Source organism: Polyodon spathula, chromosome 16, assembly GCF_017654505.1.
Source record: "Polyodon spathula isolate WHYD16114869_AA chromosome 16, ASM1765450v1, whole genome shotgun sequence".
Lineage (NCBI taxonomy): Eukaryota > Metazoa > Chordata > Actinopteri > Acipenseriformes > Polyodontidae > Polyodon > Polyodon spathula.
Window position 1 is genome coordinate 18671263 of NC_054549.1, and position 72089 is coordinate 18743351.

Sequence of the window (72089 nt, forward strand, 5' to 3'; positions counted from 1 at the left end):
TGTGAAAGATATGCCTGATGGCACATGAGCAATTGGCAAACAGTTATGCTGGCATGAACATGATAACTAACAGATACATAATACATTCACATTACAATCTGGCCCATGGCCTTATCCATTGGAGCTCGATAGCCCCCCCTATGCTGGCCGAGCTGAGATGAATGCAATACAGTGATTAAGAATGGCTCGACCAGCGGGCAGGACAAGTGGCACTTGGGGCCACCTTCCCCCTAGACAAGGCATGCTGCAGGGTGGAGGCAGAGAGGAGGAGGTACAAACCAAGAAACGACAGGGGTTTGTGGGCAGAGAGACCTATTTAACTGGTCAAACTGGTAACATATGAGATTGAGGGGTGGAGTCTCCTTTCAAAATGACAAGAAGTTTCCAATTCAGTCGCAGGTCTTCTCAGTTCTAGTAAAACACTTGATAAGGAAAATGATAAACCTCCTGGATCACCTCAGCCAATCAGATTCCAGCTGAGCGCTCATAACCATACAGCCTGTAGAATCGGCAAACTCGCTTTAAACTGCAACCATAGCAACACAGGCCAACACATTTAAATAACTGTAGCTAACTACATAATTCCCCAAATCTTACCACTGTGCACTTCCATTAGGTCTCAAATGTGCAGTTTTGAAAGAAACACACTACATAGAAATCATTTGGTTTCTATTTAAAACAAACATCTGGTAGTACCTTTAGTTCTTGTTAGCTTGCCTTTACTTGCAGTGTCTTCTAGGTCATGTTTCTGGCTGAAAGCATGTCAGTCAATAGCAGCTGATTGGTTATTGACAGGAAAGAAGGGGTGGGGACAGTTTCACCCTCCAGGTGAAATGAACCTGGAAGTGCAAGACAGTCTAAAAGCATGGCTTGCAAACAAGATATATCTTTAACCCAGACATTTTACAATGAAACTATGTATTTGCTAAAACATATGTTTCTATCGAAACTGCACATTGAGACCTATATAATGAATGAGGATACAAATACTTAAAAAATATATCATACACAAAACATGTTGGGTTTATAATAGCACTGATGAGCTTTGCAGGGGTCATCATGACATGTGGAGTAGACTTCGACATGGGACACCAAACCATCACCGCTGTTAGATATCTAGTAATGCATAATTTATGAAGCGGGGAATACATTATTGGTTGTCATTGAAAGCAAAGTTTGCAACTAGTGGATGGATGAAGATGGGGGTGAGGTTTCAGGTCATGCATTCTCTAGGTGCCTGTTCCCAGTGTAACCTATTAGAATAATTGTGCTTTTTGTAAGTGAAATACACAGGATATGATTTAAAACCTGTGCTTATGATAGAGGTGTTCACCTTGTTTCACCACTAGAGGCCACTGTTTCATAACACAGGACTGGTGGCAGCACAGTTGGAATCAGTATCTTAATGCAGCTAATCTTACAGTAACTAATGTGATGTGTGTGTGTGTGCAACAGCTCGCTGTGGACTCGGGACCCTTCAGAGATGCTACTGCAAGATGCTAGGATGTTGAGATTGATTAGCAGGTCATCAGTACAATAGTACATACATGTGTGTATTCAGATATGCAACACACTAGAGTCAAATTACAATTCTAAGCAGGACAGAAAAATACTATAAAGAACAAATTGATTCACTTCCCTAAAATATCATATCAAAAGTAAATCAGATTTTATAACAGAAACCAGAAAAGGCAAAATCCCATATGGTAACCATATGGTAAAGAAATAAAGCAAATATATGCCTTATAAATGCTTACCACACTAATATTTCTGTTCCCATGCTTTCCCATGGTTATACTGAGTGTTTACCACAGTTAAGCATGCTTTGCCATGCTTTTTAATATGCTTTACCATACCGAACTGTTTACTTATGCTTTACCAGGCTTTCACTATGCTTTATTGTACGTTGCTATGCTTTTACTATGGGAAACTTTAGAAAGGGGTTGTGCTGACAGTAGACTCCACTGTCATAGATATAACATTGTGCATTCACTGCATTCACCATAAAATGTGAATATCAAATACATTTTTTACTCTGCTGTGACAAAACGTCCTTTTGGTGAAAAACAGAACACAAGAGAATGTATTTCAAGTCTTGCATTTGAATAAGTGATTAGGGTTAGGGATTAGGGTTGGATGTCCTCACCTGCCAGATTACTCCGATATGAGACCTCCCCTTTTCATAAAACCCATGGAAAATGTTTCAGGAACTGAGTATTTATTCAATGAGGTAAATGAGTGCTGGGAAGTGATTTGCCAATTTGCTGATGAGGAGAAAGATAGAAAAAAAATCAGGTGATAAAAACTACACAGAAACTCCCTGAGAACTCATTCTTGAAAAGAAAATTCAGAGCAGACAGACAGCCAGCTAGGAATGCACACTCTGTCTTCTGCTATTTACAAAACAAGGAGTGATTGCCAGTCCCATTCAAGTAGAGATTTAAAAGCAGCTCAGAGAAGTTTGTTAGCCCTTAATGGATTCAGTAGCCTCTTGATGTGTGTGTGAAACCTCCAAGGATTATTCTTCAAGGATCTGGCACTTTGTACTTATCGTGGGCTGATTTGGGTTTGTTTTCTCTCGTCCGGCTGAAAAAAAACAGGCCAAAGGCTACAAAAACTGTGCTGCTGCAGATGCTCTGGGCAATTCCTTCTCAGCCACGTGTGTGATTGACAGATAGGACTTTGAACAGCAAAGCCCCCGATGCAGTCATCTTTGGGAATGAGTGTTATGTATGTGACACATTGCGTCTGATCGCCAAACTAAAAGAGAGTATTTGGGGATTTTTACAAGTCGTTAATGAAAGAAGGTGAATGACCCCCACTGAGTCCAGAGCGTGAAAAATCTCACTAATGGGTTTATTTGCTGTCAGATCAGTGCAGATCAGTTGCTGCCTGGGGCCATTTCACTCGGTATATTTCATAGTCGAGTAGGTTTGCAGATCTTTGGCACTTTGCTGGAAACTATTGACCTTTTATTGAGAAGCCCTTCCAGCAGCAGCAGCAGCAGCGCTACATGGACTGAACATTTATACAAAGCAAAGGTGTTTGTTTACTTCTACATTGGTACTTTTCTGTGTGTTTGAAGTTGTGGCTATTTCAAGACTTGGAAAGATTTGTAAAGCTAGTTTGGAGCAGCTCTCTAAAGCATTTTGAAGTGGTGATTTGCAAAAGATTTCTACAGCATCACAGTTCAGGATGAGGTGCTGGGTGTTGGCTTTCCTGGCTACCACCCTATGGTTACAGCTTGCCCTATTTAGGAATGTGACTGCAAAGAAGGAAAGAAGAAGACAGAAAGAACCAAGCCAATATACTGAACCTTACAACACTACGCTTTCTAACAGCGAGGAGGTGAGTGCCAGTACCAAGGTATGTATAGGGCCATTTCTTGTGATTTCTTATGCATGTTGTATGAAGTAAGCTACCCCTTAATATCAGTCAAAATAAGCATTCACACACAGAATACAGGAAGTGTATTTACTGTGTCAAATATAATACTAGATATTGCATTGATTACAGTGTACATTCTACAACACTGTATAACATAATGTAAAAATCTGTAGACATACGCATTGTGGTGCTGATGAGCCAGCATAGTAATGCTGTACAGCAAGTCATTGTGCTTGATTTCCTAAGTGAAATGAGCAGGTTGGAAATCAGTTGTGTGACTGTTCAATGTGAATGTAATTAACCGGAGTGTGATAATAACAGGTGATATTATCAGGAGCTTGTCCCCACAGCATTTCAACGTGGTGATAATAAGCTGAGGGTGCATTAGCAGGTTTTACTGTACTTGTTTCTTTGCATTTTAGAAATGCAGATCAGTTGTAGGGCTAAACTGCTTGGCACCGAAAATATTGGAAAAGTAAGCAGGAGCCTGATGCTTTCAAAGTCAAGCCAGCACTGAAATATTGACAGAGCCAAGTACGACCAAAGAGGCTGTTTATTAAGTTTTAGTAGTTGGTGCCAAACTTATAACAAGGCTAAGTTACCGTGCCAGGCGATCATGTGACCTGTTATATTAAATTCAACTCTCAGATGCAGCTACAGTATAATTAAGAGACAGACTCCTTGTGCTGTTTCCCTCAATGTCAACTACTACTAGCAGAGTAAGCACCCCACCAGCATAGCCCTTATACTGTACTTTAGTAGCCTCAGTATTACTGTAATTGCAATGCCTTGACCCCTCATAGCTAAACAGGTTTAATATTTCATTTGAATGTGTAAGTAAAGACTACCAGAAAGTGTATAGAAGTGCTCAAGAGCCCCCAGCCATGTTTACAAGAAACACATTCATTCACCTTTGCTGTATCTCAGGTTATCCATATTGCAGCTTTTGTTTTACACATATTCTTGATAGTTTTGATAGTTTTTGTTCACACATAGATAAGTTAACTAGAGAATTGGTTGTTTTCAACTGACTTGCGCTTCCCCTTGCAACAATACTGGTGCTCAGATTGAAATGACTGATGCTGTTGAGAAATGTGTTGCCTAGTTGATTTAGGACCCATGATGTGTGATTAAAAATTGTAAAAGAGTCGGCAATATGTTTAAAAGTATGTCGCTGCGATACGCACAGCAGAGCACACAGCAAAGGCAACGTGATGCATTTCTTGAATACACTGCAGGGAGTTCTGTAACATGTTCAAACAGATTGGCAAACAATACATTTGAAGAAATTGAGTTCTTGTGCTACGGACCCCCTGAAATGTCATAGCCAAGTTATTTGTCACTGACTGCAATAGCTCACATGTTTACAATTATTCAGAGATGCATGTCCTGCTGCCTTAATAATTCTACTGGCACCACTGAAGACTACGCACTTAACATGGACATGCTTCCATAATCAGAAGTAGTTTCCAGTCATGGTTGATTTTACTTGGACTTCTTTCTTGAAATGAAGGCTTGGGGTTTTCTTTGGATCAGAAATCTGGTTTTCTGCTGCTGGTGCTATTAATGGAAGCAGTAAAATCTCTAACTCTCTTCACGTTTCAGTGGGGTTTTGTTTTGCAGTATGAATTCTGTAGATGGCAATGTCATGATGTCATGTAGTAAAAGTTTTTAAAGACCTGTGATTAGCAGCAGGTTCAGACTGTCACTCAGTAGTGGGAATAATGGATCAGTCTATCCCTCAGTCTGGACAATTCCATAACAATATACACTCAGGACTACTTGTAACCACAAATACAGGTCTTGTGCACGTTTGTCAGAGTATTAAAGCACATATCTGAAGTGAAAGAGGGCTCCCTGCAGTGTCTCCTTGCACTTTCCTAGCTTTGCCCTGGTTAGCTGGGAATCACATAAAGGTTTACTGCACCTGAAGGCTATTTGGGAAGCCTTTCAAATGCTAACATAGGCTTTCAAATACAATTTCTTACCCCTTGTCAGCATTGGCAGTATTATACCATTGAAATGGAGTGTGTTTAAAAAATGAAAAATGATGTTATTAATGTTTAGCAAGTAAAATCTGTTTTTAGGTAATCATCCTTTTTTTATTAGTTTAGAATTAGGTACTATATATTAACTAACTATTAAGACACAGTGAATAACACTGTGTAACAATTATTGTTTTTTTTTTGGTTCCTGGGTAGTAAGTGTTATTTCCTAATTGCTTATGCCTCAAAAGTACAGAAAATTTACAGTATAATCGTAAATCTCAAAAAACTACTCACTTCTAAATCTTTTGTAGTCATTTTTGTATTACTTTAGTATAAATACATGTTAATTTTGATTCATATGTTGTTTTTTTCTGACTTTATGTGAACGAAAAGACACAAATTCTGCCATTTTCTCATTGGAAATAGTGATATTTCGAAATTTACCTGTCCTGGTCACAAAAGCAAAGTTTGTGGGGAATAATAGCCATTTTCTATACTTTTGAGGCATAAGCAATTAGGAAATAACACTTACTACCCAGGAACAAAAACTGTGTTACATAGTGTAATCTTTGTTAATTTGTTACTAACTGTACTAAGAAGATGCTCCTACATTTTGTTCCGCTGTGCTTCTATTGCTTCCTTGTACCAAATCACTTCACACATTGTAGTTCAAACTTTTTTTAACCAATGGTTTGTTTTAATTTTAAAATTTGTGAAAGAATAAATCAGATTGTTGAACCCCTGCTCTCCAGGAAAACATATGAACATTCCTGAGCGAGAGGAGGCCGTTCAGCTCATCAGTGCTGGTCTGGAGAGTAGGCTGCTCAGCCCTTCAGTGCTGGTCTGGAGAGTAGGCTGCTCAGCCCTTCAGTGCTGGTCTGGAGAGTAGGCTGCTCAGCCCTTCAGTGCTGGTCTGGAGAGGAGGCCATTCAGCTCATCAGCGCTGGTCTGGAGAGGAGGCCATTCAGCTCATCAGCGCTGGTCTGGAAAGGCTGTTCGGCATGTCAGCTTTTTTGCAGCATGTCAAATTTTTGACTAGGTTTCAAATTTCATACAAAAAAAATCAGTAAAAAGCTAGCTATGAGAGATTTACGTGTCTTACAACACATTAGACCTTTAGTGCAGTATCAGAGTTTGTCAGCCAAGTGAACCACTTTACCCGATTTACCGTCATCTGCACACCGGCCCCTTTTTAAATCAACTGTAAGTAATGCATACCATTATGTGAAGAGCTGCTATTAAAAGTACGTGGTGCTAACAAGTAATTCTAGTCAATCTTACCTAATATACATTGTCTTCACTTCGTAGGTTTCATGTTTCCTATATAAAAACTGCACATTACAGTATGGTAAAGGTGAAATAGATGTTTGTTACAAATAAAGATTGTAATTTATTTGGATCTGTTGGAGAAGAATATATTGAACCCTCCTAGCAGATAGTTCAATGCAACACTTTCAGTCAACTTCGTAAGGTCACGAGAAGGAACTGTGTTGACATTGAAAACTCATAAGTCATAGGAAATGCACTGACTGGTATTCAAATGCGAGTCATTGCTTCTAGCTTTTGGGATTGAGTTATTTTAAAGAAAATAAATGACAAATTTAGAACAGTCCTGGAGGGCCATTCCACTCCAGGTTTAACAGGTAAAATGAGATCATGAACGACTTCAGGGTCTGGATGGAGGTTTACTTTTTACAATTAAACCAGTTAGACCAGGGTTGGAACAGAGACCAGGAGTGGATTTAGAATGTGTGGATGTGTTCTAAAGATCTACTAAAAATAAAATACACATTCCACATACATGTGCACAGTAATACATGCACATGGGCTAGATAAGCTTGACTGGAATTCTTAACTCTGGAATCTAAAGCATTTACTTGAAACAATGAAACTAATGGATTCCATTATGCCTCTGTGGCAGGCTGGCGAGTGAATAAAGGCCCAGAGACAGCCTGCAGTTCAAAAAAATACTAATTTTATTATAAATAAACCAAAATAAAGGTGCACAACGGCAAAATAACAGATACAAATAAAGCAAAAACAAAACTCACAAAAATAAAGGTTTCCAGGCTGGGCAAGGTCTTCACTGGTTTTAGTAAAATTCAAAAAATAACTCACTCACACTCACACTCACACTCACACTCACACTCACACTCACACTCACACTCACACACTCACACACACACACACACACACACACACACACACACACACACACACACACACACACACACACACACACACACACACACACAAACACCAACCTGCTTCCTCAGGCCTCCTTTTATGTCAGGTGGCTGGGCGCTGATTGATCGTTAATTAACCTAATCAACTAATCAACCCCAGCCACCTGAACATAATAAACCCAGGCAGGTAGGGGAAATTAACCCCATCCCTGCCAATTTAAAAAGGGCAGAGCTTTGCTCTGCCACAGCCTCCCATTATAAAAACGATCTCATTGTAATTTCCTTTTTTTACATTTCCTTACTATTTCCTGGTGGTTGCTGTCATTCTGATCAGTTCTGGGTTCTCCTGTATTGAGATATTATCAACGTTCTCTAAATCTACCCTTCCTGCCTTTGAGCTTGTCAGAGACTCCGAAGTGTGGGAACTGCACAGCCTTCCTCATTCTGCTCAAATCATGTGATCATGTAACCTTTCAATTCTGTGTGCTGGCAGAGTTGAAGGGTTCTCTAGACTTTGCTAGACAAGCTCAAAGCCAAGTACAGGCAGATTTAGAGGAAAAGGATAAATCAATATTGAAGCAAAAGAACCTAGATTCATTCAGAATGATTGCAGACGCCTAAAACCAAACTGCTTTATATGTCTGAACATAAATAAACAGGCTTTGTGTGTAGGGTAGTGCACCTGCCAGTCTTCTACTATTTACAAAAGCAAAGATAAATGATCATTTCAGCCATTAAACTTCATAGTTTATGGTTATAAAGTGTCAGCCACTATTGACCAGTGAAATATTTACAAGGTATTTTAAAGCAGTCTAGACTAATTTCACACCTAGCTCCACGCTTAATGGCAAATGGATAACCCATTGGGGTCTACAGTATTATCCTGTTCGGCTACAATGAAGCACCAGTGTCTTTATAGTCCTTTTACAGGCAAACTGGCATGCAATCTTCCAGGAAGTTACGATGTAGTGCAATAACACTGTGTTTATCTGTATAATACAGACACACTTTAAAGGAAGGTGGTTGCTCAGATACGTCAGGATTAATATTAATATCAAGGAGGCTGCGTGGTCTGGTGGTTAAAAAAAAGGGCTTGTAACCAGGCACTCCCTGGTTCAAATCCCAGCTCCCTCACTGTGTGATCTGGGACAGAGGGAAGGACCATCACCACCCCTTGTTTATTACATATCCTACTGATAAAAGTGCCAGTTGCTTATTCTATAATGTTGGCTAATGTTAAATAGACACATTTCCAATGTATTTCTGTTCGGATTGATATCCTAATGTTCAGAGCAGATTTCTGGTAAGCCTTTAAGCTAACCTGAGTCACATCATGTGCAAGTCATGCTATGATTTATTTGTCTCTTAGCCTGTTATGCAAAATAGCAGTGTCACCTGGGTCAAAGACTGGTACAGACTGAAAGCATGTCAGTCAATATTATAAGGGGTATAGAAAAACTATAGTGATTCTATCATAGCATCACACTTCATAGCGATTCTGAGGTACTGCCACAGCCGCAGTGTTGGAATACTATTGTGATTCCAAACAACTAAAGACACTTTTAATCTCGGTTTGAAAATACATGTTTGCCATAAGAGTGTATCCAGTTCATGCTCCCTCCTGCAGCAGTGCTGGTGCTCTGGTTGAAATGAGGGGTGTATCGTGGGGACAGAAAAGCAGCATTGCAGCATTGCGAACGCTCCAGAGTAAATGCTGGTCTCAACTTTACACTGAGATAATAATAATAATAATAATAATAATAATAATAATAATAATAATAATTTTTATTTTATATAGCATCTTTAAAAGCAACACCTCAAAGCACTTTACAAACAAACAAAACAGAAAATAAAAACAGTCATAAAAATGCCTTTCTATAAAAGTAGGTCTTTAAGCTAGATTTCAAAGCATTAAGAGTGGCAGAATCCCTGATCTCTTTAGGAATGGTGTTCCAAAGTTTTGGGGCCCATAGAACGTAGGTAAACAGAGGGAACACATAACAATCCAAGATCAGTTGAGCGAAGGTTGCGTAGAGGGGTGTAGACTGATAAGAGATCAGATAAATACTGTGGAGCCAAACCATGAAAAGCCTTAAAAGTAAGAAGTAAAATTTTAAAATCAACACAAAACTTGACAGGCAACCAGTTCAGGGACTCCAGAACAAGAGTGATATGATCCCTTGCATGTGAACTTGTAGGATACGAGCTGCTGAGTTCTGAACATGTTGTAATTTGGACAGTGTGCTTCTTGAGACGCCTGCAAGCAGAGGGTTACAATAATCAATCTTCGAAAACACAAATGCATAAACCAGCTTTTCAGCTACAGAAGCAGAATGCATCAGTTGTACCCTAGCAATGTTTCTAAGGCAGAAAAATGATGCCTTAACAGTATTCTGCACATGAGGTTCAAAAGTTAATCCAGGATCAAAAATCACTCCCAAATTTCTCATTTTGGATCTAAACTCAAGCACTGTCCCATCGACTGACAAGCTTACAGCATTGTTTTTACGTAACTGGTGGGCAGATACTGTTCTTTCCATGTTAACATGTACAAAAAACAAACGCAAAAACCTGGTAATACTACTGCAGGAAACTGATTCAAAATAAATTTCCCCTCGGCCATTTCAAAATGTATTAAAACTGTAACATTTTACTGGGAGTTTTCACAAAAATCGTTTACATCTTTGGAAAGAACCCCTGGCTAAATCTCTTCAGGGTTAAGATCGCGTGTCACGTGTCAACCAACCAATCACGATTGTCCTTTAAGGCGGGACTGCTTTGCTGCAGAAGAAAGCTTCATGAAAAATGTGCCTAGGAGGTGGGAATGTCGCAGCGTGTGCTTGCAACACAGATTAATCTGTTCTGTAATGTAATACCTGCGGTAGGTAAAAATGAACTATACATGCTTCACATTTTTGTGTCTCTGGTAAATCCTTTAAGAAAAGACAACTGTTGATGCTGTTATTAAGCAACAATGAGTAAATCTTTCTGAGGTTTTTAGATTGCATTACCTGTATTTCTACATCTTGTGGCACCAAAACATATCCAGACAGTATGTTTTTTATAAAACCTTGCTATGCAGAGATCTACTCACAATTAAGGCCACTTTTGTACAGTCCGAATTTGCTCCTTTTGACAGTATAAGCCCTCCTCTGTTCTGTGTTAGGGCCACCATTTCCAGTCCCAAACGTATCAAGCCTCTGTTAAATTCCAATAAATATAACTCCTTTTCACATTTGATTTAAATGATATATTAATACCTAACTACTATAAACTAAAACAGAACAGTTTCAATAGAAGCTAGCATTTTAGTAAAATTGATGGGCAAATGTTTTGACTGTACCTTCAGTGGTAAGGCCACCTTCCTTGTAAGGCCACATGGTGGTCCCTTCACTGGGCTGAAAAGAGAGATTTCACTGTAGCTTTTACAGTGTGCCGTGTAAAAGTCCTTTCAATGTGCTATTCTTTGAACCTTCCTAAGACTATGTGGCTGAACCCACCAAGATGTTTTCAGTAAAGCTGTTTGTAGTGCTGGATATCGTCACGCCTGAGTGCACCGTGACAAGCAATGACGTCCAGGGAAAAGACCTTAGTGCCATCAGAAAAAGCAACACTTTGACCGTAAAAAACAGTACCGTTGTTGTTTGTTGCTCTGGTAAGTTCATTATTGTAATAACCAATGATACTAGGAATTCATATGATGCAGAATGATGGTGAAAAACGCAGATCATTAGAGAATTTTTACATTGTGGGGGAAAAACTGAATCAATACAATGATCTACATTTGTGAATTAGTTCTGCATTGACAGAAACATTCATGGCCAACTTCCCCTGATGTATATCCATAACTTGGACCAAGATACACCCTACAGAACTGCTAGCAGTGCAGAGGATACCAAACTAGAGGGAGTAGTGGACTCAGGAAACCACACCCCAGTTAATTCAAAAGGATTTGAACCTTCTCTGTAACCTCCTTGGATTTGTACTCTACCATTTTGTGATTCTGTTAGCCTTCTTTATTACTTCCCTGTGCTGTGTTGTTGCTGACAGAAATGAATCTATCACAACCCAAGGTCTTTCTCTTGGTGTGCCTGTTCTAGTTCTATCCCACCCATTTGGTATTTGGATCCTACATTTTTGTGACTGGCGTGTAATATTTGTTGACACTGAATTTCATTTGCCAGGTTTTGCCAAGTTCTGTATGTCCTTTAATACCAGGGCTAGCGAACGAGCTATGAAGCTAGGCTGAGAAAACTGAATGTATTTAGCCTAGAACAAAGAAGAACTAGGAGGACTCTAATTGAAGTTTTTAGAGTTTGATGGAGTTAACATAGAAAACCTGAACCAATATTTTAAGCACAGTACAGAAACCAGGACCAGAGAACACAGTTGCAAATTAAATTGAGATAGATTTAGGACAGAGGTAAGGAGACTCTTCTTCACACAAAGAGCGGTGAGGGGGTGGAATGGGTTACCTAGTCATGTTGTTGAAGGAGACACATCTTCACACAAAGGGTGGTGCGGGGATGGAATGGGCTGCCAAGTCACGTTATTGAAGGAGACACTTCTTCACACAGAGTGGTGAGGGGATGGAATGGGTTACCTAGTCATGTTGTTGAAGGAGACACTTCTTCACACAGAGAGTGGTCGGGGGATGGAATGGGTTACATAGTCATGATGTTGAAAGATACACTTCTTCACACAGAGAGTGGTGAAGGGATGGAATAGGTTACCTAGTATTGTTGTTGAAGGACACTCTTCACACAGAGAGTGGTGAAGGGATGGAATGGGTTGCCTAGTTATGTTGTTGAAGGAGACACTTCTTCACATAGAGAGTGGTGAGGGGATGGAATGAGTTACCTAGTCATGTTGTTGAAGGAGACTCTTCTTCACACAGAGAGTGGTGAGGGGATGGAATGGGCTACTTAGTCATGTTGTTGAGGCAGAATCACTTAGATCCTTTAAGACACAACTTGACAAAGGCTTGAGATCAATCAGCTATCGGAACTGGACGAGATCAGATGGGCTGACTGGCCTCTTCTGTTTTGTAAATATTCTTATGTTTGCATGTTGTTGTGTTGCTAAAAAGACATCCCCTCTTTCAAAAACTCAGTTAAAATGTGGAGTTCTCAGAACCACCTTTCTCCTACTGTATCTCAAAGTCAGACATAAGGAGCATCTTATCAGGTACTGTGTGGCAGGGGCCTCCTGTATGCATGCAACTCAAACCATCAAGCGTGCTACACTGCCTGTGTATTAACCATTCAACTTACAACAAAGGAATTAGCAATCTAATTAAGAGATAAATACAAAAAGGGAAACGTTTAAAATGACACATCCGCCTGCAAGCACTCTAGTGCAACTAATAGTCTGCCTAAGTTGAGTGTGTTGAGTAATTAGAGAAATGTGCAGTAAGATGGAAAATCTCCTGATTGCAGTTCCTTTTGCTGAATTTCCTCTGTCAAACATTAACCACTTGGGATCCTGCCTGCCCAGCGCCGTTTATTTTTGCTACATGGTGAAATCAAAGCCCGTTGATCTAGAGAAATGGGTTGCAGATTAAAGAGTTATTTAAATTGCACCTGTATCAGAATATTTGGATGGAAATGTATGGTGCCATACTATTAAAGTCATTGTATGTAACAAAATAGTTCCATGAAAAGGGGACGGAATAGGATACGTGGCTATGTTGTGGAGGCAGAATCACTTGACAAAGTTTTGAGATCAATCAGCTACTAATAACAGGATGAGCATTGATGGGCCGAATGACCTCCTCTCATTTGTACATTTATATTCTTGAAAGTTTCTTCTACAGGTGTGCATTTCTGAATATGGAATTGCATGCACTGCAGTGTGCTTGATGGTTGCGTTAATTGCCTGTTTATATGTGGTGTGCGGTATTATTATGTTCTGATTGCTTGGTTGTATCTGAATTGTTCTTCAAATGCATTTACATTCTAACTGTATCTTAACCTATTAGATGATAAATCTCAACAGGGATTCGTTGTAAAAACAGATGACTATAACTGACATTATCAGCCTGGAATTGTAGAATCTGAATAAGACAGAACTCCAAACAGAATTCTTTAGATGTTAAATGTCAAGACAGTATAAGTGCACCCTAGTCATGACAACCAAGCAAATATTATAAAATTGGCTTGGCAATTTTACATATTGGTGGCAATGGCTGTGTAATGTGGGTGTGATATGAGGGTGACAATATATAACAAGGGGGTAATTCATGCTTTTTACCCTAACCCTAAACCCTCAACACTGAATATGAGTGTCTGTGATCCTATATCTCCAATGTCAGAGTTGCTAATCTACCTATTATTATTATTATTATTATTATTATTATTATTATTATTATTATTATTATGTAAAGTAACTTTTGATAAGTGTTCTTTTATAAGGGTTCTGAGGAGCGCCAATACACCACCAATGTACCGTATGTAAGATTTGTTTTCACATGGTATGTAAAATAAACAGTGGGTCGAAAAATATAGTGATGGACAGGATGAGGCAGCCCAATGCACAAACAGTGTCTAGTGCCAGCCCAACATCTTCAAACCTGTTCAAAGGCGCTTGGACATTAAGCATTGCAGACTCTCTCTGCAGCTTTCTCCTCGGACCCCCAGATTGTGCATGCTACTACATTTAGAAATATTAATAATGCAAAAGTAATGCTGTTTAACAGCAGAAGTACGGTACACTTCATTTTGGATACAAGTTCAAAAACTGTAGAATTGTAGACTTGTACGTGTGAGCAAAGCTAAACATGTTGGAAAGGCAGTCTCAGACGTAGATTGACTTTATTAAACAAATCTAAATCCTTAGGGCTTATCACTAATTATTTAATTGCAATGGCATGCACTAACAATACAGAGAAATAACTGTACATTCCTGCTTCTTTGGCATGCAATGTGTATATTTATATTTGAACAAGCTCCTACTAGAGAGGTGGCTATGACTTATTGTTGAACATTCTCCAGAGCTGTTGTGATTCCATGCTCATTAAAGAGGCAGGAACATGTGCGTGTTTTACTCAAAGGTAGGACAAGAAACACTGTTGCATATATATATATATATATATATATATATATATATATATATATATATATATATATATATATATATATATATATATATATATATATATATATAGAGAGATAGATATATATAGTAATACAGCAGGGAGGGGGTTAAAATCCTTCCCTGCCTAAAACATGTGAGAATGCACATTTGGGTGTTTAATGGTGTTATTGTTTAATTATTAGTTATCCCCTGCACCTGGTGTGTATTGTAAATTAGAGCCAGGTGCAGGGTATTTAAAGAAAGCAGACAGTCTGTTCAGGGCTGCTGGTGTGTGAGGAGCCCGATTGAAGGTGTGTTCAATCGTAGTAAATAAAAAAAAAAAGAAAAGAAAAGAAAAGGTAGTGTGATAAAGCCTTTTTGGGTGTTCTGTTTTGTCAATGTGTGTTACAGGTAAACAGCTTAGCTGTCCTGTGTTAGTTAGGTTCATGTGTGTAGTAGTTAGTGCTCAAGAATGAGCTAGGTGTTTATTAAAAGTGCACGTATGCGCTAGAAAAATCAATTTCTGTGTCCTGGGTCCTGACTTAAAGGGGCAACGAACCTTGAGTTGCAGCATCTTATTTTTTTGTGGAAACAAAGTTGGATATGAACCGCATACATATGGAAGCTAAGGCCCCTATTTTGTAAGTCTTCCAAGATGTAACATATAAATCAAAAACAGAATGGGTCCCAGAATAGAACCTCGGGTATTCCAGAAGTCAAACCAACAATTTGAGAGGAACAGCCCTCAGCTGAGACATATTGGCCACGACCAGTAAGATAAGATTGAAACCAATTTAAGGCGGTGCCAGAACTACAAGCTTCGTATTCCAATCGTTGTAACAAGATATGGTGATCTACAGCAGTGGTTCCCAACCTGGGGTCCGCGCCCCCCTTAGGGCACAATTTCATTGTAAAATTAATACATTTTAAAATGTTATTAAAAATCATATGCTTGCAATGCTAAGGCCAATCTAAAAAATAATAATAATGGCAGAGAAACGTAAAAGTGGTAATTCCCCGAAAAAAAAACTTGTGCACGTCAATGACCCTCAATCAGTTTCAGCTAGCAGCTCGTTTATCCTGCAGTCAGAGCATCACTATTTTATGAATAAAACAACATGTCGTAAAAGTGCTGATGACTTATCATCAAAAAAGAAAGTAAGGCTATATCTCGAGAGTTATCTTAACTTTGGTTTTATTGAAGGACTGGACAGGACTCGGCCAGAATGTGTCATTTGTGGCGAGAAGCTAGCTAATGACAGCATGAAGCTGAGCAAAATTCAACGACACCAGGAAACAAAACCCTTGGAGACTGTTGGTGAAGGTCAGGATTTTTTTGAGAGGAACAAGCATTTGGCACTAACAAAAAGATCCACAGACATCAGAAAAGCATTTGAAAGAGCAGGCAGTGATTTACACAGAGCCATGGAGGCGTCATTTGAGTGTTCGCTATTAATTGCCAAGGCTAAAAAGCCACACAATATTGGACAGCAGCTAATCAAACCCGCCTGCCTGAAAATTGTAGAGAGGCTGTGTGGCCCACAGATGGTGGATAAAGTGAGAACCGTCCCACTCTCTGACAACACTGTCAAAGACAGAATTGATAAAATGGCTGGAGATTGTCAAAACCAGCTGCACGAGAAGCTTAGGAATGTTCCCTTTGCCATTCAGTTGGATGAAACAACAACAGTGTCAGACGAATCCGTGCTCATCGTTTATGTGCAGTATATTGACGGTGATGACTTGAAACAAGACATTCTTATGTCTATCAATCTAGCCACAACAACAACAGGCCATTATATTTTTATAGCTATGGACTCTTATCTCTAGTCCAACAATCTGCCCTACGAGAATATTGTTGCATGCTGCACTAATGGGGCTGCAGCATTGGTGGGCAAAAACAAGGGATTTAACAGCCGATTGAAGGAAAAAGCCCCGGGGTGCGCAATTTTCCACTGCATGCTACATCGCCAAGCATTGGCCAGTAAAAAAACTTTCGGAAGACCTTAGTAACACCCTGGCAACTGTTGTTAAAGTTGTAAACTTCATTAAGGCTCACCCTACTAACAAGAGACTGTTTGCCCAGCTGTGTGAGGATGAAGCGCATCAAACACTTCTGCTGCACACAGAGGTACGCTGGTTGTCGCGTGGACAAGTGCTTGTGCGTTTTATGGAACTGCAGGAAAAAATAAAGGAATTCTTGCAAGATCACAATCAACCACTGTGCAAACAGCTGACTGATGCATTTTGGATCAAAATGGCATACCTAGCGGATACATTCACTCTCTACAATGAGACAAACAAGCAGATGCAGGGTCCTGAGTCAAACGTCATGCAGTGCAAAGTCGCTTTCGACGCTTTTGTGTGGAAACTGGAGTACAGAGTTGGAAAAATTTCAAAAGGGAAGCTACAACAATTTCCACTGCTGATGAAACAGTCTGGTGGCACTGTGCCTGCGTCTTTACGCACTGAGTTTACCCGGCACATGAACATGCTTCGGGAGGAAATGAAATCCTGTTTTGCCGATGTTGACGAATACTTATCAAAGGAATCATGGGTGATCGACCCTTACTTTTGCAGTCTCGAGGACATGGAATACCATGGCTGTGAAGATGAGCTTGCTGACCTTCAAGCCGATTCTGTGTCAAAGAAATATTTCCATGAGAACGGATACAAAAAGTTTTGGATTGTCAAAGGACACGCTGTTGCACCCAGACTGGCCAAACACACAGCTGCAAGGGTTATTCTACCATTCAGCACTACGTACCTGTCTGAGACGGCCTTCAGCACGCTTGTAACAATAAAAACAAAAGCCTGTAACAGGCTCGATGTCCACCAGGACTTTAGGATGGCTGTTACTAGCATCACACCTGACATCCCATCCCTAGTCAGAGGTATGCAGGCCCAAGGTGGCCATTAGTTTTTTTAAGGAAAAGTTAAAAAACGTTATTGATTGTAACTTACTGTTTGTTATGGTTACTTATTGTTATTTTTATAACACATACATTATAGCTGTGTCAAAACCAGTGTTCACATGATGTGCATGTGTGTATGCAACAAACTGCCCCGTTTCAGTTAATTGGTCTGAGGGAGATCTAGGACAGAGCTATATAGGTGCTGTTAATCACTTATTATGCTGATAATGAATCATTATTATTCTTTTGGTAACAATGTGTGTGTATAGGCCTACAGTTAATTATACACAAAGATAACCAGGGCGAACCAAAGAAAAAAGGAAAGAAAAACTATAATTGATGTAAATTTTTGCCAATAAAGATTTGGAATGAATCACTTTATTCTTTTGGTGTGTGTGTGTGGGGGGGGGGATCAGCTTTTCTTAGATACAAGTAGGGGGGGCTCCAAGGAAAAAAGGTTGGGAACCACTGATCTACAGTATGACCGGGTACAGAAACAAACTGCCTGGAATCAAAAGGTGATAATAAAGAGATAGAATTAGCCACCATGGAAGATGTTGGTAGGGAAGGTAAATTAAAGTCACCCATAATGAGTACACATTCAGCTGAGAGACATAAAAAAGAAAGTAAAGCAGAGAACTAATTTAGAAAGTCAAGATTTTGTTTAGGAGGTCGAATCTTTAAGAAGTAGTGTGCAGAATGAAACATTGTGATCTGCTCAAAAGAATTAAACGTATCTGTCTGGTTCACTTGAGAAACAATTTGGACCAAATTTAAAATAACTGCAACACCTCCCTCATGGCGTTGAACATGATGTTTGTGAAAAAAAATGCAGGAGGAGATGATTCTACCAATGGGGATACATCGTTTTCAGTGAGCCAGGCCTCCGTAAGCCCAAGAATATCAATATGTTTCTCAGTGATTATGTCTTGTACAGAGAGAGCCTTATTAAAAGAGAGAGTACATTCAAACAAGCAACAGATATATTATACAAAGATTTGTGACGCAGGTATAACTGAGACAGAATTTAAACAAGGAATATAAACTAAATGTGAGTAAATAACCCCTGTGGTGTCAAAACAAACAGTATGTTTGCGTTATTCTTTACTATCTGTATATTAATGTTATCAGGAGCAGAAAGCACATATCTAGTGCCACGATGGGTACAAGTTCATGTTTAGCAAACCCAGTGCTTTACAAAGTTTAAAAACATTAGCGGGAATCTGCCTGTGCGGCCCCCCTCCGTAGAGAAAGGAGATGGTGCAGGGAATAGCATCTGCAAACAAACATTAAAAAATAAAACAAAAATAAATTTCAAGTTTCAAGTCCATTTCAAAAAAGCGTGGCAGAAGGGAAGTCAAGCAAATACAGCTCTGCACAGTTTTGTCAAAGCAAGCACCAAGGCGCAGCAGTGCAAGCGGGCTACTAAGCATGCCAGCCACCAGGCAGCGGAGCAGACGCAACAGGCAGGGCAGGAAAACAAACAAAGCCCACATGCAGCCAAACGCGCAGATGGAGAGCCAAGGAAAGTCATAGAAATCAGACTGGACAACATGCAATATATAGCAGCATACACCAGGCAAGCAGGCAAACAGGCAGGCCAGCCACCAGGCAGCAGAACAGGCATAAGCAGGCAGGGCAGGCAAGCAGACAGGCAGGCAGACGCACAGAGAGAGCCAGGGAAAGAGCAGGCAACCTGGGGGGAACAGGCAGGCGGCGATGTACTCTACCCAGCAGTGGAAAGGCGGCAGGACACAAGAGCATAAAACAAGCAGGACAGGGCAAACACATGTGATAATAAAATCAACTCAAGTCAAATAAAAGACGTCTTCTAAAATATATAAAAGAAAACATAAAAAGCGAGAAAGAAGTGGCAGCCACAATGGGCGGAGCATCTCACCGGAAATTCACCGGAAGTCCATAGGCTGTAATACCTTTAACATGTTTTATGTTGATAGGCATGTTAAAACCACGTTAAAGTGTTTTCCCCATTATTTATAAGCCACACATTATTAAGTACCAATTATTAATAATAAGACCACGCTCTCTGGCAATGTTAACGAGTATACAGTTATCTAATAACATGTCAGAACCTAATCAATTGAAACCACTCTTTAATTGTTTGTCTTGCCTTTGTTACATCCTTGGATATAAAATGCATTTTATTTTGATTTTCTAATAACACTTTACTAAGAACTGGCTCTTCTACGGAGTGTTCAGATATCCAGCGGTTCAGTGGCTCGTATTCAATACCGTGTCTGTAGAATTTACAGGAACACTTTACTGTTATCTCATTACATTCTTAAATACATTGGAATTGTACTGGTTCCGATTTTAAACAGGTAACAAAATGTGTTAACAAATTACATTTTATCTGAAATAACATTTAAAAAATTGACTATTTCCAATGCCTAAGAGGGAAATGAGAAAGTGCTTCAACAGTGCAAGTCAAACCTTTCACGTTTCGTATCATCTTGCTAGAAAATAACGTCAGAGGAGGGAACGATTGGGTTCCTTAGCTGGATCTTCAAAGAATATTTTGAGCTGCAGCCTGACCAAACTGAATAGAATATATTTGTAAATATAAGCTGTGTCTGTTTGTTTACATTAACCTCCCCTACACTCTCCACTTATAAGGGAATGAATTGATAAAAAAATACTCAAATCAGCTATTTGTAAATGAAACTAATTTTTCTAAAGTTGATGTAACCCAAATAGTCCATAGTTCTTGACATTATTTTGAAACTGTAAATGATAACTTTGTACAGGGAGCTGACCAATGCTGACATAAGACCATAAACTTTGCCTATATCCAATTTGTATGGCTAAATATCCAAAGACTTCATCTAATACCCACCCTGCGTTAGGCCATTGTCTGAAGTGGCCAATTTCATTCTTTTTATGGAATTTGAATGCCATGCAGTCCAACGCCGGACACCTTATTGCCATAGTCAGCCTTTGGAATGATGCCAGCTCTGGGTGTAACTTATAGACAGGTTGTTATCAGTAGGGATTCACAAATAGTTAAAGTAAACTATATCTTGCATGCCAAATACATGCATTCCTTAATACACAGCTCACTTCAGACACACAAATGATTTAACCTTTTTATCTTAACCGCAGACATTTGACATGTGGGAAGGGGTGGGGTAAGATTCAAATCATATTTGTGGTTATGAATGTTCATAATAGCGGAAGATATTATAGCTTTGAGAAAATATTGAGTGTGTGGAGGGTGTGGAGTAGGAGATGAGTTATCAGTTCAGAAGTGATCCAGACTGGATGATAGTAAACTGGTTTTTCTTCTTCAAGAACACAGGGCCTGATTTGTACACTGTGACATGATGATAAAGTATTTATTTAATGCAATTGTGGTAAACACAAGAATTCCATGCAGTTAACTGTATAGGTCTGTGTGGCAGAGCAAAGCTCTGCCCTTTTTAAATCAGCAGGGATGGGTTTATTATGTTCAATGCCTTCACTGGATTTAGAAAAATTTAGACAACCAAACAAAACCAACCTGCTTCCTCAGCTCCCTCCTCCCAAATGAGAAGCAGAGGCCTCCTTTTATGTCAGGTGGCTGGGCGCTGATTGATTGTTAATTAACCTAATCAACTAATCAACCCCAGCCACCTGAACATAATAAACCCAGGCAGGTAGGGGAAATTAACCCCATCCCTACCAATTTAAAAAGGGCAGAGCTTTGCTCTGCCATAGTCTGGAATGTGTTATTGTGAAAGAAATCTGTTTTAGCACACATGTATTTTCAATTTAAAATGTGCTATCTGGTACTGCAGCTAAAATAAATCTCTTTTACCCAGTGCACTACCACGTTCTTGTACCTAGTGAACTACAAAATACATGTTTGCATTATCATGTTTGTGTTGAAACTGCACATTTGAGACCTGTGTAGTCAATGGAATTGCACGACAGGTAGGATTTACAAAAGCATTTTACGAAAATAACTTCAGCCCCTTTAATTTAGTAAGGTCAGAAATGATCCTGTGATCACAATTTCTGTAAGACTATATTTGACTTTTAAAATAGATTTATGTTAAATATACCCTTTGACTGGTATATTTTAAGTTAAATGCACATGCTGTGGAGTGTTCCAGTGAGGAAGTCTCCAGGAATATCCAGGATACTCTGATACCTGTAAGAGTTCGAGTGCTGTGTCGTCGTTGCTATAGCGTATAGGCCTCTGAATGGCACAGGGTGTAGTTTGCTAGACTCTCTGCATAGAGCATGGTTGGGAATAGACTATTTCTTATATATGTTGTGAAAGTGTTAAGTTCAATTTGCTATTTTTAGCTGGTATCAGGGGCTCGTTTCTGTACCAATACAATGTTGTATCATGCTATTACAATAGGCCGGAGCACTGCACATTTTTTTTTGTCCAATTAGTTTGATCAGCAATCTGACATCAGTTTTTCGTTTAGACTCAATACCACCCCCTAAAGGCCAAACAACATAAATCACATGTATATTCATATTCCAGCATGGATACCTGGAGTTATTAATGATGCTAAATCCATTGGTCACCTTAGATTTATTTATTTGAGCTGATATACTGATCCTACTGCCCCTAGAGGACAAAAACCCCTAAAATCCATACATTTCTTAATCTAATTGTTGGATGTAGAACAAAATGGAAGAAAAAATACACTGGTGTCAAAAAAGTTTCATCTTCTTCCATAGCTTCAAGTTGATAATGTCACCACATGCAAGCAATGCATGTGAATGTTTATGGCAGATTAGAATTGTTCTGGGAACGAGCTTAAGACAGAAACTACTATTCCATCAATATTTGGGACAAAGTTGCAGTTTGGCACCAGAACGTTTTTTTATTGCCTTCATCAATACTTCACGGCTGAAGAGAACTTCTTTGTCCTTGACCATACTAGTCTCCTTCAAGTTTGTTGAGCGGAGATATCTAAATTCTTGAAGGATCTGTTGATCAGTTAAGGTCCACAGTCACTGGTCCACCATGCTTTCAGCATTCAAAAGCTCTCTTGGCAATTAACTGATTTTCTTCAGTTTTGCCTTTTGCCTGACATCTGAAGCTGCTTTTTTCATTGTTTCCCTCTTGGAATTTAATTCTTCAAGCAAAGCCTTTGCTTTTTTGCCTTTTCTTCTTTTGGGAAAGAAACTTTTTTCTTCTTTCTCCACTTGATAGGTCCTCCCATGAAGCCTGAGTGAAAAGATCATGTTGTTCACTGATTTGATATTTCTGTAGAGTTCCAACAGGAGATTTTCTTCTTGACATCTGGATCCTGTTGTCTAATCTTGCCATCTCTGATTTGCACCCTAAATTAGTAAGAGGAGCGTACTTCATTTTATTGAGTGTTTCTTCTGAGATAGCTGAATCACTTGAGAAAAATTTTATGGACTGAAGCTGATTAGAAAACAATTGAGTGTGAACAGCCAATCAGCTTCCAGATCTAACAGGCTTCTATTTTACATAGTGCTTAACTGAATTAAATTCTAAATCAATCCGCACATACATACCAGCTTTTTCCTTTAACATTCTAATCTACAACTAATCTGATAACATAAAAAAACTACTTAAACATACTTTCTGATGCTGGTATAGAGACAAGCAAAATCGTGTCTGTGACAGGACATCGTAATGAAGGGTTATAGACAGCTACTGTCTACTAGACAACAAGTCAACAGGGAATACACGAAAATAAAGAAGTAAATAATTTTCTAATAGCGATAGAGCCCTCTTGATGTGGGCTCTACTGCATTGTCGATGGCCTTGACTTTCATTATTGCCCTCGCCTTCGGGACGCATAACTCCAGTCGCGGTCATCTACCACACGGTAGAGCCCGCATAGATGGGCTCTATTGCTTAAGTAGAGATCCTCTCTCTGATCCTTTGAGCACAGCATTTTCTGAGTTGGTGATCACCATCACTCACTTCTTGAGGGAATGTAATTTTAGTGTGCTCTGACAATACCTTGAGTTCGGTTTCCCAGAAGGCCTTCACTCCTTTCCAGCTCCAGTCCACACAAGTACATTCATTCTCATCACTGATCTCCTCAGAACATACATACAGGATTAACTCCTTTCTTCACATCAATACCAAGCAGATTTAGCAAGGGAGTGACTAGAAGCTCTTGAAAATAGGAAACTACTTTCAAGCACAAGATGACCCAATGAGATGTGACATAGGAGTAGACACAAGCATACAGTGTATTACTCAGAATAGCAAGCTCTTCATTCATGAACGCTTCTCAGATGAAGATCTGCTCACTGTGTAGCCCCTCCTTCCAAAACAGTTTGAAAAAAAGCCTTGCTGGTCCAGTTTTTTTTCTCAGGGTATCTTGGCCAGCCATTTGATGTTGGCTATAACTGAGCTTTTTATGACTTCCAGAAAATAACTTGCAGATGGTGATCTGTGCTCAGCAGGAGACACTGGTTGTAGAATTACCTTTGTAAGCTAGTATCAACAAGCTTTATTGACAGCCAATTGACAGAGAAGGAGAGAGGTAGTTGAACTGTAATCCATCTGCATCCAGCTCATTTCTTTAAATAGGAGTTAGTTCATCACCACAGTTAAACCCCCATATTGCATTATGAATGTAATATTACCAATATATTATTACTGGTGATCAGTTGTTTTTATTTGTAGAGCCCCGGCCTAATTATAATGTCTGGAGCAGAATATGTGAGATGTACACAATTATGCAATTATGGTTGTTTCATGCATAATGACAGAGACCAAATAATGTGACCAAACACTACAACAGTGAACCTCACAGATGATAACCTGATAGTGTATTTTGGATGAACCATCGACTACATTAAGTTGATCGTCACAAAGTTTTGTACCACAACCCATGGAATGCCAGCAGAAATGGGAAAGGATACAAAACAAATAGCTTGTGGAGGGAGCCATGCTGAAAGAGGGGTGTGACGGGTAACTCCCCGTCTATATGAACATACTTGGAACTGGCAAGGAGGGGGTTAAATTTCTCCCTGCCAGAAAAACATGTGAGAATGTGGCTGGAGCCCTAATTGAATAATTATTGATTAATTGGGCTCCAGCCACAGGGGATAAAAGCCAAGGGAGAGGCCCTGGCTGGCAGTAGAGTAGAGTGTGAGTAGTGGTGTGTTTTCTGTTTGGGTGTGGTCTTTTGTTTGGGAGTTTGCTTTTATGTTGGAATAGAATTGTTTAGAATTAAAGGAAGACCTGGAACTGACTGTTTATTTTTGTAAGTTCATTTTTATTATTTTTTTTTTTTAACCTCTTTTTGTTGGCCCTTGTGCCTGTTTATTTGATTATTTTATTTAATAAAATAACTTTATTTTTGCCTTTATTCTGTCTCTGAGCCTCAATCCACTCGCCAGCCTGTCACACTTGGTGTCAGAAATGGGATAGCGCCACCTAGAGGCTCAGAGCAGTATTTTTTTTTGGTTTTCTGGAATTTTCTTTTTGGAGAATTTTTGAATTTTTTGAATTTTTTGGAGATTCTTTTGTTTTTTTTTTTTGAGAGAAATGGGCAAAAGGCAGAGGTGGTGGAGGCAGCAGCAGCAAAAACAGCAGCAAAAACAACAGCAGAAGTGGCAGCAGCAGCAGCTGCCATCACCAACCCAAACCCTGTGGGAGGACCCAGCAAGCTTGTTCCCGTGGTACAGGAAGGATGACCACCGATGGAGGTCCTGTCCGGATGGGCCAATTGCTGACTGGTGTGGGTGTTGTGAGGAGGATGGTCACAACTGGGCAGGATGCCCCCACAACCCAGACCAGGAGCAACTAACAACCCCATCCTTGGCAGTCACCCCACCAGCACCACCTTCACCACCATCACGGGAGATCTGGGAGTGGTTGGTGCACCCCGAAGCGGACCTCTTCCACGACCTTCTCGTCGCCATCAACATGCTGTGGCATCGAGATGGGGAGAGATGGGAGGAGTGGGAGGGAGAGCATCACCCAGGGTCCCTCAAGGAAATCTTCATCATGGTCCTGGCATACCTGGCGATAGACATGGGGGAGATCCCCCACCTTAACGAAATGGGGGTGGAGCCGCTGCCATCACCCAGAGAGGGGGAGCCGCTGCCGTCGCCCAGAGAGGAGCTGCCGTTCCCAGAGCCGCTCCCAGAGTCCAGAGAGGGGGAGCCGCCGCTCCCAGAGTCCAGAGAGGGGGAGCCGCCTCTCCCAGAGTCCAGAGAGGGGGAGCCGCCGCTCCCAGAGTCCAGAGAGGGGGAGCCCGAACGTCCACAGCCCGAGAGGGAGAAGCCCGAACGTCCACAGCCCGAGGGGAAGGAGCCCAAGTGGGAGGAGTCGGTGCGTCCACAGCCCAAGAAGGGGAAGTCCACAGGCCCAGGGCTGAAGGGACCAGTAGAGGGAGAACAGCTGGAGCTGTCTCTCCCTCCACCACCAGTAAGAGAGAGAGAGAGAGAGAGAGAGAGAGAGAGAGAGAGAAAACAGCTGGAGCTGCCTCTCCCTCCACCACCAGCAGAGGGAGAACAGCTGGAACTGTCTCTCTCTGTCACCAGAGGGTACAACGTCGCCAACGTCGCCAGAGGGTTTAACGTCACTAGAGGGGCCAGGGGGTCCCACGTCGCAGAGGGAGCCGGGCCGCCGTTCCCGCCTCTGCCACCAGAGGGAGCCGGGCCGCCGTGGGGGTTCAGTCCTGATGGGAGAACGCCAGAGGAGAATTGAACATTCCACCTTGGCCGCCCCCATGGACCATGGACTTCTCCCCATCCTGGGACCGGATAAAGGACTTTGGGACTTGAGGGGGGAGGTGGCCGTTGGGGCCATGTGTGCTACGCACAAGGGGGGGGGGGATATGTGACGGGGAACTCCCCGTCTATATGAACATGCTTGGAACTGGCAGGGAGGGGGTTAAATTTCTCCCTGCCAGAAAAACATGTGAGAATGTGGCTGGAGCCCTAATTGAATAATTATTGATTAATTGGGCTCCAGCCACAGGGGATAAAAGCCAGGGGAGAGGCCCTGGTTGGCAAGAGTAGAATGTGAGTAGTGAGTAGTAGTGTGTTTTCTGTTTGGGGTGTGGGGTGTGGTCTTTTGTTTGGGAGTTTGCTTTTATGTTGGAATAGAATTGTTTAGAATTAAAGGAAGACCTGGAACTGACTGTTTATTTTTGTAAGTTCATTTTGATTATTTATTTTTGAACCTCTTTTTGTTGGCCCTTGTGCCTGTTTATTTGATTATTTTATTTAATAAAATAATTTTATTTTTGCCTTTATTCTGTCTCTGAGCCTCAATCCACTCGCCAGCCTGTCACACTTGGTGTCAGAAATGAGATAGCGCCACCTAGAGGCTCAGAGCAGTATTTTTTCTTTGTTTTTCTGGAATTTTCTTTTTGGAGAATTTTTGAATTTTTTGGAGATTCTTTTGTATTTTTTTTTTTTTTTTGAGAGAAATGGGCAAAAGGCAGAGGTAGCAGAGGCAGCAGCAGCAAAAGCAACAGCAGAAGCGGCAGCAGCAGCAGCTGCCATCACCAACCCAAACCCTATGGGAGGACCCAGCAAGCTTGTTCCCGTGGAGCACGTGGTGCGGGAACGATGACCACCGGTGGGAGTCCTGTCCAGATGGGCCAATTGCTGACTGGTGTGGGCGTTGTGAGGAGGACGGTCACAACTGGGCAGGATGCCCCCACAACCCAGACCAGGAGCAACTAACAACCCCATCCTCGGCAGTCACCCCACCAGCCTGTCACAGGGGGTTTACAGCAACTTCAGAGCTATAGCTTCATTGGAAAGAACTCGCACACATCTCTGAAAAAAAATAAATGGAAGAACATTTATACCCTGAATAAAAAGTATGTTATTAAGAGAATATATTCTTCTGTGGCGTTTAAAACGTACTCAAATTCTGAGACACCACAGATAGTGATTATGTGCATATTCAAATATAAGTCCAGTCATTATGAAGTATACATCTACATTTTTCATGCAGTGTTGGAAAATAGCATTGTGATAGGGGAGACCTGTGCTGGCTACGAGGCGCATGTATGATCCTGCAGGGGGGGTCGGGAGCCCTGTGTGATCCCTCTGCCAATCATGGCAATGACACAGAGAGGTTGGTTGAAGGCGTGTTGCATCTCTCACTCTCTGAGCTGTCTGGAACCGGATCTTGGGGGGTCGATCGACCAATAAAAATGAAGCTTTGCTGTTTCTTCGCTCTTGGCCTGTTAGGAGAAATGACAATGGGAGCTCTGTTCGCAAACCTGGGTTAAAAATGAGAGAAAGGGACAAGCAAGCCTGGTTGAGGAAGAGAGCCACTACAAAGAATTTACCACGTACCCCTAGTGGGTGATAGTGAGGGAATAGCAAAGCATAACTGAACCCCGAGCCACCCCGGATAGCGAAGGCTGCACCTTTTGTTTGTAGTTTTGTTATTGTATTGTGTAGGCTTTCGCCTTTTGTTTTTGGAATATTATTTTAAGCACCTGTGAGTGCAATCTGGATTTTGATCACCCCTACCATTGTTGGTAACCCCTGTGTGATATCTAATTACCATTGTCGGTATTTGAGTCACAGCATAAGAGCGCCCTCTGCTGGGATAAATAAAACCATGCACCCCAGTGGTGTTTCAAATAAACTTTCTGACTCCTGTGTCTAGTGAATTCCCCACACCCTCTCACAATCATCTAGAATGTTTTTTTTTTGTGTGTTGGGTATTAAAACTCACATTCGCAAATGCCTCTTTATATGAGTATGTGAGTGACTTATAATGCTTTTCTATGACACAGATGTGTTGTTTAATCATTGCAATTGAATTCTATTGTTGTATAATTATTAATTAACCTTTTTTTCCATTCAATTTTAAGTAAGGCTCTATATTTTGTATTTCTTGCCAGGACCCCCTTGTTAGTGAAATGTATATCTACACAGTTGTGATTGACCGAACAGTTTTCCCCACCTCACACTTGCTGCTTCATTATGATTGGCTACAATGTACATCATTGTGGAAAGAGACAGGGGAAAGTGGCCTCGCTAGACCCTATCTCTTTGCAGTAGTGTGGGCGCTCACATTCAAATTTCATGTTTGTGTAAATCCGGCTCCCCAACACCTGCTACAGCACAGTAAACAAGACCCTCCCCAACACCTGCTACAGCATAATAAACAAGACCCTCCCCAACACCTGCTACAGCACAGTAAACAAGACCCTCCCCAACACCTGCTACAGCACAGTAAACAAGACCCTCCCCAACACCTGCTACAGCACAGTAAACAAGACCCTCCCCAACACCTGCTACAGCACAGTAAACAAGACCCTCCCCAACACCTGCTACAGCACAGTAAACAAGACCCTCCCCAACACCTGCTACAGCACAGTAAACAAGACCCTCCCCAACACCTGCTACAGCACAGTAAACAAGACCCTCCCCAACACCTGCTACAGCACAGTAAACAAGACCCTCCCCAACACCTGCTACAGCACAGTAAACAAGACCCTCCCCAACACCTGCTACAGCACAGTAAACAAGACCCTCCCCAACACCTGCTACAGCACAGTAAACAAGACCCTCCCCAACACCTGCTACAGCACAGTAAACAAGACCCTAATGTTATTTTATATATATATATATATATATATATATATATATATATATATATATATATATATATATATATATATATTTTTTTTAAACAAGCAAACTGGACTTATACCAGCACTTTGTAAATATGACTTTTAAAATAATGGTGGAAAATACAAAACAATACTTGAAATGAAATGAACCACTACTTGCCCTAAGTAACAATGTTCTGCAACTAACAGACCACAGAAAGTATTGTGTAAGTACAAAGTGCAAACATACCCCAGCACCTAATGCTTTCTCCTAATACTACTACCTCAGGCACTGTGTCCAGGCTGCTGTCATCACTGATCTCCAAACCTGGTACTGGAGCTGACAGAACTAAAGTAACATCAGCACTGGTTGCCAGGGTTACACCGCAACACCGTACTGGCTAACGTTGTCAGCATATGTCATTTATTCCTTGTTTGTTGAAGCACCCTGTCCAGACCCACAGTCTTTATCAAATTATTTATTTGCAGCAAAACCATTACAAATATATATTTTTACACCATATGATTTTAGGTGTATGTCTACAGTTCACATGACATTGCACAAATGTGCTTCCAGTGTTGTTGCAAGTGATTAGTGCATCTAGAGTTTGAACTATTCTATGTTGCTGGCAGTTTCCTCCAAAGTCATTATTAAAATACAGTGATCAGTTCACACTAACTCTGTCAGTGGGGTTGATAAAATATTGGGTTGTAACTTTGGTTCCTTTGACATTTTTAAACATGTTTGGTACTGTTTTACTTCTCAAATACAGTAGCCTCTATTTGGTGTAATGTTTTTGTAGAGCAGTAATATCATGACATACTGAGCTACGCAATTCAGAATACAGGTAGAACTGAGGGAATCCTCGGCTCATGACATAGTGAGCTACACAATTCAGAATACAGGTAGAACTGAGGGAATCCTCGGCTCATGACATAGTGAGCTACACAATTCAGAATACAGGTAGAACTGAGGGAATCCTCGGCTCATGACATAGTGAGCTACACAATTCAGAATACAGGTAGAACTGAGGGAATCCTCGGCTCATGACATAGTGAGGTACACAATTCAGAATACAGGTACAACTGAGGGAATGCTCGGCTCATGACATAGTGAGGTACACAATTCAGAATACAGGTAGAACTGAGGGAATCCTCAGCTGTTGACATACTGAGCTACACAATTCAGAATACAAGTAGAACTGAGGGAGTCCTTGGCTTATGTGTGACCCAACGTTCCTCACAGATACTCCAGTGCTACACTTCCAGTCATCTTTGAGACGTTGCATGAAGGAACGAAGTCAACTCTGAAAAGATGCCAGTCATAGGAAGGGCAGTGATCTTTTTTTTTTTTTTTTTTTTTTGGAGAAATATATGTATATTTAAAAAAAAAAAAAAAATGACCTCAGGAAGAGCCGTTGTCTAAATAAATGAGACAGTCTGCATTTTCTTTCCTACAAGGATTTCCAGAAGCAACTCAGGTGTGTCGGCTGTGTTCCTTCAACAGGAGGTGCAGCTTGGAAAAGAGGGCAAAAGACTTCACCAGTTTCATTGTTCACAAATGCTATGAAAAAAAAACCATTAAAAATAAAATACACTTTTAACATTATGCATCTTTCATATAGGAAATGTGAGATCTACAAAGCGATGGTGATAGATATTAGATTTCCTGGATTTATTTGATTAGTTCTGTGTACATTAAGAGTCCCCTTTTCTCAGCGTCACATCGTAGAATACCACATAGGTTCCTGTTTAAATTGAGTGTGAATTGAAAGCGACGTACATTGTTTTCTGTAATGGTTTTAAGTTAGAGGAATTTTAGAAATATGTATGAATAATGTCCCTGTGTTTGACTGTTCTTTCTGTCAGGACAACATTTTAAATGAGATGCCAATCTCACATTTAAATTAATAGATCTTTTTATCTGTGTAGCTTCCAGAGCCTCGAGATCACCGCCCAGTGGACCCTCGTGGCTCGTGGTTTGATTTTGTAAAGAGACCCGAGGAAAAAAAAGAAAAAAAGAAATGCAACGGAAAGGGGAGGAAGCCATTAGTAAGTTCATTCTGTTCTTTATTGTTTTGTTCCCTTGAAAACATGACTAGACAAGATCAGGACAGGGGTGAGGGGCTTGGGGTGCACGTGGCAGTGGAGGGGCTTGGGGTGCCCGTGGGCACCCCTCCCCTCCCCGAACCGGTGCCGTGGGGAGGGGAGGGGCACTTAATTAAAGCCTTTAACATCTTAACAGGAGTTGACATACAGTTAACTTGAACCAATACTTTAAGTGCAGGACAGAAACTAGGACCAGAAGACATAGTTGGAAATGAAGTGGAGCCACTTTGAAAGGAGACCCTTCTTCACACAAAGAGTGGTGAAGGCATGGGATGGGTTACCTAGTCTTGTTGAGGCAGAATCACTTGGATCCTTTAGGACCCAACTTGACAAAGTGTCTTAGGTTCTTATATGGAGACTGTCTGTCCTGTATGTCACACTTACATTTTTACATAGAGAACCGCTTTTTAAAGTACGTATGCAGTAGCTAACAAAACAATTTCAGTACCTTATTAGATATTAGACGGCCATCACTTTGTGGATCTCACATTTTCCTAATGACAGAGACGCACATTATGTTAAACTTGTATTTGGTTTGTAATGGTATTTATAAACAGTAAAATGGATGCATGTATTGTGCTCTCTTTTCCATGCTCTACTTCTCATTGAAGGAATGCATCCAACACATGTGAGCTGCTTTAGGGAGTTCAAGTCCTTGTTGGAAAAACAGTTATCAACGTTTTGTTTTTTTAGATAATGACTCTTCCTAAGCACATTTAAAAAAAAAAATATATATATATATATATATATATATATATATATATATATATATATATATATATATTTCTCAAAAAATAAAAAAAAGATTTCAAATGTTTAAATGCCATTTATTTGATTTAAAAGAACTCCGGCTCCAAGAAGCAAGATGCATTGGCTCGTATTTGAGAACCAGTCACCGCTTTTCCATTGACTGACATGTTTCAATGTTAAATCCCTCATGTGACTTTAGGAAGTTGACCAGAAGTACAGCATTAAGGTATCTAGTAGGAACCTTCAATAAATAGTATTTTTTAACAGCTTCAAATAAATTACCATTTAAAAAATCATGTTCACTGTACGTCACACTGACATTTGTGTCTATTTCTGGAGAATCGCGTCTCCCATTGTCATGCAAAATAGTGTTAAATTGTTAATTACTTTTCTTTTCTGAACAATGTTGATATATTTCACGGTCATGATCCTTTTCATGGTAATGCCAGCCCTCGTGGTGGAATCCCAGCCGTGGCGTGGGGTGCATGTAAAGGGCATGCTTGTTTGGATGTGCCTCTGCAAACCCACAGCTACACGCATGTTAAGAAAGTTAACCTCAATTAGGCCAATATTAACAAATGGAATTTCTACTTCAATTTTTTGTGCCGGTCACTAATTTCTATGCTTTATGGAAATGGCGTGTGAACACGAAATACATCACTGGATCAGTAGTCCCAAAACAGCACTAAATACAGAACAGAGACCCTGATCTGGATCCAAGTTAATACATTTCCTTTCCTTTGAACTCAGCTGTTAGAACCAGGGCAATTGTTTTTATTCATTTTTTTTCCCCTGGTGGGCTCCAAAAGGAACTTGATAAGTGAATTAGTGTTATAAAAAGTAATTTACAATGACAGTCTGCTAAATGTGGCTAGGTAGTCTTAATGAGAATGAACTGTATCATGTATCAAATAGAAATACATGTTTACTAGAACATGTGAATATTTGACACCTATGTAATGAATGAAGCGAACAACAGCTTATGGAATTATTTTACAATCACTTTAAGACTTTGGGTGGGGGGGGGGGGGGGTTGAGGGCTACAGACTGCTCCCAGACCTGTGGATACACATTTACTGTTGCAATCACACAAATAAGCTGCTGAAGCCATGGATGTTTTCTCTCAGTTTACAAGTGCATTAATGTAGTCCTCAGTAGTCATTGAAAGCTGGATTTATGATGATTTGCCTGCATACAGAGTATCAAGTATTCTTCTTCTCAGAGTTGTTTCTCAATGGTGGGAGGCACAGGGCTGGCATGGCTTCCTGTCTCAGCTGTACCAATCTCTGCTTTGACAGCTTTCATCAAAACATGCCAGTGATGCTGAATTGTATGGTTGTGATGGCACTGTAGTCACCTGGGGGCTAGGTTGAAAGTTAGATTTGAATCATGATATCTGTCTCTATATTTGTATGGTTGTACTCTATTGAAAATGCTCAGTCACAAACAACTTTATACACATTTATTCTTGTTATAGCCTGGACCTGTTGGCCCCCCAGGACCCCCAGGGCCACAGGGCCCACCCGGGCCCCCAGGAGCCGAGGTGACTCAAGAGGTCTTACTGAAGGAGTTCAGAGAGATGATAAGAGGTAGGTCACTCTCAACATCTTTCAGGAGGTCTTACTGAAGGAGTTCAGAGAGATGATAAGAGGTCTTTCAGGAGGTCTTACTGAAGGAGTTCAGAGAGATGATAAAAGGTAGGTCACTCTCAGCATCTTTCAGGAGGTCTTACTGAAGGAGTTCAGAGAGATGATAAGAGGTAGGTCACGCTCAGTATCTTTCAGGAGGTCTTACTGAAGGAGTTCAGAGAGATGGTGAGAAGTAGGTCACTCTCGACATCTTTCAGGAGGTCTTACTGAAGGAGTTCAGAGATGATAAGAGGTCTTTCAGGAGGTCTTACTGAAGGAGTTCAGAGAGATGATAAGGGGTAGGTCATGGTCGACATCTTTGTCATGCTGCTGCTATGTGAGTACATGGTAAGACCTGAAGAAACTGCCATTCATCCATGTGCTTTTTCATTTAGCTTTTAGACTAAAACATTAAATGCACTGGAAGTTCTATAGTAGCTCCCACTGGGCCAGTGCAGTCTTCAAGCTCATTAAGATAGATTTTATTGGAGGCAGTGGAAGCACTTAACACAACCAAAAATGTATTTCTCCACAGGGGAATAACTAAGCAAGTTTTACTGATAGACGTTGTCTGGCATGAAGTTGCTTGGGGTAAATCCACACATGCTGTGACTTAGTGCTGAACTGGCAGGCATAGAAAAATCACTGAATGAGGGTGCAATCAAACACATGTACAGAGGTGGCTCTTTTGAAACCTCAAATGGTTTATTAAGTGAATTTTAACATCCCATAGTGAGATGATGCTGAATAAAATAAACTGAGCCCTCAAACATGCTGCTTTCAAGTTGTATAGTGCATGCAGTACTTTCTATTTATCAGTAAAATTCAAGCATAGTGTGATAAAGCACAGTCAATGTATGGTAAAGCATAGGCAAGCATTGTAAAGCACAGAGAGATATGGTAAACCAAATTTAAAAATGTGTTAAATTATTTTTCTCATCTTGGTGCTGACTGTTTCCACTTCCCCTTCAGAGGCTACAGAGAGACGAGAGGCAGTGAACACCCAGACAAGCCCCAGTGCCGCACCCCCTCATGCCATTGCACTGGACAGCATTGCATACTACAGGAGGCTGGAAGAGGCCTTCCACTGCAAACTGAAAGGACCGCTTATTGTAGACAAGAAGACCCTGGCGGAGCTTCAGGTGTTTCAGACGGTAAGTATTGTAATGGATTCAATTCAGTGCGGTGCTATTTGGGTGAGTGTTGTAATGGATTCAGTTCAGTGTGGTGCTGTTTGGGTGAGTGCTGTAATGGATTCAGTTCAGTGGGGTGCTATTTGGATGAGTGTTGTAATGGATTCAGTTCAGTGCGATGCTGTTTGGGTGAGTGTTGTAATGGCTTCAGTTCAGCGGGGTGCTGTTTGGGTGAGTGTTGTAATGGATTCAATTCAATGGGGTGCTATTTGGGTGAGTGTTGTAATGGATTCAGTTCAGTGGGGTGCTGTTTGGGTGAGTGTTGTAATGGATTCAGTTCAGCGGGGTGCTGTTTGGGTGAGTGTTGTAATGGATTCAGTTCAGTGCGGTGCTGTTTGGGTGAGTGTTGTAATGGATTCAGTTCAGTGGGGTGCTGTTTGGGTGAGTGTTGTAATGGATTCAGTTCAGTGCGGTGCTGTTTGGGTGAGTGTTGTAATGGATTCAGTTCAGCGCGGTGCTGTTTGGGTGAGTGCTGTAATGGATTCAGTTCAGCGGGGTGCTGTTTGGGTGAGTGTTGTAATGGATTCAGTTCAGTGGGGTGCTATTTGGGTGAGTGCTGTAATGGATTCAGTTCAGTGTGGTGCTGGTGAGTGCTGTAATGGATTCAGTTCAGCGCGGTGCTGTTTGGGTGAGTGTTGTAATGGCTTCAGTTCAGCGGGGTGCTGTTTGGGTGAGTGTTGTAATGGATTCAGTTCAGTGGGGTGCTATTTGGGTGAGTGTTGTAATGGATTCAGTTCAGTGGGGTGCTGTTTGGGTGAGTGTTGTAATGGATTCAGTTCAGCGCGGTGCTATTTGGGTGAGTGTTGTAATGGATTCAGTTCAGTGCGGTGCTGTTTGGGTGAGTGTTGTAATGGATTCAGTTCAGTGCGGTGCTGTTTGGGTGAGTGTTGTAATGGATTCAGTTCAGTGGGGTGCTGTTTGGGTGAGTGTTGTAATGGATTCAGTTCAGTGGGGTGCTGTTTGGGTGAGTGTTGTAATGGATTCAGTTCAGTGCGGTGCTGTTTGGGTGAGTGTTGTAATGGATTCAGTTCAGTGCGGTGCTATTTGGGTGAGTGTTGTAATGGATTCAGTTCAGTGCGGTGCTGTTTGGGTGAGTGTTGTAATGGATTCAGTTCAGTGCGGTGCTGTTTGGGTGAGTGTTGTAATGGATTCAGTTCAGTGGGGTGCTGTTTGGGTGAGTGTTGTAATGGATTCAGTTCAGTGCGGTGCTGTTTGGGTGAGTGTTGTAATGGCTTCAGTTCAGCGGGGTGCTGTTTGGGTGAGTGTTGTAATGGATTCAGTTCAGTGGGGAGGCTATCTGGGTGAGTGTTGTAATGGATTCAGTTCAATGGGGAGGCTATCTGGGTGAGTGTTGTAATGGATTCAGTTCAGCGGGGTGCTGTTTGGGTGAGTGTTGTAATGGATTCAATTCAGTGCGGTGCTATTTGGGTGAGTGTTGTAATGGATTCAGTTCAGTGCGGTGCTGTTTGGGTGAGTGTTGTAATGGATTCAGTTCAGTGGGGTGCTGTTTGGGTGAGTGTTGTAATGGATTCAGTTCAGTGGGGTGCTGTTTGGGTGAGTGTTGTAATGGATTCAGTTCAGTGGGGTGCTATTTGGGTGAGTGTTGTAATGGATTCAGTTCAGTGTGGTGCTGGTGAGTGCTGTAATGGATTCAGTTCAGTGGGGTGCTGTTTGGGTGAGTGTTGTAATGGATTCAGTTCAGTGGGGTGCTGTTTGGGTGAGTGTTGTAATGGATTCAGTTCAGTGGGGTGCTGTTTGGGTGAGTGTTGTAATGGATTCAGTTCAGCGGGGTGCTGTTTGGGTGAGTGTTGTAATGGATTCAGTTCAGCAGGGTGCTATTTGGGTGAGTGTTGTAATGGACTCAGTTCAGTGTGGTGCGGGTGAGTGTTGTAATGGATTCAGTTCAATGGGGAGGCTATCTGGGTGAGTGTTGTAATAGATTCAGTTCAGCGGGGTGTTGTTTGGATGAGTGTTGTAATAGATTCAGTTCAGCGGGGTTATGTTTGGGTGAGTGTTGTAATGGATTCAGTTCAGCAGGGTGCTATTTGGGTGAGTGTTGTAATGGATTCAGTTCAGCGGGGTGCTGTTTGGGTGAGTGTTGTAATGGATTCAGTTCAGCAGGGTGCTATTTGGGTGAGTGTTGTAATGGACTCAGTTCAGTGGGGTGCGGGTGAGTGTTGTAATGGATTCAGTTCAATGGGGAGGCTATCTGGGTGAGTGTTGTAATAGATTCAGTTCAGCGGGGTGTTGTTTGGATGAGTGTTGTAATAGATTCAGTTCAGCGGGGTTATGTTTGGGTGAGTGTTGTAATGGATTCAGTTCAGCGGGGTGCTGTTTGGGTGAGTGTTGTAATGGATTCAGTTCAGCGGGGTGCTGTTTGGGTGAGTGTTGTAATGGATTCAGTTCAGTGCGGTGCTGTTTGGGTGAGTGTTGTAATGGATTCAGTTCAGTTGGGTGCTGTTTGGGTGAGTGTTGTATGGATTCAGTTCAGCAGGGTGCTATTTGGGTGAGTGTTGTATGGATTCAGTTCAATAGGGAGGCTATCTGGGTGAGTGCTGTAATGGATTCAGTTCAGCGCGGTGCTGTTTGGGTGAGTGTTGTAATGGATTCAGTTCAGTGGGGTGCTATTTGGATGAGTGTTGTAATGGATTCAGTTCAGTGCGGTGTTGTTTGGGTGAGTGCTGTAATGGATTCAGTTCAGTGTGGTGCGGGTGAGTGCTGTAATTGATTCAGTTCAGCAGGGTGCTATTTGGGTGAGTGTTGTAATGGATTCAGTTCAGTGGGGTGCTGTTTGGGTGAGTGTTGTAATGGATTCAGTTCAATAGGGAGGCTATCTGGGTGAGTGCTGTAATGGATTCAGTTCAGTGGGGTGCTATTTGGGTGAGTGCTGTAATGGATTCAGTTCAGTGCGGTGCTGTTTGGGTGAGTGTTGTAATGGATTCAGTTCAGTGGGGTGCTGTTTGGGTGAGTGTTGTAATGGATTCAGTTCAGCGCGGTGCTGTTTGGGTGAGTGTTGTAATGGATTCAGTTCAGTGTGGTGCGGGTGAGTACTGTAATGGATTCAGTTTAGTGGGGTGCTGTTTGGGTGAGTGTTGTAATGGATTCAGTTCAGTGGGGTGCTGTTTGGGTGAGTGTTGTAATGGATTCAGTTCAGTGGGGTGCTATTTGGGTGAGTGTTGTAATGGATTCAGTTCAGTGCGGTGTTGTTTTGGTGAGTGTTGTAATGGATTCAGTTCAGCGGGGTGCTATTTGTGGTGAGCTTTAAGTGGTTGTACTCTTACCTGCCCTGCACTTCCATTCACTATATGGGTGCTGTAGGTTTAGCAAATATGTATAGACAATAAAGGAAAATTCTCAGTTTTCTAGCCTTGGCAGCCAGGAAAAATGTTACACTTGTACATCCTAAGTCATTTCAACTGTCTTTGGGATCAAAGCATGTCAGTCAATAGGAGAAGCAGCTGGTTGGTTAATGGAAGATTGAAGGGGTAGGGACACTTTCATCATCCATGTGAAATAATCAAGCAAGTACGACCCTAAGAGAAAGCATGGCTTGCAAACAGAGATTGTTTTAAAATAAAAATGCAAGTTTACTGTGACCTATGTTTCTTTCAAGAATGGACATTTGAGGCGAATGAAAGTACACAACCTGTTAGAGTTCTGGAGTTATCTTGTTAGCTACAATTACTTTAATGTATAATTGAATCAGTCGATTACTGTCAGAGAAGGGCTGATAGCACTTCATTGTGTTTTCCAGTGGTCTCAATTCATTTATTCATATTAGGACTTGGAATAGCTCAAGCCATAAGACTCAATCTAGTATTAAATTGAAAGACATGTTCAATAGAAGTCAGTGCTCTTTGGTTCCCAGCTGACAGGAATGATAAGTTTGTGAATTAGCTTGCTGTGCCACCTTGCCCTTGAGGCTGTTCATGGTACTGACGCCTTTTAAAGAATTCATATACTACACGGAACTTTGTTTTCTGTTACTAATTTCTTTCTGCAATTCTAAAGGGCGATCTAGACGTCCTAATAGCTATCATTATCTCTTTAAGCAAGGCAGAAATGTATCAAATGCTATAATTTAATTTGGTTGGAAATAGTAAGGGTAGAGACTGGAGTTTAAAAAAAACATTTTCCCACTCAGTGTTCCAAAACACGGTATATGGACAACACACAAAAGCTACTGTGTATTTGACTTGGAAGTTTCATTTTGTGGCAGTCTGTTACTCCAGATATCAGAACAATGCCAAAACTGACTAAATGAGAAGAGTGTCTGACATGTACCCACTCTAACTGATCTCTGAGCCCAGTACAAGTAGAACCTTAGCACTGTTATGCAAATTCAATTACTGTAATCTGCAAGTCTGGAAACAACAACTGATTTACTGCACGTCTTTATGAAGTTATTTGGCCACAAAATGTTCTACTTGTGTGATGTCTTGCTCATTAAAATATCTAGCATATTTTTAAAGAGGAGGCAATTGTCTAAGCAGAGATACCAAGTAATTTAGTATAACTATATATCAGTTTTTTTAAACAGGACTGGTTCTATGTTGAACAAAGTTTGTGCAATAGTGGTACTGCATCAAATTGTAGTTCAGGGTCTTAACTGTCTTTATATAAATAGGCATAGTGCTTGTAAACTCACCCTCTCGCCATAATTCTAGTGTCTGTAAAATGATACTCTTGGTGTCAGGCATGTGCACCACAATTGGCTTAATTGCTGGTGGTTTTGTGGGGTGCTGTACAGCTTCCTACCCATGACCCAAATCTACATTGTTCACTTCCTTTGAGAAAGCCAGAGACAGGAATTATTAATCAGCAACAATTTACTGGTGCCGAAAGTTTTTCTTTAAAACTCCAGGGCTGGATTAAGCAGGGCAGGTATATTAGTTTAATTGTTGTAAACGACTGCGTTATTTCGAAACTGTAACCAAACGTAATCACTGACGTTATTCTCTGATTGTTTCTTTGTTAATGTGATGTTTTTGACTGGATAGAAGTATTTCATTGGCCTTTGGCTGTGATCGCAAATAAAAATACAGTGCCATTTGATAGGGTGCTTATCTGACACGGTAAACCATGTGCACTTGTAAATAACAATGTTCATTGTTTGTGTGTTCACCAAGACACATGAAACTTGAGTTCTAGGCTAACAGTTTAAGCCACCTCCTTAGATTGACCCACCCTGCCCAAGATGGATTCGCACAGGTCTTGTGTTCCATCAACGTCCATTGGTTTAACCTCTATCATCGTTTTCAGCAGCTGCTGTAGCTTCTAACGATAGTAGTTTGTTTTTAATACTTGTTGCATTTCAACACTCTACCAGTTTCTCCCTGTGGTCCAGCAATGTCTTGTCTGTTGTAACCTGCCCCCTCAGCCCTTACTTCCATGTTGATGTGTTGGTTCTCTTCTTGTTTAGGCATAGTTCCTCCTTCTTTATTTCGCTGTCTCACTTGCTGGCCACAATGATTTCCCATACATTGGATCAGACAGCACTTTGTTTCTTTGCAGCCCCCAGCAAAGGGTGCATTCCTTCGCGGGACCGGGATGAATCTATTGACAGGTCGGTTCACAGCACCAGTAGCAGGGATCTATCAGTTCTCTGCCAATGTTCATATCGGTAAGTATCTCACTCCTTAAACTGTAACACGATGGGTTATATTTTCAAAGCTATTTACTCCAAATTGTCTTTAGCACTCTTTTTTTTACTGAAAGGAAAAATACCAATTACAATTTCAAAATGAATAAGAAACAACTTCTGATTGCTTAACCCTTTATAATAACATCGTGCTAATGAAGATTTGAAGTATGTGGTCTGTTAGGGTGTTACTACAGTAAATTATACAACAGCCTGACACTGCTCTCACATTGTTTTCCATGGAGGCCAACTGTTCTGTTATTTCTCAATAACTGAACAGATGACACTAATTAATGACACCTGTTCTAAAACCCTGCTTACTGATGAAGCATTTCACAGGGATGCCTGAGTCCTGCTTTAAAGAGTGAACTATTTCAGTGGCTACAATGATTATGTCAGACAAACAGGTAAATAAATAATTGTAATAATGGTATGTTTCCTGCTAATAATGAAACTCCTTCGTTCAAATAATGACTTATTGACCTGGGGAGTTGCTTTATGACCTTGTAACATGCCACTATCCCTTAAATATAAATCACCTCAATATAAATCTGCTAATGCACTGGATAAACTGGGATGTTAATGTTATGTTGTTGGGCTGATTTCAAAACCTTTCATTCCAAACAGCAATTTATATTTATTTTTTTTCACAGAAAAACAAAAAGTTACAAAACTAGACAAAAACACAGTACAAATACAATTTAAAACAATTTAAGTAAGTTAGCTTGAAGTAATTATGGAATCACTATGGATTCTTGGTATGTCAGTATACATTATATTACACCACAGACTACTCTTGGCTCTGGAGGTGTGATATACGTGTGGCAGTCTTGACTGGGTATGCTAGAATGAGTAGGCTATGCTCTGGGTATGCTATAATGCATAGGCTAGTTGGAGCTGAATCCTACTAAGTTAGTATAGGATTGTAAAGAGAGGCATTGCCAGCAGTGTTGCCCCCTGAGACCCTGCATGTGAAATTCTGTTAAGCCTCTTCGCCGCCACTTGGCTATGGGAACAGACTTGCTTGCTGTAGACGGTTATTACAGAGAGTCTGCCTGAAATATGAGGTATTTATGCCTAATATGTCCCAAGTGCCCTAAACCATGCGAGAGCCAAACACGCCAAATCACTGCTGGTCACATTCTGTGTGCTTCCACTAAACTAACCCTCCTTTAAAAGGGTTTTATTCAGGAGGCCTGTCTAGAGCGTGGAATCTCAGGCCTCTAACTCCTGTTGTGTGTTTCTAAGTGTTCGGTGGCTCCCTCTAATCAAGCACAGAGTGTAGGGCCTATTTCCTGCAAATGAAGCAGACCATGGAAATCCTTGGTAAATGCCTTGTATAACCATGGGGAAACTGAAATCATTGGGTAATTAACATACATTCTCCTAGACAGTAGTGTTTCTCTCCTTTCTTCAATACAGGTATATGATGGTAACCCACGCTCAACCAAGCACTTACAAAAGCATACTTTTCATTTATTTATGAATGATTATCTTTTATTATGAATCAGGTTACAGATGTGTCACTGAAAACAGATTCTATATTTTTTTAATTGTAGGATAAATAGCTTATGGTTAGAAAATGACAGCAATAATTTGTTTTTCCAGGGCCTTCATTAAAAAAAAAACATTATAATAGGGCTAGGTCTCATATTTGCAGTTTGAAAACCAAATATCATATTATAAACTTATATGTTCATTTTAAAACATAGTTGCCATATATTAATGAGGGTTAATTAAGTGAGGGTGACTTGTCCAGTCGACTAGTCGATTATTCTTTGCTACTCTTATTATCAGCATGAAAAAAAGCACAGGAAACTACAACTTTACCAGACAAATGTACTGTGGCAAGCGTTGATGAGGTGCTTGCTGTTATACCTGGATCCAAATGTCGTTTTTGCTAGAGTGTAATTGGTATGTCTCTGTTGTTGTTTCCAATAGACCACAGTGAGTTAAAAAGCAAAGGCCAGCTGCGAGCGAGAGACAATGTGAGAGTACTGATCTGCATTGAGTCCCTATGCCACAGGTACACGTAAGTACTGCTTTTCTAATAGAACTGTCCTGCTACTCCTATCAGTGCTCTGTGTGATGCTTGTTGCTTTTCTAATAAAACTGTCCTGCTACTCCTATCAGTGCTCTGTGTGATGCTTGTTGATTTTCTAATAGAACTGTCCTGCTGCTCCTGTCAGCGCTCTGTGTGATGCTTGTTGCTTTTCTAATAGAACTGTCCTGCTACTCCTATCAGTGCTCTGTGTGATGCTTGTTGCTTTTCTAATAAAACTGTCCTGCTACTCCTATCAGTGCTCTGTGTGATGCTTGTTGATTTTCTAATAGAACTGTCCTGCTGCTCCTGTCAGCGCTCTGTGTGATGCTTGTTTTTCATTTCGAATGGCCTCCCTCATAGCTATTGTATAATGGCAGTACAGCACTGAAGGGTGTGTGTCGCTAGGGGTATTGCCTTGTCTTGTCTGGTTGAAGACACTCTGCTACTCCTCATGCCTCACAACAATACATATGGTGACATTAGTGCACCATTGCACCACTATTGTCTGCTGTTTCTAGACATGATGTCATCAGTAATCACAATTACCACAAAGGGACGAATAATAATGCGTGATTTCAAATCCCCGAGACTCTCCATTACAAGACAAACTTCATAAAGAATGTGCAAAGAGCAAGATCAAAGCATCTTAGCTTTCAATCACCTGATCTTCAGAGTGTCACTTGAGCCATACGTGGCTTCAAATGATGGGGGTTTGCTAGTATAACAATCGGGCATTGTTGTGTTTTCATTATTTTGTGGATGGCATAGTGGATGAACAAGTTGCTTACTCAAATGATTTGCAGACTTGTCAGTTTTCAGGCTATAATTGGAATGTGGTAGTCTAGCCTTTCTGCCAAATCAGCACTTAACTTTTTTTTTTTTACAGTTGAAGAATTTAAAGATAAACATGGAAGTTAACTAAAGTAATCTTTTTGTTTAGATCCACTTCTTGTCATTTTCTGTTTGTCACACCCTGGTGTCTTTTTTTAAAAGTTCCCCTATTGCCTCAAAGTAGTTCTCAGAATGCTGTCTATCCTATAAGTACCGCTGGTATACCAGAGTTTAACCATTATCATGTTCTCTTGCAGCACTGGTCCTAGTGTAACTACATGTACTTTAAATCTTAATAGTTTCAAAACATTCTCTTCACGCACCATAATTACAAGCAAAAAAAACATGTGTCTTTTAGTCTAGGTTGACTTGTACTACTGTTTATTAGCTGTAAAGTGTGTTGTCTGTTTTACCTTGTATGGATCAATTTCCTTTGTAAAACACTAACTAGGTTTTTAAAAGGAAGTACCTTTAACCTTGAGATGTGTTCCTGTGACCGGTAATCTTGCAACTTCACCTCTGACCTGTGGGGCGCCATATTGTTTAGTACCAGCAACATGCACGTGGATGAGTTCTGAATACACTACAGTAAATACACGTGAGTGAGCAAGCAGAGTTCTGAATACACTACAGTAAATACACATGGACGAGCAAGCAGAGTTCTGAATACACTACAGTAAATACACATGGACGAGCAAGCAGAGTTCTGAATACACTACAGTAAATACACATGGACGAGCAAGCAGAGTTCTGAATACACTACAGTAAATACACATGGACGAGCAAGCAGAGTTCTGAATACACTACAGTAAATACACATGGACGAGCAAGCAGAGTTCTGAATACACTACAGTAAATACACATGGATAAGCAAGTAGAGTTCTGAATACACTACAGTAAATACACTTGGACGAGCAAGCAGAGTTCTGAATACACTACAGTAAATACACTTGGACGAGCAAGCAGAGTTTTGAATACACTACAGTAAATACATGTGAGTGAGCAAGCAGAGTTCTGAATACACTACAGTAAATACACTTGGACGAGCAAGCAGAGTTTTGAATACACTACAGTAAATACATGTGAGTGAGCAAGCAGAGTTCTGAATACACTACTTAGCTTTTCAAGTTCATTTGTATTCATTTATCAATTTATCCATATTTAGATCAATGATAATGTATTTTAAGAGGCATTACTAACATTCAAAACCATTTATTTTCTTAATGTAATGACTATAAAGAAATAAAAAATGGTCAGGGTTTTCTGAGGAGCGGATGGCCTTTGTTACAGTTCTGTATGTCTGCTTATCCACTGAAGATCTCCAAGGAATGTTGGCTTTAGGTATCTGAGTATTTAAGCTGGAGAGAGGTCTCTCTGCACAGTATTATTACAAGGTCATGGCAGGAGGTGTGATCTTGCAGACAGCTCCGATTTAGAAAAGGAAAAAATAGACAAAAGGAGACAGAAAAACAAGCCAATTATCCTTAAGTGCGTCAGAGCTTAGGCTAAAGGGCACACATTCCAGTTGGTAATTCCTTGATGTTTAAAAATGTAATGGAATTATTGCAACAGTGTTGCAAATAATTTGATCAAATCATTTATTATTTCATTTTCACACTGGCCCCAAATGCATAGAGCAAGACATTAAAACATGTTATTTCAACATGTATGTTATTGGGTCGATGTCACCAGTTCACATTGCAAATGAATGATTATATCACATGTAAAGTTTATACAAAAAAAATGCAAATAACTACTTTGAGAATAAGAAGTTTATCCAGCTGCTAATAAATTGAGACATTCAAACTTGTATTCTGTGTTGCTGACAATTTTCTTACAAACCAGTAATCACTTTAACTGAATTCAAATAGTAGAGTAATGAAAAGGATGATAAAACATTGTATTACTGCTGCTTTTATTAGGCAGCATTATAATACAATACTAGTGCAACTTTTCGGCTGCTCTTTGCAGTGCTTTTTCTACTGTCTCTTGATGAAGCTAGGTGTGTTTTTACTGGTTGTATGAAAGCCATGAGGAATAGTCTCTCGATGTAAAATGAACGAGAGAGACTGGGCTGCAATGCAGTTTCTTTTCACGGCTCTCATTTCATTGTATTCTTTCATTCAGTGTTGATAAGTAGGATTTTAAATCAGTCCTGGGGAAAACTCCACCAGAAATGATAGAAGGTTAAAGTCTGGCAGTGTTAAGATCTGCCACTGTTTCCAACACCATTAAAGAGTTTGGAGCCAATAAAATAGATCAATCCTGCCTGGCATGCAATCCCGGACTATGTAGGTTTCAAATGTGAAGTTTCATTAGATATTGCAAGGTAAAAGGTTCTCATTTTGATGGTTCTCTTACAGGAAACATGTTACACTTGCACTTCCTAGGTCATGTCACCTCAACAGTGAAGTCATACTGGCTGCAAAGCATGTCAGTCATTAGGGGAAGCAGGTGGTTGGTTAGGAGCAGTAGGTCATGAAGGGGGCGGGGCAGTTTCACTCTGCAGGTGACAATGAAAGTGCATGACTATCAGAAAGCCTAAAAACAGATATTTCTTTAACCTAGTATAGTTCCAGAGATCATGTTCTAAAATGTAAATAAAATAGATTTCTTTCAAAACTAAACATCTGAGACCTGAATAGTAAATGAATGTGCGTGTTGTGTAAATGTTATGGAATTATTGATCTAAATTATTTCAATATACATATAGTTATTAATGATCAGTTATTAATGAAGCATGTATTTATTATAAATTAGGTATTAGACATTTAAATGCAGATAAAGTTGTTTGGTCTATGATAACCCATTAAAAATCCACAGTAAGCACACACCAGATGGATAGTGCCATTACATTGTTTTTTGAAGTCGGTTTCTCTAAGCATCTAGCACACAGATTATTGTAAAACTAAAATACCAATATGTGAAAAGCACAGAGGCGGATATTCGAGACTCATACAGCCAGGTTGTATTACAGTGAATTGAAATATTCTGGTAATTTAATATTTACTAGCATGATTGATTGCTATTGCTGTGTGCTGTGAGAAACTGAACCATACATAAACTGTGCCACACACAAAGCTCGGACGAGATTGCAATGTGACTCCTGCACCAATTAACACCCTTTCAGAGTAAATTCCCACCTCAGCATGGTGTTCCAGATGCAAGCCTTTCCGTGGGGCTGAGGTCTGTGCAATTGTCCTAGACGCCGACAGACTGACGCCATTGAGATCATTAAAATAGGGCCCTCCCAATTCACACCATGCACTCAGTCGCACTGTTTTTCTGGTTTTCAAACCTTCAGCCACATTTTAATGCTCTGGGCGGAAGCATTATTCAGATCCACTGTTGTCTAGATTAAACCTGTAGCTTTAAACACATTCCAAGGTATTTTAATGACATGTTGTGCTCAGTTCCTACCAACTTGGAATTGTTTGCAAAGCAGAAGCCTTAGTTTACCTGGGAAGGAAATCTCAAATTACTATATATATATATATATTGGACAATTTAAATTGAGAGAAAATAATTTTAAAAAATAATTAGCGATGGCTAAAAAAAAAAAAAAAAAAAGAGGTTTGTGAAATTGTGAGCATTTCCATCTTTAATATTGCTTGATATGACGCTGAAGCTATGAGCTGACAGAGTCATTAGACAATGTCAGGTATATATGCTCTGGGTATTTGCATAGTAATGTCAAAGTGTTATTATATATCCTTATGATGCAACACTAAAATAAAACATTAAAACGTATTAACTTTCACCTTCCAGCAAGAAAACCATTGTTTGAGCAGGCTACTCTGAGTGCATAAGGGTTATCATCACCCTTCAAACCAAATGCCTCCCTCTGTTTCAAAGAGCTCTTATTCCAGTCAGGCATTTAAGAGAACAGAAACAAGCTGCTGGTAGATAAACTTTAACAAAGGGGATTAGCAATATGCTTGGAAGACTTTTTTTTAGATAATAGTTTTTTTTTTTTTTTTCTGGTGGAAGTGTTGTTTCACCAGCTTGATAAAAACACTTCACATGAAATGACTTGCAGCCAATTTGGAGAGCTTGTTTTGTCTCTCGAGGGCTTATCCTAATAGTTTACATAGAAGACATGAGGCTGTAGCTATGACCTAAGCCCACTTAATCAGAAATGCTTGGGTTTACCATCATGTTACAAAGATTAGATCATAGTCCTTTAGGTGTGATAAATGTTCCAATGCAGGGAGCAGTGAGGGTGAATAGTTGTGTGAGGCATTACATAGACTTTATAGAGCCTTCTGTTACTTTGATGTGCCACCGAATAGGTGTTCATGATAGCATGCACTGAGAGATGTGAACTTGATGAAGACACGGTAGTGTTGAAATGTCTTGTTTGTTTGTTTGTTTTTCTAGTCATGTTTTAAGTAATAAAGAGGTTTTTTTGAAGAAAATAAACGAGAAGGAGTTATGTAATTGATCTGTTTGAAGCAAAATACACGCTGAGTTGCGTTACCAGATTTACCTATGAGAAACTCATTCGGTAATTGACTTGCAAATTGACTTTCTTAACTGATTGAATCGGTGTAACTTTTTTGCATAATGAGATATATATATATATAGCTTATATCTATACCTATAATATATTATTATAGTATATATATATAGATGATATATATATATATTAAAATGTTTATATATAATTTATATACATTTATATACAGTGCCTATACATAGTCTCACAGTCTACACCCCTTCAAAATGTTCACCTTTTGTTTTCTTATAGCCTGGAATTAAAATGCATTTCATATATATATATATGAAAAAGACATTCTAGAAATTTGTAGAAAAATTTTTTAGAAATAAAAACTGAAATAGCTTGGTTGGATAAGTGTCCACCCCGCTTGTAATAGCAATCCTAAATTAGCTCAGATGTAACCAATTGCCTTCAAAATCACACACCAAGTTAAGTGGCCTTCACCTGTGTTAAATTGTAGTGATTCATATGATTTCAGGATAAATTCAGCAGTTCCCTCTGCTGGGTAGTGCATTTCAAAGCAAAGACTCAACCATGAGCACCAAGGTGCTTTCAAAAGAATTCCGGGACAAAGTTGTTGAAAGGCACAGATCAGGGGATGGGGATAAAAAAATATCAAAGGCCTTGAATATCCCTTGGAACATGGTCAAGATGATTTTTAAGAAGTGGAAGGTGTATGGCACCACCAAGACCCTGCCTAGATCAGGTCGTCCCTCCAAACTGGATGACCGAGCAAGAAGGAGACTGATCAGAGAGGCTACCAAGAGTCAAAGTGTGCATGTGACAACAATATCTCAAGCACTCCACAAATATGGCCTATATGGTAGGGTGGCAAGAAGGAAGCCATTACTCAAGAAAGCCCACCTTGACTCCCGTTTGAAGTATACAAAAAAACACTCAGGAGATTCTGTAGCCATGTAGCAAAAAGTTTTGTGGTCTGACGAAACTAAAATGGAACTTTTTGGCCTAAATGCAAAGCGTTATGTTTGGAGCAAACCCAACACAGGACATCACCCAAAGAACACCATTCCTACTGTGAAGCATGGTGGTGGCAGCATCATGTTATGGGGATGTTTCTCATCAGCAGGGGCACTTGTCAGGATAGAAGGGAAAATGAATGGAGTAAAGTACAGAGGAGTCCTTGAGGAAAACTTGCTGCCCTCTGCAATAAAGTTGAAACTGGGACGGAAGTTCACCTTTCATCATGACAACGACCCAAAGCACACAGCCAAAGCTACATTGGAGTGGCTAAGGAACAAAAAGGTAAATGTCCTTGAGTGGCCCAGTCAGAGCCCCAACCTAAATCCAATCGAAAATGTGTGGCATGACTTGAAGATTGCTGTCCATCAATGCTCCCAAGGAACTTGACAGAGCTTGAACAGTTTTGTAAAGAATGGCCAAATATTGCCAAATCTAGGTGTGCAAAGTTGGTAGAGACCTATCCCAACAGACTCACAGCTGTAATTGCTGCCAAAGGTGCTTCCACCAAATATTAACTCAGGGGGTGGAGACTTATCCAATTACGATCTTTCAGTTTTGTATTTGTAATATTTTTTTTTGTCTCAATAAAAACTTTTTTCACCCTTAACAGTGTGGACAATGGTGTGTAGATAAGTGGAAAAAAAATTAAAAGCAGTTAAAAGCATGAAACTCTGAGGCACTGACACAACAAAATGTGAAAAAAAGTTTGAGGGGGTGTAGACTTGTGTATATATATATATATATATATATATATATATATATATATATATATATATATATATATATATATATATATATATACATATATACAGTAATTCATTGCCAACTGCGGAATTCATGTATACACGGTTTTCCTTTTGTTTACCAATTTGCCAACTGCGGCATATAGATTTGTGTATATGTGGCTTTACATGGAAACATATGACACATCTGCATTTGCTTCCGTGGCATCTTGTGCATTCTTCCGTGCTCCCATCTCGCCAGCATGCAGGGTCAGCAGGGAGCGAATAATGAGTAAGAGACACGAGGGAACCTGTATCAACGCTGTGCTAAGGTGTCAGCGTTATCACTTACATGCAATAATTGGAACAGTTCTTATTTCTAGACCCATATATCAGAAACCAAGTAGATATAATAAGCTAAACATTTATTAAAAATATAAAACGCGACAAACAAAGAAAGGGTACCTGCGGCCTTACACAAATCTTTTTTTGCAAACGGATGCGCCTTTTTTCAAAATCTCAGTTTCATTCTGGACCAAACCAGTCAGTATATGAGGGGGAGTGTTACGCATATGATTAATAATAACAAGGATGGGGTTTTAATCCTGTGTGTATTAGTGTATGAAACTGGTTATGAAATAGCTGTAAGTCTAGTGCCTTGCATATACTATTGCTTTACAATAATACCTCAATACCTGATAGTCTGACCCAGGGGAGCTCTGTGGCAGGCATGTGTATTCAGTAGTTGGTCAGCTACAGCGATTGTGATAAGCTCTCCTGGTCCTAAGCAACGTTGCAAAACGACATACTTTCTGTAAACTATGAAGGACTGGTTTTAATGGTGGGAGCAAGAATGGTGATGTGTGCGGTAAGCATGAGAGATCACACAAACACCAAAAAGCCAGTGACACTCAGAAAACCAGCGCTTCAATAACATCTTTCACTGCCAAAGGGAAAACGGAGATCAAGAAAGTTATAAATGCATGTTGTGACTAGTTCAGCAAATCTGTTGTAGACATGTTCCCAAACTCACTCATTGAAGTATTCTGCAGAAAAGTCTAAAATTCACACACATAGTGAAAGATAAGCATTTCTATTACAATTTCAGCATCAGCATTGCTTTAGAAATTCAGATTGATTGAGAACGTGTGTTTAACGCGCAATAAAATATTATAAATATTAAAATAGAAGATAGTTGACAATGAAATGTGGCTGACAGTGGTCTTACTGATCGCCACATGTGTGTAGTGTAATGAATAACGTCGCAATACCACATTGTTATGTATTTTGTTGTTTTTTAAAATATATTTTTTTTATGATGGACTTATTGAATTTAATGTTTTTTCTTGTTATGAAGTAGGTGCCATAGCTTGTCCTTTGATGATGAGGTCAATGTGCAGTACCAAACTCAGCCTTTAGGTGTGTTGTGTGATGAAAGTAACAACATCTACTGTGTATACTTTGCTGTCATGCTAAATCAAATGCAGTGGACATGTTTACAAAGTATTGTCTGCTGCCAAATATGCCGCCTACAACTACAGTGCAATAAGAACCACAGGGGCCAAGACAGAGCTGGATTGTGAAACATCTCATGGTTGTTTTTCTGCTTGATATTTTTCCTTTTTAAAAGCAAATATAATGAATTAATACAGTGGAATAGTTGTATGCCATTGTCTTATGTACATAAGAACATAAGAAAGTTTACAAACGAGAGGAGGCCATTCAGCCCATCTTGCTCGTTTGGTTGTTAGTAGCTTATTGATCCCAGAATCTCATCAAGCAGCTTCTTGAAGGATCCCAGGGTCTCAGCTTCAACAACATTACTGGAGAGTTGATTCCAGACCCTCACAATTCTCTGTGTTAAAAAGTGCCTCCTATTTTCTGTTCTGAATGCCCCTTGGTCTAATCTCCATTTGTGACCCCTGGTCCTTGTTTCTTTTTTCAGGCTGAAAAAGTCCCTTGCGTCGACACTGTCAATACCTTTTAGAATTTTGAATGCTTGAATTAGGTCGCCACGTAGTCTTCTTTGTTCAAGACTGAACAGATTCAATTCTTTTAGCCTGTCTGCATATGACATGCCTTTTAAGCCCGGAATAATTCTGGTCGCTCTTCTTTGCACTCTTTCTAGAGCAGCAATATCTTTTTTATAGCGAGGTGACCAGAACTGCACACAATATTCAAGATGAGGTCTTACTAGTGCATTGTACAGTTTTAACATTACTTCCCTTGATTTAAATTCAACACTTTTCACAATGTATCCGAGCATCTTGTTAGCCTTTTTTATAGCTTCCCCACATTATCTAGATGACATTTCTGAGTCAACAAAAACTCCTAGGTCTTTTTCATAGATTCCTTCTCCAATTTCAGTATATTTATAATGTACATTTTTATTTCCTGCGTGCAGTACCTTACACTTTTCTCTATTAAATTTCATTTGCCATGTGTCTGCCCAGTTCTGAATCTTGTCTAGATCATTTTGAATGACCTTTGCTGCTGCAACAATGTTTGCCACTCCTCCTACTTTTGTGTTGTCTGCAAATTTAACAAGTTTGCTTACTATACCAGAATCTAAATCATTAATGTAGATTAGGAATAGCAGAGGACCTAATACTGATCCCTGTGGTACACCACTGGTTACCACACTCCATTCTGAGGTTTTTCCTCTAATCAGTACTTTCTGTTTTCTACATGTTAACCACTCCCTAATCCATGTACATGTGTTTCCTTGAATCCCAACTGCATTCAGTTTGAGAATTAATCTTTTGTGCGGGACTTTGTCAAAAGCTTTCTGGAAATCTAAATAAACCATGTCATATGCTTTGCAATTATCCATTATCGATGTTGCATCCTCAAAAAAATCAAGCAAGTTATAGACACGATCTCCCTTTCCTAAAACCATGTTGACTGTCTCCCAGGACCCTGTTACCATATAGGTAATTTTCCATTTTGGATCTTATTATAGTTTCCATAAGTTTGCATATAATAGAAGTCAGGCTTACTGGTCTGTAGTTACCTAGTTCAGTTTTGTTTCCCTTTTTGTGGATCGGTATTACGTTTGCAATTTTCCAGTCTGTCGGTACCACCCCTGTGTCAAGAGACTGCTGCATGATCTTGGTTAGCGGTTTGTAAATTACTTCTTTCATTTCTTTGAGTACTACTGGAAGGATCTCATCCGGCCCAGGGGATTTGTTTATTTTAAGAGCTCCTAGTCCCTTTAACACTTCTGCCTCAGTTATGCTAAAGTTATTTAAAACTGGATAGGAACTGGATGACATGTGGGGCATGTTGTCAGTATCTTCCTTTGTAAAAACTTGTGAAAAGTAATCATTTAATATATTTGCTATTTTTTTTTCTTCATCTACGATTTTGCCATTTGTATCTCTTAAACATTTAATCTCCTCTTTGAATGTTCTCTTGCTGTTGTAATATTGGAAAAACATTTTGGAATTGGTTTTAGCTCCCTTAGCAATGTTCATTTCTATTTCTCTCTTGGCCTTTCTAACTTCCTTTTTGACTTGCGTTTGCAGTTCTGTGTACTCTTTCTGCGTACTTTCTTTTTGGTCCTTTTTTAATGCTCTGTAAAGTGCCTTTTTTTGCTGAATATTTTTTTTAATTGATCTATTAAACCATTTTGGCAATTTAGTTTTACATTTAGATTTGTCTACTTTAGGGATGTAATTGTTTTGCGCCTCTAGTACTACATTTTTGAAGAACAACCATCCTTCTTCTGTGGGTGTTTTCTCTATTTTACTCCAATCTACTTCTGTTAGTCTCTGTTTCATACCTTCATAGTTTGCTTTTCTAAAATTGTAAACCTTAGCTTTAGTCATTACTTTTGGGGTTTTAAAAAACACTTCAAATGAGACCATGTTGTGGTCTGAGTTTGCCAGTGGTTCTCTGACCTCTGTTTTAGTTATTCTATCTTCGTTATTTGAAAAGACTAAATCAAGGCATGCCTCCCCTCTAGTCGGTGCCTTGACAAATTGTGTTAGGAAGCAGTCATTTGTCATTTCCACCATTTCTATTTCATCCTTCGTGCTACCCACCGGGTTTTCCCATTTTATTTGGGGGAAGTTGAAATCCCCCATTAGTATGGCTTCTCCTTTGCTACATGCATTTCTAATGTCATTGTATAACAGATTATTGTGCTCACCGTCTGAATCTGGCGGTCTATAGCATGCTCCTATTATTATGCCCTTTGAATTTTTGTCCGTTATTCTGACCCATATTGATTCGGTTTTATTTTCTTTGTCCAGGTTTAACACCTGGGCTTCAAGACTGTTTCTTATGTATAGCGCTACCCCTCCTCCTCTTCTGTCCTGCCTGTCTTTCCTATACAGTGTATACCCACAAATATTATATTCGTCCCCATCACTCTCAGACAACCACGTTTCTGTAACACCTATCACATCATAGTTACTTGTTAGTGCAGTAGCTTCAAGTTCTAGAATTTTGTTTCTGTAACTTCTAGCATTTAGATAAATACATTTAATGGTTGTCTTACCTGAGTTGTTGTTCTTGTTTTGATGCGGTCTCCCTTCTGTTTTTTGTTGATTTCTCCCCCCTTCCTTTCTAGTTTAAATGCTTCTGAACCTGCTCGAGGATCTTTTCTCCAAGTAGACTGGTTCCCTTGTTATTTAAGTGCAGTCCATCCCGTCTATACAGATAGTCCTTGTTGTAGAATGTGGTCCAATGATCAAGATAGGTGAAGCCTTCCCGTGTGCACCACATCTTCAGCCATGCATTTTGAAGTGTAGGTGTTCACTTCAATTCAGTTTACAAACGCTCCCTTATTTTGAAAACTCAGTGTTGACAGGTATGGTAGTGTGAATGATCGATTTCAGCTCCACGTTATCATATGGGTTTATTCAGCCAAGTTTAATATCTCGCAAGACTATATGCCAAAAGGAAATTCTCTTACCACTACATGTGTACAGTCTGCTCTGACAACGTCATATTTAAAATGCTATAAATCCTAATGACTGTGCACCACCAATACCATTTCATTTCCACATCACAGCCCACCAGAAGTAGCATCCTGTACACTCTCCAATCATTTTCAAATTGCTTCCCAGCCACCTGGTCTTCCGGTGTGTTTTTGAGCAAAGTTGGTGACTCAGTGAGTGTAATATGTTGCATTAGAAATTGATAGAGTATTTTGCTACACAAGGTAACAGTTGTGGGACCAGCACTGGTGTTTACATGTACTGGATCCGAGGACGACCCAAACCCCAGGGTATTATTTGTCAGGAGATTTTGTCAAACAAAGCTCTTAGGAGTAGGTGTAAAGTGTTGTGCCTGTCACAATAGTCGCAAACCAGCTGCAAACGAGTCGGCAGTCTAGGGTGAAATGTACTAAACAAGCGCAATGCTGTTAGCGACTTTTTAGGGAATGCTTTGCGGCAGCAGTTTCAGTTTGCATTTCAAATGTAGATGAATATGTAATTATGTTAAATTCGCAAAAAGGGGGCAGAGATGAGGGTTCTCAAATATTATAATGAGATGTCCGAAACACTTGAAATTGTATCAATTTGTTAAGAACTTTTGAAAGTATGTTTTAAACAGTTGCAGTTATTGCTGGCATTTCCCAGTCCACTGTTTCTCATGTGTTGCCAGTCGTGCATGAGGTGAACAGCCAAATACCTATTTTTTCCTAAAACCAGGGTGTATTTAGAAGTCTTGAAAACTATGACATTTCTGGTTTCCCTAACGTGTTGGGAGCAATAGATTGCACACATGTGCCACTAACTCCTCCAGCTCATTCTGAACATCTGTATAGGAATACGAAACACACCTATTCTATTAATGTGCAGGTGCTTTGTAATTGTGCACAATTTAGCACAGCACCCCTGTCTAAATTAAATAAAAATGGACAATATAGATTTGGCTTATAGGCTACTAATGATAATACGAATTAGTGGTATAATTCAAAATGTGTTGCTGGTCCCTTGAAATTCATATTAACGAGAATTGACTGTCCTCCTGTAAGTATCATAACTTGTCAATGTGCCACCATGATCTATTTTGTGTCAAATATCTAGGCTGCAAAGTTAATAATAACAGTAGCATGATTTATTTTGTGTTACCGGTAGCCTACAGGCTAAAGTAAAAAGAAAGTGGGCTAGGTGTTCATTTGATTTTACTACTGTACTGTATACTGTGTAGGTGTACTGTACAGATTTATATTTTTGCTCACAATTTAATGTGTAACCTACCCAAAACACATTCATGTTATTTCAGCGCAATGATTTATACATTTAAAATACACTGATCACTATAAATGTATGTGTGTGTGTGATTTTGTTGTATATTTTTAAAACCTGACACCTCTTAACAAAAAAAATGTCATTTTGATTCTTGGACTCTTGCATGTACAGACGCTATCCTTCGGGCTCCCTCTGATGCAGCAAACCACAACTCAACTGTCGCTATTTATTAGAACAATGTTGCTCGACTCTGCACTGACAAGATGCAACACATATTGAAATTAGTTTACTGGGGCTCTTTTCATTAATATATTTTCTTTTAGTACATACGACAAAATGTATACGTTGCTAAGAATCGCAATGCAAATGCAAATTGTGGTATGTTTGTGCTGCGACTGGCCCATCTTAGTACACCTACCCCTTAATCCTGCAAAACTGAGACACCATTTATCTACAAAGCATTCGGAATGTGGAAAAAAAAAAAACTTTTTTAAACAAAAGAAACAGGAACTTTGCTATCAAGACTGAGTAATGAATGTACTAGCACTTGTATTAATGATACTACAGATTTCCAGCCTGAAAAAAAAAATTCTAAAAAAAATGATTGCGATATGGACAATGAAGGATACAGCAAAGGTTACGTAATGTGTTTCTTGTAAATGCTGCAGGGAGTTCTGTGACACTTTAAGGTGGAAGTTTTTGGTTTGGTTGTATTTTTTTTTCTAAATTAGAAGAGTGAATGAGATGTTTTTCTTGAGAGGAGCGCGGGCCATCTTTCCTAATCCAGTTATCTACTGCACAGAAGACTTGTCAAGACTTGACTTGTGACAGTGAACCATTGTTCAAATTAAAAGTCTAGAGGTACTTTAATATAGATTGAAGCAAAGCGTTTTTAATCTTTGATGTGTTAAAACCGCACCCAACAAGATATTTTTCTGCCATTAGACATGTTTCCATATAACCATGACTAAAGCGTGATAGCTTTCTGATTGAAGCTGTTGCGTCAGTGCTCACACGCTGTTATTTTAATGGCTCATGGTTAAAGCTCTAGCTGTCTTTCTAAAGTCCAGTGATTGAAATGTCTACAATTTGGTTCCAATCAAAAGGTCTATAAACTTTAAGTAGTTATAAAACAGTGATGGCTGGAGGGTTATAATTGTGAATGTTTCATTCTGCCTTTGCTGATTTACTGCCTAAGCTGGAAAAAGGGCAATTCCACCCTTGGTAATAGGAAACGTCTGCAAATGAGAGTGGCAATTATGGCTCAAGATTTTGTTGGGAATTTCTAATGGCATGTAACAGACTATTGGCTTTCCTATTCCCTTTAGGTAGGAAGTATTTACCACTAATTTCAAGTATTGTGGTTCTACAAAGACACTAATTTCAAAACAAAATAATAGGACCAGATATCATGTTTTAAAATGAAAATACATGTTTGCTTAAACAGGTTTCCTTTAAAACTGTACATTTGAGACCTAAATGAATGTAGTTTTCTTTCACTCCTATCATAAATGAAGGAGCCTAGCAGAGTCTACCACAGCCAGATCTCAATCCATTTGGCCATGTTTGAGCTGATCTACACATTTGTCACAATTGTGTGAATTATTTATGACTGCATGTATTAATATCCCTCAAGACACCTTCCAGGGCCTTGTGGAGTCTATGCCACATCATTGTAAGGCTGTGATCAGGACAAATGGTGTCCCAACCCAATACTAGGTACACGTCCTTATGAAGTTGACGGGCAGTGTTTGGTACAACTTTAATTGTTTATCACATTTCCAAGATGTGATGATTTCTTAAAACTCTTTTAAAATTAATTAATAACACTGTTCCTTTTTTATTTTCCTTTCAGGTCATTAGAAATGATAGTTGGACTGGAGAGCAACAGTAAAATTTTCACAGTGCATGTGCACGGATTACTGGAATTGCAGGTAGGATGTTTCAGTGCATATGTATGGATTACTGGAATTGCAGGTAGAATGTTTCAGTGCATGTGCTCGGATTACTGGAATTGCAGGTAGGATGTTTCAGTGCATGTGCACGGATTACTGGAATTGCAGGTAGGATGTTTCAGTGCATGTGCTTGGATTACTGGAATTGCAGGCAGGATGTTTCAGTACATGTGCACGGATTACTGGAATTGCAGGTAGGATGTTTCAGTGTATGTGCACGGATTACTGGAATTGCAGATAGGCTGTTTCAGGACACGAAGGGGTAGATGTACTAAAGTGTTGCATCTGTCGCAATTGTTGCAAACCACATTTTAGCGAATGCTTTGCAGCTGCAGTTGTTATTTGCACCTTAGCCTTAAATGAATATGTGATTCTGTGCATTCCTGCAGAAATTCGCAAAACAGGGTGCAGATAGTGCAAATGAGGGAATGAGTGACACACAATTGCATCAATTTGTTAAGAACTTTTGAAAGCATGTTTTAAACAGCGCAATGGCTATTTAATGGCATGTGGCCTTGCCTTGTGCCAAACAGCATCCATTTCTTTCATATTCACAGTGCACGTTAATTTTCTATCTGACTGCTGCAGCTACTAACGGGTTCATCTTTTCCTGTTCTCCAGGCTGGGCAATACACGTCTATATTTGTGGATAACGGAGCAGGTGCCCCCATCACAATACAAAGTGGGTCTGACTTCATGGGCATGCTCCTTGGTGTATAGCCATTCCTGTGTACATAAGTGGACTTCATATTTAACAATGCATCTAATGGGATATACAGTTTGCACCTGGAATATGAAGCCAGCAAACCACCTGACGAAGACGTATTGGATGAATCACAAGAATTCCTTTGGGCTTCCTTTCACAGATTGCTGCTTTTGAGTTTTCACCGTTTTTATAACAGCTAAAGAAAGACTGTATCTTTATTTAAATACCTTTTTTAGATCAGAAGAATCATATACAAAAAAGTTGAAGGTGTTGTATAGTTTTTCCCCTGTGTTTTGTGAAACCATGTATATTTGATGTTTCTGTGTCTGCTTTGGTTTTACATGTATCATACTGGAGTGTAATTCAAGTTGGATTGTGAGCAGTGTTGGGGAGCTTGCCTGTGTCCCTTAGTAAACTCCTTAAGGAGTTTGAAGCTCATCCAGTTATATAAAGATATCTTTCCAACAATGTATCATAACAATAAAGATTTATCTAGCAATGACGGTGTCCTTTGAAGCTCTTCTGCACATTAGGTCTAAAATGTTTTCTTTTGTAAACAATAACCTGGCTGAAGTATTAAAAGTTTTTTTCATTTTATGTACTTGCATCTTTTACAAGACAGAAACTGTATATTGACCATGCAAAAGTAAGGCACAAGGTAGGAAAAAGCTTGTCTATGATTTTTTATTCCTTGATTACACTTATTTCAAAAAGGCAAATGGTGGGATCCTGAGTGGCGCATCCAGTAAAGACGCTCCACGTGGATGTGCCCTATAGCCTGGAGATAGTGACCATGACCGGGAGTTCCTAGGGAGTGGTGCACAATTGGCTGAGTACTGCCCAGGGGGACGGAGGGCTAGGTCGGCCAGGGTGTCCTTGGTTTACCGTGCACCAGCGACCCCTGTGGTCTGGCCAGGCACCTGTGGGCATGCCTGTAATCTGCCCAGAGCTGCGTTGTCCTCCGACCTTGTAGCTCTGGGTGGCTGCAAAGTGAGTCTGCAGTGTGTAAAGATGCGGGTGGCTAACGGCACAAGCTTCAGAGGACAGCATGTGCTCGTCTTCACCAGTTGGTGGCAGTAGTGAGCTGAGTCTAAAAATAATTGAACAAAACTAAATTGTGGAGAAAATAACAATTATAATTGCCGACAACTAAATTAAAAAAAGGCAAATGGAATGCTTTGATATATAGCTATAAAAAAGAGTACAAGTCAAAGGTGGTTATGGTGATGTTGTATAATGCACTGAGACTGTGCTGAGAATACTGTGTCCAATTCTGGTCAGTACAAAATGGACTTGTGGCCCTGGAGAGTCTAGCAAAGAGCAACCAGACTAGTCCCAGGCTTAAAGGAATGAGCTACAAAGAAATGCTGAAAAAACAGAGACAGAGTCTACTTAGCTTGGAACAAAGAAGAATTCACGGGGCGGGGCTATGGCCCTTGATAGTGTTTATTGATAGTATAGTATAGTAAACATATACACATGGAGAGAGGGGTTCCGCCTCTTCAAGGCCCAACATTTACTTGATCGATAGACACGATAAACAGGAGGGGGGCCACCGTCTTTGAGGTGACCCGACATACGAAGAGGCTCGCAAACCGGAAAGAAAAACATGAATTAGTGTTGTTAACACAAAGAAGGTTCTGGCTCTTCCTGACCCAACATATACAGTAGGGGGGTTCCGTCGCTGAGGAGACCTGACAAACAGGAGGGGGGCCACCGTCTTTGAGGTTACCCGACATACGAAGAGGCTCGCGAACCGGAAAGAAAATAGTTAGTATTTGTTAAAACATATAATGCGTGGTGTTCCGCTTCTTCAAAGCCGAACATAAGCAGCTGGCTCGTTGGTCTAGGGGTATGATTCCCACTTTGGGTGGGAGAGGTCCCGGGTTCAACTCCCGGACGAGTCTTTTCAGACAGGCTAAAAGAATTCAGACAGGCTAAAAGAATTGAATCTGTTCAGTCTTGAACAAAGAAGACTACGTGGCGACCTAATTCAAGCATTCAAAATTCTAAAAGGTATTGACAGTGTCGACCCAAGGGACTTTTTCAGCCTGAAAAAAGAAACAAGGACCAGGGGTCACAAATGGAGATTAGACCAAGGGGCATTCAGAACAGAAAATAGGAGTCACTTTTTTACACAGAGAATTGTGAGGGTCTGGAATCAACTCCCCAGTAATGTTGTTGAAGCTGACACCCTGGGATCCTTCAAGAAGTTGCTTGATGAGATTCTGGGATCAATAAGCTACTAACAACCATACGAGCAAGATGGGCCTAATGGCCTCCTCTCGTTTGTAAACTTTCTTATGTTCTTATGTTCTTAATAGAAGGGGGGTTCCGTCGCTGAGGAGACCCGACAACCTGGAGAGGGGCCATCGTCTTTGAGGAGACCCGACAAACACGAGGGATGCCACCACTTGGGGACCCTCACATAGAGGCATCAGACCTGAAAGAAGAATCCCAAAAGAAACATACAAGCAGATGGAAGGGTTTGGCCGGGGGTCCCCTCTGACTCATGGAGAACCCTCCTCTATGAGGTAAATGAAGCGGAGCTTAACAAAGGGTTGGACAAAGTGGAATCTCTAACCCCCCAAAAGATGGACCCCCGGTTCCCCACTGACGCAACTTGAAGAAGAAAAAAAATGAGAGAACCGCCAAATGCATAAGAAAGAAGAAAAGAGAAAACATTTAGACAAAAGAAAACAAACACTTAACGTGACAAAGGGTTAGTAGACTATACACTAATGACTATGTGAAGACCCTCTGCATAGTGGAAAGAAAAAAAACCCTTTCTTTTAATTTTATTTCTTAGGGGAAATCTTTGGTGGCTCAGGCAGAAAGGTCGTCCCCACTCCAGACATACTAGCAATGGACTGATGTGCGGAGGATATTTCAGATGATGCAGAACGAATATAAGTTTCAACTGCTGATGAAGTCCAGCGCCCTATATTTTTAATGAAATGCTGGTTAATGTTGGCTTTTGCAGCTGAAGTAGCTGCCCCTATTCTAAATGAATGCAGAGTATAGAATTGCGAAGGAAGACCTGGTCTGGAATCCAAGGTGTAAATGTGTGTTGAAAACCAATGCCTTGATACAATGGACCGGCTTGAATTGATAAACAAAGGGCCGGAGGATGAAATGGCCTTGCATTCTGCAATGTACTTGAAATGAAATGGCCTTGCGTTCTGCAACAACATGGAAGTGAAGGGACACAGAGGAGAGATGATCTTCGAAAGCTGAATACATTGTCCTTGCCGCAGTTGATCTTTTTTTTTTTTTGAGTTTTTTTGAATTGCAAAGAAATAAGATGAAATGAGAATCTGGGATTAGCTTGAGTTCACTGCAGCGGATACTGAGGGTAGGAAAGCTGGAAATAGAAGGAACTGTACATTCAGAACATCTCGAAAAACCCGAAAAATGCAGATAGACATATGACTTCCATAGTTAAATCATCAAATGGAGAAAAACAGCCATGGCGCAGAATTGAAATCAAGTTACTGAGGAAGTCTATAGAAATAGGCAGGTGAGTAGAAGAAGGAGCCGGAGAGCACTTGGAAATTCCTCGTAAAAGGAGACGAACCACTGGAATTGATAATAGAGTTTGGGAATTGATGGACATCAAGCGAAATTGATGCTGAATTCCTGACAAATATAGTTTGATTGTAGCTGGTGCCAGATGTAGAGAGTCCTTTGCATGCGCTATGAACGCCATGATCTAGTCCTGGTTGAATAGAGTACGATTAATCCTGCTTTGTAAACAAAAAGTTGCATAACATGCCCAACCTGTAGAGTACGAGGATCTGATAGATGGGGCAAGTGCTGATGCCATCTAATCTTAAGCTGAATTAAGAAATTTATTAATAATTGGATTTAGTTGAAAATCAGCTGATTGAACTGTGGCGTTGCTGCTGGATATTGCAAAGCTGTGGGCAGCAAACTGTGGAATTTGGAAATTTGTAAACGAGAAAGAGCATCAGCTGTATTATTAAAAATGCCTGGTAGGTGGCGAGCTTGTATTAGGAAATTATTAGAGACTGAAATCCATACTAGCCGCCACAGCAATTGTATGATAAGAGGGGAAGAGGAACGTCCTTAATTTATAATATGCACTGTAGTTGAATTATCACAGTAAAATAGTATTGATTTCTTAGACCAGAGATGACCCCATAGCTGGGAAGCTGCTACTACTGGGTATATCTCTAGCAGAGCTGTGGATTTTAGATGAGGAGATATGTTTTTGATTTCCTCAGGCCATGTACTGCAAAACCATTGATTGTTAAATAGACCTTCGAATCCCAGAGATGAGGCATCAGTAAATAAAGCCATATCGTGTGGAGCTGAAATGAAATCATCATAAAACATAGAGAGACCGTTCCAGTGCTGAATAAGCGCAGACCACATTTTAATGTCTTTCCTAACTTCTGAGGAGATATTTATATAGGAGTCCAGATTTTTTGCTGTTGATGCCAGCGCTAGCAGTCAAGATATAAACGTCCTCCCCTGTGGAATGATACGTATTGCAAAGTTAAAGTAACCCAGCTATAAAAGCAGTGCCTGTTTTTTAATTGTTTTACTGATCTGAAAATCCTCAATGAGCAAACGAATATGGTTAAGTTTAGACTCAGGCAGGCTGGCTTCAAACTTTTCTGTATCTAGAATGATACCAAATAATTCCAAAAAATGAAGGGGACCGATTGATTTATCTTCTGAAATGGAATGCCAACTTCAGAAAATAAGCTTCTAAAATTGGAAATCACTTCTGCTGGTGCATCTGAAGGAGGAGAAATTACTAAAAAATCATCCAGCAAGTGGATCAAGAATGGGACATGATAGACATTAAGAAGAATCAAGCATAGTGCTTCTGACAGGGTATCAAATATCTTCGGGCAGCTGCGGCAGCCGAAAGTCAATTGGGTGGCAAAATAAAACTTCCCTTCCCAGCATATACCAAACAGGTGAAGGAGAGACTGATGGATTGGCATTACTTTAAATGCGTCTGATATATCTGCTTTTGCTAACCAGGAATCACGACCTGCTAATTTAATTGAATGTATTGCATCTGCAATAGTGATGTAATGCAGGGAAAATTGATCTTGGGAATTAATGAGTTAATGCTGCTGGTGCTTGACCCCCGTGGTGCTGATAAATCAATAATGAGATGCTTTTTTCCTGACATTTTCCTCGTGGCAATGCTGATGGTATTAATTCTATATACTGGAAAAGGAGGAGCTAAAAATGGACCAACTATAAATCCTTTTATAATTTCTTTTTCGATGAGAGATTGCACTAACTGTGGTTCTTGAGTCGCTGAATCAAGATTTTTGCTTTTGAACGAGGAAGAAGGAATCTGAGTCAGACAGGTTGAAAAACCTTTTTTTTTTTTTTTAATCCGTCGATCAGGTAATTAATTAAATTACTGTCGGGATGATTCTGTAATTTATTTGATAATGCCAGGATGTTTATAGGAGTAAAGACTGTGAGCATCGGGGAAAGTCACTTGCGTTTTAAAGGGCAGATTGTATTAGCGTGAGCGTCTCCGCAATTGCTGCACATGTGGATAAAATTGCATTTCCTATTCGAACAGAAGCCAGCGTTGAAATTGTTGCAGATTTGTCTTCCTCCTGAAAATCTAATACTGCGCCCGTATTTGTCTTTCCTTGTGGATTGATCGAGGGGCGCTGAAGAATGTATAGGATTAGGTACTGAAGACCTGTATGAATTAGCAGCGAAACCGGGTGCTTTAGAAGTTGATGCAATTACAGCTTTAGGGCAGAGGGATGTTGAGTGAGCTGTTGAAGCGCAGACCCCACATGCGTTAGCTCTTAGACCACCAAAAATTCTGTTAAATAGATCTGGGTCAGGTTGTGCCCAATTGATGATGTGATTATCTGCTGCCAATATCGCTGTTGCTTTTGCAGAGAATGCTTTATGATATTCAAAAAACATAGTCCCTCCGTATCTGACAGACAGCTCCACGATGTAGTATTCGTAGGAGTCCAATTCAGCTCTGCGGTTAGGATATACCGAGTATAACACGTCTCTGTATATGGAGAAAGCAAGGACAAATTCCCCTAATGTAAGATTTTTAAGCAGTCTGGGATCTCTGGATTTTAGAGTTACTGCCAAATCTCCGGAATCCACTACTCTTTGGTCCAAGAATTCCGAAGACGTCATTAATAATGAAACAAGATTAATGTCCTTACCTTCGAGAATGTTACGTCTGATTTGTGAAGATATAGTCTGACGTCTAGCTACAGTTGGAGAGGAGGATCCGTATGCAGTAGCGAGGTTGTATATTGGAGGATCTGCTTTGCTGGCTGAAATTAGGGCTGGACCAGAAGAAGCTGTAGGCGGAGCTGCAGTATTTGATGCTGGAATTAATGACAGCGCTGTAGATTGTTTTCCCTGTTCCATATTGGACAGAAGATAGAGTATCGGCAAAAGGCTGCATAAATGATTTTATCTCGTTAAATATTTGCGAATGTTGGATTTCAATGGCTGGCTGCTGGTTAGCGGTGCTAGTTGTGGGGGTGATTTGATCCGGAATAGACTGCCTGCTGTCTGTTTTAGGACGCTGAATGGCTGGGCGTGGCTGATTATGTTTTTTCGGAGGAAAGACTGTTTCTGCTGAGACTGAATTGCAATAGAGAATAAAAAGAGACTATCACTCCCTGCTAGAATCGCATTACCGTTTTTAAGGAGGGTTTTTATCATTCATTCATGGGCCAGTCCTTCTTAAACAATTGATCCGGAGGGGCATCCTGAGGCCGAAGTCGCTTGGATCGGCGCCGATTCGATGTTTGAGTGGCAGGAACGGTAGGCAACATTTGAACTGGAACCTGGACGAGAGCCTGATCGGGAGCCTGATCAGATATAACTGAAATACCAGAAGGGGAGAAAAAACGGAGACTGGATGGACCCTGGATTGAAGCTGGAGGAGAATGATTTGGTAATGACAGAAAATCCTGGGAATCTGATGACGACTGCTGTAAATATTCCATTATTGAGGTATACTAAAGTTGATGGGTCATGAAATCGCTTAGGTTTATGCCAAAACGAAAAAACACAAGACAGCTAGGTAGAGGTGACTAATGTTTAAATAAGGTAGATTTAATTGATGACAGGAGTTGATAGGTTGTTGGTGCTTAGCAGAATCACTTCGATCCTTTAAGACCCAGCTTGATATAGTGTTAAGATCAGTCAGCTACTCAGAGCCGGACAAGCACTGATGGGCCTCCCCTCATTCGTAGTGTCCTTATGTTCTTATATTCTAATCTTATTCTCTGCCATTCATGAATTGATATTGTGGCATGGCTAAATACAATGTCTAAGTGACTACTCCTGAGACAATTGAGAAATTCAGAAAGTGAAAATAAATAGACTTGTTTGAATTGAATGGAATAATTACATGTTTAAGGACAGCAGTCATTATATATTGTATATCAGTCAATATTTTATTATTATTCAATACTAAAATGCCCTATTTGTCACAGAGAATGAGTCTTGACTGCCACTTTCAAAGATGATAATTACTCTTGTAATTAGGAATGATGGGAGATTATAAGTAATTGTCATTATTTAGTCCCAAGTATTTCAACTGTTAATATCTCATCAATTATTTTAACTTCATATTATTAAAGTGATGGAGATCCTCTCACCTGTAATTTAAGATGGCTGCCCTTTTGGTTTGCTGCTGATTAGGAATATTTGCTCTTTAGAATATTGGCTTTCCTCAGTTATTATCTGGGTCATTGACCTGTGGTCGTGTTATTTCAGTCTCTGGGTATGGAGAGCTCGCTGTGCTGCGGATGGAAATGAACAAGCCTGATTTCCAGTCAGTCTCAAAGGCAATTGGAAATGTGATATTGGTTGTTGGCAAACTCCTGCCTGAGTGTCATGGGGGGAGGGGGGCACCATGCCCCCCATTGACTCCACTGTCTACACTACAATGAATTTAATAAGGATTCAAAATAACACTTGTTTTCTATTTGTTTGGTATCAACGATATTTACAAATTGTTGATCTAAGCAGCCAGGGAATCACTGTTGCACCAGACATCCTAATAGGGATTATTTATAAATGCAGAATGTGGATTTAAAACTTCCAGACTGTGGACAGAATGTTTATTCCACCTGTGACCCAAACAAGAAGTTCTGTGGAGCTGCTATAACTGACGCTCTCATCACAGGACCTGATGTTCAGGTAAGGAGCTTCTATAACTGACGCTATTGTCACAGGACCTGATGTTCAGGTAAGGAGCTGCTATAACTGACGCTGTCTTCACATGACCTGATGTTCAGGTAAGGAGCTGCTATAACTGAAGCTATCATCACAGGACCTGATGTTCAGGTAAGGAGCTGCTATAACTGACGCTATCATCACATGACCTGATGTTCAGGTAAGGAGCTGCTATAACTGACGCTATCATCACATGACCTGATGTTCAGGTAAGGAGCTGCTATAACTGACGCTATCATCACAGGACCTGATGTTCAGGTAAGGAGCTGCTATAACTGATGCTGTCTTCACATGACCTGATTTTCAGGTAAGGAGCTGCTATAACTGACGTTATCATCACAGGACCTGATGTTCAGGTAAGGAGCTGCTATAACTCTTAAGCTCGGAAAACATAACTTTTTTCCTGAAAAACTATCAAATCAGTATTTCCAATTCTGAATTTTCAAACATAGAGTTGCAAGTAGAAGACCCTTGTAAGCACGTTTCTACATTATTCATGCCGTAAATCTATCAACATACTAAAATTACTCTGGCAATCAGAAACAGTAATTGTCACAAGTTGGATCTTGCAAATTAAACACATTAGGTGCTCTTTGAAACTTAATATTGTAAGTGTCTGTTCCAATATAGAGGTTGTGAAAGCAAAGAACATTTATCTCATTACACAGTTGATGCAAGGAAATCAAAAGGCAATTGTACATGTTTTGTAGCAGCTTGTGACAAATTTGTTTTCAGTCATTTAAGGCTGCATTAGACCAAGCTGACCAAGGTTTAAAACATTATGGTGCTTTTGAAGCAGCGTTCATGAGGAGACAGACCCAGCTCTATGGTACTGGTTAGTCTAGTTCATGAGGAGTGACAGACCCAGCTCTATGGTACTGGTTAGTCTAGTTCATGAGGAGAGACAGACCCAGCTCTATGGTACTGGTTAGTCTAGTTCATAAAGAGAGACAGACCCAGCTCTATAGTACTGTTTAGCCTAGTTCAGGAGGAGAGAGACCCAGCTCTATGTCACATCCCTCAGGGTATACATTCTGAATATTCTAGTCAGCCAACAGTTTATTTTATAATTATAATTTGAATGCAGGTTTATAATTTGAGTCCAGCCTCAACAACATGACAAGGTAACCCGTGCTATCCCTTCACCACTCTGTGTGAAGAAATATCTCCTCCTCCTTCAACAACATGACAAGGTAACCCATGCCATCCCCTCACCACTCTGTGTGAAGAAGTGTCTCCTTCCCTCTCCTCTTAATTTCCACCTGTGACCTGTGGTCCTGGTTTCAGTACTGAGGTTAAAGTATTTCTTAAGGTTAACAATGTCAACTCCTCCTAAGATTTTAAAGACTTCGATCATGCTTGGTTATATAGTCAAAATTGTAGAGTATAAATCACAGGTTATGATGTGGTTGTAAAACACACTGGTGAGACTGCAGAATAATAAACCCTAATCATGATAAATCTTATCCTCCATGCAACTCAATTGGATATAAATATTACAGTGGCACTAATGAGATTTGTGTCACTAATCTTTGAGCAATGATCTGTTGCTTCAGCAATGTCAGTGGAGGTCCTGGGTATTTCCTGGTGATTATTAACTGGCTGGGAGAATTGGTGGCTATTACCCTTGGATGGCTATTATTTCCCCTGTGCAATAAGCAATGAGCTGGTTGTAGTTTACAGCAGTATGTCCGGCCTTTGCCCTTTGCTAGCTCAGCCTCAGCACTCTCTCTGCAGTGCGGGGGAGAAGGCGTCTATTGCCAGCGGGTCTCATCATTGTAACACAGGATTCATCTCAGAGTTCAGAGGGCTTTTTTGCAATAAAAAAAATTATTGCTATTATTTGCATTTTATGTAAATACTATTTGTACTCTTGCACAAGGTAAGTCATTCAAAAGTAACTTTTACTGGCATGCACATCCCACGTTTTATCATTTTCCTCTCAGGAATGCACAAAAGGACTTTTTCATTCATCAGAACATAGAAATGGAATTAGAAAAGATTAAAAGTAGATACAAATGTCTATAGTAGTAAGAATAGGTTATGTAGGCCTTACTTTAACCCACTGAATTAACTACAGAACAAAGGAAGCCATGCAGTAGCTTAGATTTTTCTTGTGTGTATTTCAGGCAAAAACTGCAATAAAGTTAAATTAGACACCATATTTTTCTTTTACTCTGCCATTGTTGTTTCTTCAGAATAAACAAAGTGACCAAAGACACATTTTCATAAACTGTTAACATTACTGATGTTTACTTGTGAATTTTTTGGATAAATACCTTTTGTAAAATGAGAGAAAAAAAAAAAGGTTCTTAATACATTCCACAACAGAAAACAACGTAAAGCAAACATCACTGATCCCTATACATAGCATTGTCTTTGGAAGATGGGACAGTGTTGGAAAGCGTAAGGCATTTTGATGCAGACCCTGATTCGGGGCGTGCAGGATATCCTCATGTCCTGCATCTGTATCACAGAGAGAAGCAGACCCCAATTCGGGGGTGCAGGGTATACCCATGTCCTGCATTTGTATCACAGAGAGAAGCAGACCCCGATTCGGGGGTGCAGGGTATCCTCATGTCCTGCATCTGTATCACAGAGAGAAGCAGACCCCAATTCGGGGGTGCAGGGTATACCCATGTCCTGCATCTGTATCACAGAGAGAAGCAGACCCCGATTCGGGGGTGCAGGGTATCCGCATGTCCTGCATCTGTATCACAGAGAGAAGCAGACCCTGATTGTGGGGGTGGGTGATCGGGGTATCCCTCTTCCTCAAGAACAATTCCATTCATTCAGTGAGGGTTCCTTTGAGCCTTTTCCAGTAACAATAAGACACTTCAGCACCAAATGAAGCGTGTAAGGAAACAAGAGAACAGAAGCCCTGGAATTGTTTGTAGCTGAAATATAATCAATTTTATAAAATGTCACGGGCAAAGTAAGCGCTCTGGTTGGTTGTTTATGATCACATGAATTTTTGCACAACTGCAAAGAAGAACTTTTTTTTTGCCTCCTCTCTTTTTTAAAACTTGAAACAACTGCATAAAGATCAAAGTGTGTTTGAGTCACAGCTTTTAAAAGTTAATTTTGCATAATTATACATTACTTCAACACTCAAAAAGTAAACAGAATAGTATACATTTAAAATGATAAACAATTTCCATGGATGATATATATTTTTTTAAATCTCATAATCTCGATCTGGTCAGCTAGGACGAGAAGGCCTTTGAGCATTCCTCTCATTAGTACCGAATGCCGCTGATCAGCAGTTTCTAAAACCAGGGTAAAGCTCGGTTGTGTTGGACCTTAACAACAAAGAGATCACGTATTAAAAAACTGAATAAAAAACAACAAGGTTCTGTACAGTGAACAGTTTTGTTTGTGTTGAATATGAGTGACACTCAGTAAGCAAGCAGGCCTGCCTGATGTACTGAACCTGATGCCTCTTTTCCAACCAAGGATGTAGGGAGCCCTCACGGAGTGGTTAAGGGGAGCCTGGGTACATTCAATAAAAAAATATTTTAAGGTTTAAAATCTAATATTATTATTATTATTATTATTATTATTATTATTATTATTATTATTATTATTATTATTATTAGTAGTAGTAGTAGTATTAGTATTATTTATTCATTTATTTATTTATTTATTAATTTTTTTTATAAAATTAACATAAAGTAATTTTATAAACGCAATAACACAGTGCTGGGATTGCTGCACATCCTGGGTGGTTGAAGATGCCTTGCTTCGTCTAGTGTTCATAGCGCACCCAGGGAGTGGGTTCATTTTATAACTACTGCACATCCTGTTGTGTGTTATTGCTACATAAATCACATATCAGAAATCAACCAATCACAGAGAAGTATTTGACAAAATTCCAGTACAGGTCATCCTGTGCATAGAACACCAAACCATAATTCTAATGTTCAAAAATCAAAACAACATATCTACCTGGTATCTTTTGTAAAATGGATAATCCTATAAACTTCACTCTTTCTTTACATTTTAATGAACTTGACAGTAGTTTCTCCATGAAAATATTACCAACAATGTTACAAACTTAAAAACAAACATTTATTTGGCTTTTGTTTTGAATTGTCTCACCACAACACAGCACTGTGTACTGTGGTGTTTTGAAAATATAGCAGCTGAAGTTGCATATTAAATAGATGTTTTTGCCAATAGGTTAGCACTTTGGAGACTGCAATGTGCTTTAGGGACTGCATAGAGAAGTGTCTCGAAATGGACTGGCTGTTAATGAAATCTATCACACTTTTTCAAATTAATGACTGCTGTAAACTAGTTGATAAGAATCTTAGGCAAACTCAGCCAGAGCTATTAGATTTCTGTTTAGTCTGTTGCAGTTTTCTTTGTGCTTTGATATCGAAACCCTGAAGGAGCCCCCTCTGATAGGAAAGGTACATGCTTGACTCGTTTAATAGGATAATGTATTAGGGTTTGCTAAATGTTTTTAGGAGAGTTAGTGTTGACTGAGTACAGACTAACTAGGCGTCACCCTTCAGCCTGGGTGAATAATTTTACTGGATTTAAGCAGACAGGTTAGTTTTTAAGCCTTATTCCAACTTCACCCTTTAGAAATTATTTAGAATTTGCACTCCAGACTGACTCCATTGGTATTTATGAAGGATTAGTGGCTAATTGCCTTTCTTCACTTTTTATTATTAGGGAGTATGTAAACTCCATTGAACAGCAAGCTGTTAATCTTCAAGAAATGACTAGCTGTCTAAAGCTTTATTTTTTTAATAGAGAAAGAAATATAAATCATTCCTCTAAAAGAAACAAAAGCACATTCAGAGCCCTGGCTTTGTATTTGTACTGTGAACCAAACTTCAGTACACAGGAAATATTTTAGCATGTGGTTAGCCTGAAGAGCAATATACCTTTTATAATCATCATTTATGATTATTGGATTGAGATTGCATATTTTCATCACCACTTCAGTAACATATGTCTTGCTGGTATTCACAACAGAAACAGTGCCAGGCTTCTAACTGGCAGTTTCAGTACACCTGGCTTCACCCTTGAGTAGTGCACTACTGGTGTTCCCTTGTATAGGTAGTGCTCTTCTACCTCTATGATTAGTGCAGTGCTGGTGTTCCCTAGTATAGGTAGTGCCCTTCTACCTCTATGATCTTGAGACGTACAATGCTGGTGTCCCCTAGTATAGGTAGTGTCCTTCTACCTCTATGATTAGTGCAGTGCTGGTGTCCCCTAGTATAGGTAGTGCTCTTCTACCTCTATAATCTTGAAATGCAGTGCTGCTGTCCCCTAGTATAGGTAGTGCCGTTCTACCTCTATGACCTGATCAGCTCCAGAGCACAATGACAACGACATTTTATTTAGGCTGTTTCAGCCCAAGTGAAATGAATCTGTATCCCAAAGCAACCCCCATTGTAATTGGCCCCCAGCTGAGCCATCTCAATTACAGGGGGTTGAAATGCAAAGAAAACACGGATTGAGCAGGGGG

At 40.0% G+C, this 72089-nt stretch overlaps 1 protein-coding gene across 4 annotated transcripts; it reads left to right on the forward strand.

Annotated features, from left to right (window-relative positions):
- The first annotated feature begins 2274 nt into the window (after positions 1-2274).
- LOC121328407 (adipolin-like) lies at positions 2275-58947 on the forward strand. Of its 4 annotated transcripts, none has more exons than XM_041273050.1 (8): positions 2279-3348; positions 31035-31154; positions 33439-33550; positions 34562-34743; positions 40297-40405; positions 42365-42455; positions 57564-57642; positions 58285-58947. In XM_041273050.1, the coding sequence occupies exons 1-8, from the start codon at positions 3196-3198 to the stop codon at positions 58381-58383; spliced, it is 945 nt and encodes a 314-aa protein (XP_041128984.1). In that variant the 5' UTR covers positions 2279-3195; the 3' UTR covers positions 58384-58947. The 4 variants fall into 4 exon arrangements, with proteins under 4 accessions (XP_041128985.1, XP_041128984.1, XP_041128983.1 ...); XM_041273049.1 differs by having other exon boundaries at positions 2280-3366; positions 42365-42449; XM_041273048.1 differs by having other exon boundaries at positions 2282-3366.
- The last annotated feature ends 13142 nt before the right edge of the window (positions 58948-72089 follow it).

Bases quoted from the DNA above. Each gene is read 5' to 3' on its own strand.
- LOC121328407 (XM_041273048.1), top strand. From the start codon at position 3,196: ATGAGGTGCTGGGTGTTGGCTTTCCTGGCTACCACCCTATGGTTACAG. The intron at 3,367-31,034 runs GTATGTATAGGG...TTATCTGTGTAG, and splicing joins AGGTGAGTGCCAGTACCAAG to CTTCCAGAGCCTCGAGATCA. The intron at 57,643-58,284 runs GTAGGATGTTTC...CCTGTTCTCCAG, and splicing joins ACGGATTACTGGAATTGCAG to GCTGGGCAATACACGTCTAT.